This window comes from Perna viridis, chromosome 4 (genome assembly GCF_037379345.1).
Source record: "Perna viridis isolate PV_CMFRI_1.1 ecotype Kerala chromosome 4, ASM3737934v1, whole genome shotgun sequence".
Classification (NCBI taxonomy): domain Eukaryota; kingdom Metazoa; phylum Mollusca; class Bivalvia; order Mytilida; family Mytilidae; genus Perna; species Perna viridis.
Genome location: NC_142448.1, coordinates 44,403,353 through 44,455,829, shown reverse-complemented (window position 1 = coordinate 44,455,829; position 52,477 = coordinate 44,403,353). Strand labels below are relative to the sequence as shown.

General features: G+C 33.0%; 2 protein-coding genes and 1 long non-coding RNA gene across 5 annotated transcripts; all 3 read right to left on the bottom strand.

Moving 5' to 3' along the window:
- Positions 1-3,664: 3,664 nt before the first annotated feature.
- On the bottom strand, positions 3,665-8,605 carry LOC148620229 (uncharacterized). The gene is made up of 3 exons (XR_015921746.1): positions 7,983-8,605; positions 5,815-5,981; positions 3,665-3,977 (listed from the first exon to the last, which is right to left on the bottom strand). It is a non-coding gene; the product is annotated as an uncharacterized LOC148620229 (long non-coding RNA).
- Positions 8,606-25,627: 17,022 nt separating this feature from the next.
- LOC148620228 (uncharacterized) lies at positions 25,628-31,463 on the bottom strand. The gene is given in 4 exon segments (XM_088580930.1): positions 25,628-27,329; positions 27,332-27,623; positions 28,096-28,201; positions 31,038-31,463. Coding segments are annotated over 4 exon segments (1,338 nt in total). The 5' UTR covers positions 31,065-31,463; the 3' UTR covers positions 25,628-26,416.
- A 1,951-nt stretch (positions 31,464-33,414) lies between these two features.
- LOC148620227 (uncharacterized) lies at positions 33,415-50,959 on the bottom strand. Of its 3 annotated transcripts, none has more exons than XM_088580927.1 (6): positions 50,535-50,959; positions 46,727-46,879; positions 43,599-43,731; positions 40,180-40,461; positions 36,899-37,091; positions 33,415-35,254 (listed from the first exon to the last, which is right to left on the bottom strand). In XM_088580927.1, the coding sequence occupies exons 1-5, from the start codon at positions 50,885-50,887 to the stop codon at positions 36,909-36,911; spliced, it is 1,104 nt and encodes a 367-aa protein (XP_088437053.1). In that variant the 5' UTR covers positions 50,888-50,959; the 3' UTR covers positions 33,415-35,254; positions 36,899-36,908. The 3 variants fall into 3 exon arrangements, with proteins under 3 accessions (XP_088437053.1, XP_088437054.1, XP_088437055.1); XM_088580928.1 differs by having other exon boundaries at positions 33,415-36,050; positions 50,535-50,949; XM_088580929.1 differs by lacking the exon at positions 46,727-46,879 and having other exon boundaries at positions 50,535-50,949.
- Positions 50,960-52,477: the final 1,518 nt, after the last annotated feature.

The window sequence follows — 52,477 nt, the reverse complement described above, 5'->3', positions numbered from 1 at the left end:
ACAGCATTTTCCTCACAAAATTGTACATGCCCATCACATAAGACGCCAGCAGCACTCCTAATATATAGCAAAACTACTTGAAACAGCACTTTCCAACATAAATATATATGCTCATTATATTTGATACATTTGTACCTAATCGTACATGCTCATCACATCTGTTTCGAACCTTATTGATAACATTGTCATACTCTTTGAAATAGCACTTTCCGACCGAAAACATCACATCTGATGTGGACAGTACCCATCATATGGCCAAATCACTTGAGATAGCACTTAACTACCAAACACATATGTGATTCTCGCATCAGTTGCCGACTTCTCTTTCAATATAGCCAAAGAACTTGAAATAGCATTTTCCTACCCCAAAATATTCATAGTCATTACATTTTCTCCGACTCCTACTGCTGACATGGGCATATAACTAAAAATAGTACTTTCCTAACAGATTCACACATATTCACACATGTTCTTATATCTGATTTGTACTGTGCTCTTGATATAGCCAACCATACCTAATGTACTCTAAACATTGATTGACAACGTAAGAACGGGTTTTCATACAAAAAGTGTACTTGTTGATTCCATCTTTTTCGTATGTGCTCATAATGTATTGGTACTATCTGAACTAGCGCTTTCCTACCCAAAACATTCAAACTCATCACATCACATTTCTACCGTATTCTAAGCATTGCCATAATACCTATCATAGCATTCTCCTACTCAAAATATACATGTTCATCTTATTTGACGCGGACTGTACTATAACTATTGCCATACTACTTCAAAGTGCAATTCCTAACCAAAATCATACATACCCATCATATGTTATTCAAACCCTATTATTAATATAGCCATACCACTTGAAAAAGCATTTTCCTACCAAAATCAAACATGCTCATTACATCTGATTGTGCCATACTCTTAACATGACCATACTACTTGAAATGGAAAGTACGAAGTCATCACATATAATACGGAGTGTTGGCATAAATTGGCTTACTACTGAGACTAGTAATTTCTACTAAAACGAAACTATCTGATGTGAATTGTACTCTTCATATGGCCATATTACTTGCAGTATCACTTTCCAAATCAAACATATACCCTCTTCACATCTGTAATAGACTCTACTCTGAACACAACCATACTACTTGAAACATCATTTTCCTCACAAAATTGTACATGCCCATCACATAAGACGCCAGCAGCACTCATAATATATAACAAAACTACTTGAAACAGCACTTTCCAACATAAATATATATGCTCATTATATTTGATACATTTGTACCTAATCGTACATGCTCATCACATCTGTTTCGAACCCTATTGATAACATTGTCATATTCTGAGAAATAACACTTTTCCACCGAAAACATCACATCTGGAATGGAGAGTATCCATCATATGGCCAAATTTCTTGAGAAAGATTTAACTACCAAACACATATGTGATTCTCGCATCAGTTGCCGACTTCTCTCTCAATATAGCCAAAGAACTTGAAATAGCATTTTCCTACCCCAAAATAGTCATAGTCATTACATTTTCTCCGACTCCCACTGCTGACATGGGCATATAACTAAAAATAGTACTTTCCTAACAGATTCACACATATTCACACATGTTCTTATATCTGATTTGTACTGTGCTCTTGATATAGCCAACCATACCTAATGTACTCTAAACATTGATTGACAACGTAAGAACGGGTTTTCATACAAAAAGTGTACTTGTTGATTCCATCTTTTTCGTATATGCTCATAATGTATCGGTACTATATGAACTAGCGCTTTCCTACCCAAAACATTCAAACTCATCACATCACATTTGTACCGTATTCTTAGCATTGCCATAATACTTATCATAGCATTTTCCTACTCAAAATATACATGTTCATCTTATTTGACGCGGACTGTACTATAACTATTGCCATACTACTTCAAATTGCAATTCCTTACCAAAATCATACATACCCGTCATATGTTATTCAAACCCTATTATTAATATAGCCATACCACTTGAAAAAGCACTTTCCTACCAAAATCAAACATGCTCATTACATCTGATTGTACCATACTCTTGACATGACCATACTACTTGAAATGGAAAGTACGAAGTCATCACATATAATACGGAGTGTTGGCATAAATTGGCTTACTACTGAGACTAGTAATTTCTACTAAAACGAAAGTATCTGATGTGAATTGTACTCTTCATATGGCCATACTACTTGCAGTATCACTTTCCAAATCAAACATATACCCTCTTCACATCTGAAATAGACTCTACTCTGAACACAACCATACTACTTGAAACAGCAGATTTGGGATCAGATGTGATGAGTATACTATGGTTTGAAAAGTGTAATTTCAAGTAATGTGGTCATGTGTAGAGTTGGCATCAAATCGGGTGTGATGAAAATGAATGAATTTAGGTAAGAAAGTGCTATTCAAAGTAGTTTGGCATTACATGTAATGAGCTAGTACATTTTAGGTATGAAATTGCAATTTTACGTAGCATGACTATGTCAGGTGTACATTTCACACTAGATGTGAAGAGCATGTATGTTTGTTAGATAAAGCTGATGTTTAAAGTGGTATAGTCAAGTTTATAATATGGTTTGCGTCAAATTTGATGAGCATATATGATTTAGGTAGGAAAGTGCTATTTCGCGTAGTATAGCAATATTAAGGGTACATACCAAATCAGATGTGATGAACAGGTATAATTCTAGTACCAATATGCTTTTTCAGGTAGTATGACCGTGTTCAGAGTTCAATCCACATGGTATGTGATTCGCTGGATAATTTGGATACATAAATGGTATTTCGCATGGTATTGCTATCTTTGAAATCGTAAAATGGTCATTTTAGAGGGACGAGAGGGTATTACTTACCATGAGCATGAATGATTTTGGGTAGAAAAGTGATCTTTCATGTAGAATGGCCATGTTTATAGTACAATTATCGACATATGCGATGAACATGTATGTTTTGGGTAGGAACATGCTATTTCAAGTCGTGAGGTTATATATAGAACACAGTACGAATCAAATATGATGAGCATGTATGATGTAGGTAGGAAAGTGCTATTTCACGTAGTATTGCCATATCAAGGGTATATACCAATTCAGATGTGATAAGCGTGTATGATTCTGGTAAGAATGTCCAATTTCAAGAAGTATGGCCATGTTCAGAGTTCAGTCCATATCATATGTGATAAGCATGGATGATTTGGTTTTAAAAATGATATTTAACACAGTATTGTTATCTTTGGAATTGTGAAATGGTTAAATGGGTAGGAAAATGATATTTCAAGTACTTTGTGACTCACTAACCACTTCTGAGTTAAATGGCCACCCCACCCCCTCTATGTAGTACCAAAACACACTGAACCTAGACCTATGCATTGTAAGTGCATTATTTGTGTGTTTTCTGATTAAAATTAGTCAAAATAAAGCCGAGAATGTGTACTTTAAAATCATACATGTAATATACTATAAAAGTGTATGAATATTGTTTACATGTGTGGGTAATTTGCCTTCATGTTTTCAGTAAGCAGAAAGGGTAAAATTATGGATTTTCATTATTATTTAATCAAGTAAATTTTGTGAAGAATTTCAACAGTCAATATATTTTGATGTGTAATGTCCCAAAGTAAAAGGAAAAAAACTGGAGAATGGCAACATATATTTATTTTTTCATTTATTTAAAATACAAGGAATACAAATACTTTCAACAATTATCATTACACTATTATCTAGTACAAATGTATCATGATACCTGTAAAAAATATACTAAGCTACTATTTTTCCTTCATTCCTCTGGGTGCACAAATATTAAGTGTTTTTTTTTCAAAAAATAATCATTTTATGACACAAATAAATATGTCCAGAGGTCTCGTACTTTAGTTTAATCCTGGTCTGGGAATATTACAATCACTGTACACATCATGGAAGACATCTTGTTTTTCTCCTGAAAAAAAAGGAATAAATTCAATAAATAAAAAATAAATAATGAAAACTGAAAAAAGTACAAACATATAATGTCATGAACTTGTGTGTCGTTATGGTGTATCCATCTGCACCATGAAAACTGATTCGCACAAAGTGTCATAGTTTTCCTTCCTTTTTACTTATACCCTGAATTATTTTTTTGGCAACTTGGCGGTTGTTCCTAGAAAACCAGAGGATGCTAACAGTATCAGTGCACTTTGGTCATGCTTCCAGTTTTCAGAGAAGTCCTTAGATGATCATTTACTACTTTTTTTACTTTGTATGTACAGTAGTCCCCCTCTTGAGAGACCTACCATTTGCAACATAAAAGTGGCCTTACAAAAGGGATAGTATGTCGAAAGGAATTGATCCAAAAATCAAAATGGCTGAAAATATATACAAAATGTACCTTGTGTAACAGATTTGTTTTCCCTTTTTATGATCTTTATGCATAATGAAAATAATGTCTGTTATATGTTTTATGAATAAATAATATTTATTATTAAAATGCCTTTTATTATCTGTTTAAAATGCAAGTATGACACATTTAAATATAACAATGTATTAACTGTCATTCTACGAAAAAAGCAGGCAATATTGAAAAATATTAATTTCTGCAGTATTAACAAACCCCAAAACTGTGATATTTTAAAGGTATATATGTTTTAAAGGATACAAATGCATGTCCTATCGTCTTCTATTTATTTGTTATAATTTTAAAAGGGGGGATTGAAATGCATATAAATGAGTGAAAAATATCGAGCCAAAAATGACTAAATGAAATGAAAAAAAAATTAGGTTTATCATTGTTATTTCAACAAACTAACAATAAAAATGTGAAAAGTAATGATAACTATCTAGTATGAGTTACATTTTTTTGAAACAGTAATTGACATGTTGCTATGGCAACGATGCAAAATGACGTCATATCAGCTATGGTTCAATTAGTATCAACTTTACCCAGTATAAAAACATAGAATAGACGCATTGCTTTTTGTGAAATCTACCGGTTTGGGTAAACTTTTCCTCTCTATATGTGCCAATTGGCATATTTGGGTTTTCGCCGGTTTAGAAATAAATGACTGTTGAAATAGCCCTGAATTTATGTTGCAATAAATAAATGTGTAGCAAATTATTTCCAATCAAAATAATTGTTTGTAACAATCATCTCTGGTCATGAATGTCAGCAAATTATTATTTAAAAGTAGCCATACCTAGTAATTTATTTATATTATGCTGAGAAATTACTATTAAACTCCATAAAAGATATGAAATAAACCATTTCCCCTATTTCAGGTAACCACTCTTCAATTGTGAAGTAAAATACATGTAGTTACAAAATGACTGCCCCCAATACACTGAGAATTAGGCACGAAACCACAATTAATTTTCCCACTATCTTCTTTGTAGCCTTTCTGTAATTTAAAAAAAAAATCCACCACCATAATTCAATTCAGATTTTCAGGGATGTTAATATGAACCTTCCAACAACTTATATAAAAAAATATTTAAAAAAATTACCATTATGTTTTCAATTTAAATGCATTAACACAGAGATACCCTAAAAAATGACCCAAAATGGCTTCCGGATGTTACAAACTTGACCTTTTTTGACCTCACCAAATCACAACCTAAATGTCAAATTTCTCATTTCAACACATCTACTAAAATAATTTCATTATTCCATTTGAGCATAAAAAGTATGAGAAATTCTGAAAGGAAGTGTTTCTAAAAAATTTTTGAAAAATCCCCTATTTTTATAGGAACTATATTCGTATACAACGAAAAGCTAAGAGCAGATAATTGTGGTCTCGTACCTATTAGATGCGTTAAAGTTAAAATATTGTAATAAAAACCCATCTTCTGTTATTTTATCATATTTCCAATCATTCGGCAAAGTTTTGATCAAATAGGTCCATTATAATGTCCACAAACCAGCTTCAAAGACGGCTATCCTAAACTGTTTTCAGCTCTTCTTTCTTATCTGAAAAATTCAAAAAGTTAGGTATGACTACGTTCATCAATATTGCAATAACTTTTTTACTTTTTGAGATATTTTCACACACTAAATTGGTTTTTTTCTCTTGAATAATTACAGTATTTGAATTACAAATTTTCTTTTATCAAAATAGGTTTAAAGTTGTTTAATTTTTTTTTCAAATTCCAAATCCCGATTTTTGTGGAAAATAAGGATAAAATCCACATATAAAGCGAGTATAAAACGCACCCAAATAGACGATAAATGTGGCTATTTTCAGATACATATGATACTATTTACGTTTCTTTTTCAGGTAATTTGACAAAAGGGAGTGGGGAAGTAAAGGTTTATAGGGTTTTATTTTCAATAAAATTTGATATTATGCATTATAATTGTCAATAAAATTATGATTTTCTCGTATATGTCGTCTTATTTGTTGTTTGAAGTTCGCGATGTTGACTTTCACCCCACGCTGTACTCATCCAAGCTGTCGCCCATTTTGGGGTCGTTGAGTAAAAAATTTGTTTTGTTTACATTTAAAAGGAATATGATGGCTTTATATAGTGAAATGGGATTAAAATAATATGATGGTATATGTTATAGGCTTGTCAACTCATAATTGTAATTTTCTACATCGGTTTTACGGAAGAAATGATTAAAATAAAATGAAGTTATATGAAAAAAAGTAGTGTTTTTTTTCTTATTTTATCTTGTGAAAATTCTTAAACTGCTAACTGTCTTTCATTTGATTGGGTGCTCAATTCCAGGTCCCAAATTCTGTAAAAACATGAAACCCTTTATTAGCATACTAATTAAGACCAATCAAATTATTTCTGTATTGCTCAAAATATGATATGACCAATAAAATAAATGCCCTCCCTCCTCCAAGCCCTAGGTCTAAGATAAAAAGACCATTTTCAACCAAGATTTTCAGTATCAGTATGCCTCCGAGAAAAAGTTACACCGCAGCTTTTAAGCTAGAATGCATCATCTACGCCAAAGAAAATGGCAACAGAGCAACAGCCAGAAAGTACAGCATCAATGAATCAATGGTCCGTTCCAGGCGTAAACAGGAAGACTCCTTAAGATTGACCAAAAAGAGCAAAAGAGCCAACCGTGGCAAGAAAGGAAGATGGCCAGTACTTGAAGATCTCGTCGAGGGTTGGGTCCTAGAACAGCGAACAGCTCATCGCGGTGTCAGCACAGTCCAGATTTGCCTAAAAGCATTTGCCGTCGCCAAAGACCTTGGTCTAGCAAATTTCAATGGTGGACCAGCCTGGTGTTTACGCTAAAGGCTCAGGGTTGCCTACTCATACATAAAGTTCTTCAGATAAGAACATTTTTGAATAATTACACAGGTATTTTAGGAAATTTTCATCACAGCAAGTTTTTTTTCTTCACATTTTAAAGAAAAAAAAATTGATTTATCACATTTGGGTCTCAAAAAAAAAATTATAATATAGTGGTGCAAAAATGGTCAATTTCAATTTTTTTACTAGTATCTAGTTAAAACTACAAAAACAATCCCAAATCAAATATTTGTTATCAATAATAGGGTATTAAACCATCAGATTGGCTTTCTTTTGATGATTCTTTGAAACCAACCCACCCCCCACCCCACATCACTCAGGAGTGATCTAGTATCCTACTAGGATCAAATTATCTGATCTAATGTGTAAAAGACTACACCCTGAGCCTTATTAGGACTAAGTAAACATTGTCAGCATCTAGAAATTCTCATATAAACTATTCAAAGGAACCAAAAAGTATAAATAGTAGCCCTTTTGAGACTAAAATCATACCAAATTTTGTTGCTGAACCCTAAAAGAAGAAGATTCAAATATGTTTACTGATGGAAATACTCCACACAACAAAGGCAAAACTTGTCTAGCAGGAAGCCACAAGGTTAGTAATGCTGGACAGTTCAAGAAAGGTCATACTCCATGGTCGAAAGGTCTCGTTTTTGAGAATACAGTTTCATCTGACGAAGAAGACTCAAAAACTTACATCCGAATGAATCTGCAAGATCACCAACAAGACGACATCAAAGCTGATTCCGTATCCAGGACTGACAGCTCACAGGTGGTAAAAGAAGATGGAAGTGGTGTGAATAAATCCAGTATGATCCTGTGGCCACGGTTCATGAAAGCAGACAAAGAAAAGGTGACATCAAATAATTCTCATATTATTAAGAGTGAAAAGATGTTTGACATGTTCAACTTGGCATACCAACAGCACAGGGAAACACCAAAAACTTGCAAGAGACCATGGATGGAGCCACATAGAACAGAAATTGGGGTGCCTGTATCATGTACAGAGTACGGTGTGCAGACTGTTGGTTTGCGACTCCAACACTAGCAAAGTTGTACTCAGAAGTTGAAAACAACAAGCCAGGGCCAAAGCCAGCCATTACTAACATTGCACTAGTTTCAGCAGGACTAGATAGTCCAATAGGAAGCACCAAGACCCAGGAGATTTTAGCCCATGTAAGTGTTCCATCTCCATGCAAGAGTGGTATGCAGAGAAACATTGACCGCATTTCTAAAGTTAGGGTAAAGCAGAACAAGGACGACATGAAAGATAAGGTTGAACTAGTGAAGGCATACAACAAAAAGAAGGGACAACCAAAAAATATGATAGATGTGACCTTAGATGGCAGGTACCCAACTGCAACAAAGTCTATCAGGAAGAAAACAGGGTTAAATGCATCACAGGCACAGATGCTTGCGACTGAACAAAATACTCCATGGAAGTATGTAGTCGCAGCATCTTCACTAAACCAGCTATGTTGGAAGGGACCTTGGTTCAGCGGAAAGGGATTTGATGCAGAGTGCCTATGCCATGAAGGCTGTACTGCTACCCTTCATAGAACTATACCAATATCAGAATATGCCATGGGAAAAGACAATGGTAATCAGCTTGCACTGAAAGGTATGCTTATCCGTTATGCCACATCAGATGGAGATGTATTGCTGATGCAATACTGTGTCCCCTTTCCGCCTTTGAACTCATTGACTTTATGAGATTTTATTTTATATATGTGAAATAACAATGGATGGTGTTATTTTTAACAATCAAGAGAAAATAACTCTTGAACAGCAAAAGCAAATTCCATCCAAATCAAACCTGAGCTTCCTTTTACAGTATATAATAACATTTTTGCATTACAGAAAGCTGCATAAAGACATTCTCTTTCTATCACCTGGAAAGTTGAAAAAAACTTTGTTATTATGAATTAAAGGGCAAATAACTCTAGAATGACAGCAGCAATTGGCATCAAAATGATGAAACAAAATTTTATGTGAATTTTTATGTCAAAGGCCATAAGTTCCATATAAACCATTTAATCACTTGTAATATAACGTGAATTTTAAAATCTGTCAAAAGTTTTCTTAATTTCTTAAAAATAGCAATGGGCAACAAGTGTGTAGTATTCATTCCACCCTCTTGATGCCTCTTATTGGAGTCGTCATTGTCACGTCATACAACTGTTGCACAACGAATGTCACAGAACAACAGCTAGGAAAGCATTTTTGAAAATACATCTGGCACTCTCTTAGTAAAAACTCTGGCAGTCAAAGGGTTGAACCCAAAAAATAATTATAGAATATATAGTTAAATAACTAATAAACTATAAAGAGTGGAGAAATTAAAATTTTAGTTGACAGTAGTGTATGAATCACAACATATCATTTATGCAATGCTAGTATGATGGCATTCGATTGTTTTCTTGTAAAAAAAATGCCATCCCTTTAATACTGTCCTGTCATTCTGACATCTGGAAAATCAATGAAGCATTCCTACCCTTTCCCTATCACTATCAGTATCTTAACACCCTTGCGTTTTAACATTGCCTAGAGAAAAAGGGGCAATGGAAATTAAGATAACCATAATCCATATTGGAGGGCTTGGCCTCAGGTCACCAAGGGGCTTATCTCTAAATCAATCCTTTAGCTAATAAGGTCCACATACAAAATTGGTCCATATTTCCTCTGACCCTGCAACTCTCCTCTTTTTCATTTGGATATTAATATGTAGGGTTGGGTCAGAACGATGTGTCATACAAAAAATTGATTTTTCTTTCACAGAGTACAGCCCTTCAACCGCTTGTAATGACTTTCAAGTTGAAATTGTGCGTGTCACACCTACCTAGTTCGTGGATCGTTATGGTGTATCCATCTGCACCATGAAAACTGATTTATTCAACGGGTCATAGTTTTCCTTTCCTCGTTTGTCTACCCAGACTTGACTTTTTATGAGCAACTCGGCAGGTGTTCCTAGAAAAGCAGAGGACGCTTACCCTACCTGTGCACCTGGTCCATGCTCCCAGTTTTTAGTGGAGTCCGAGTTGTTCACTTGTTTTTGTTACTTAGTATGTATGATTTTAGTTACTCAATCAGTGTGAGAAACCATTTTTCCCCAACTTGCCATTCTGGCTAGTGGAATATTGATCTTGCTAGCCAAATATAAATTCAACTACCCACATTTTTTGTGTTTTTTTTTCTGTACTATCATCTGTTTTCTCTTGGATTTGACTATCTCCTGTCTTTCTGCAACTTTCTTTTCATTTGTTTTTAAATTTATCAAAAACTTTTCCATTTTCGAATATTCCCTCCCATTTTTCAAGTACTTTACAGTAACAAAATAAGTACCCCATTTCTGAACTCACATTTTAAAACTATCTTTTCATTTGTTTTTAAATTTATCAAAAACTTTTCCATTTTCAAATATTCCCTCCCATGTAAGTTTTTCAAGTACTTTACAATAACAAAATAAGTACTCCATTTCTGAATTCACATTTTAAAAATAAAATTTTATTTTGACAGATTATCATTATTAAACAAGAAAATCATTTGCTTCTTGTTCATTTTTATTTTGACAATAAACAACTAATTTGCAAGGTAACAAATCTTAAATTGCCAAGATAATTTCGTTTGAATACTAATATGAGATCAGGACCGTCACCTAGGTTTTGGCGCATCCCGTTTACCAGAAATTAAAATGGCAGATCGTAAACAATGCTTTACAAGTCAATAAAATTGTGCATATCATGCCAAAATTCACTTGAAATATTCAAGCTAAACTTCTTAAAATGAAGGGAACATATTTATAATGTATGATGTTAAGGGATGTTTTACTAAATAACCTGTTGGCTCGTTAACTCTCCTTGGACCTTGCCAATCAATTGATGGTCGCCAAATTGACGAGTGTAAGAAAATGAGAACTTGCCAAAATACACATCTACTCGTATTTGGCGAGCGGTGGTTTTCCACACTGCTCTATGTTCTTTGTTGTGAATGTCTGTTTTCCATGTCTAGTCTTTGTCCCTAGATTACATTCTTTTGATTACCAATATAACCTTGGTTCCCTTGATTACTCTTAGATTCTGGAATCATTTTCCTGTATGCTAATACCAAATTAACTACAAAAATTACATTATGGAAGGAACAGAGCAGAAACAATTTTTAAAACTGGAATATTTCAAAATTCCACAGAAAAATCACGTGTGCACTACCCTTCTGTTCCAAAAGTAACATGCTCTCTATTAGTTACAGTTCAAAAATTTTAAAACATTTTAAATGTCAACAAAACAGGGTCGCTCATGGAAAATTATCAAAACTTCAATAAAAAATGTAATTTTTGTAGCAAATTTGGTATCAGCATACAGGAAAATGATCCCGGAATCAAACTAGGTAGATGTGACATGCACAATTTCAACTTGAAAGTTGTTACAAATACAAGCAGTTGAAGGGCGGTACTCCGCGGTACCGCTGAATCTCCAACTTTTTGTATGGCACATCATCCTGACCCCAACCCGACATATCAATATCCAAATAAAAAAGAAGAGGGTTGCAGTGTCAGAGGAAATTCGGACCAATACAAAATGACCTGAAATGTTTGTAAAATGGACGTCCTTGATTTGAATGTATTGTAGGTTAGTGAGGTCTTACCGCCGATGAATCTGCGAGCGCAGTGTACATTTTATAATTCAGCAAAAATTACACTATGGCGATTTCAAAAGTTGTACAGAGCTTATATTTCCTGTTTGATTTATCGACTTTAAATAAGGTTTACTTGACTTGATTACCTGCCTGTACTGCCATTACACATTCAAATCGTCTCAGGTCTTAATTATCCTCAATTATGAAAAGGTCCGTTAAATTCCTTATAGTAAAATGATGGTGACCTGTTTGGATTGACTTGTGTTCGGATAACAGTCAGAAAAAAAAGCATATGGGTGTGGCTATCTTTCGAGGTTCTGTTGTGGAACATTCAAGTCCCAAATAATCGTAGAATTTTTCATGAGAAAATTTTGCTCTTCAATCCTTTGAATAATTGTCATTCTTTATTGAAATGGTGGTAAAATCTCAACGAAAATGCTGCTGTTGATAATGTATTACACTTACCCTAAAAATGAACCTCTTTTCCTGATTCCCCCAACATATCCATGTTTCAAAACAACTTTTTTCACTCGAGTATTATATAATAAGGGCGAAATTTGATCGGGAGAATTTTTTTTTTATCAAATTAAACTTAAAATACAACTGACCAATCGATTGACCAGCAAAAAATGACACTATATAACCTCCGATATTAAAAAAATGCCTCACAACTTAATCAATATTTTCGACCAAACAAATTCTACTAACGTCGGAAAATATCGTATTCGCCCAAAAAGCCAAGGGCGCATATATATATATATCTCCAGCGCTGAATCCCAGAACGGTTTAAGCTTGTTACCAAATATTTTTTTTATACACTTTTCAATGAGTTTAGACCTTTCATACAATGTGTTAACCCTCACGGATTGTAGTGTTGGGCAGGGGGGCTACATTATCATATCCAGTTTAACCCCATACTGGTGGTCAAAATATTAAGCCTCTAGACCTTCATATTATAATCCCTTTTGGGATTTGGCACTGGGGATAATTTTTTTTTTTGTTTTGACGGGTGGTGTTCAAAGCAAAAAATATATATATATCCAGCTTCAAATCCTTAAAGGGATTAATCTCGTTACCTAATGTGTGTTTTTTTTATCGACTCGTTAACCCTCACGTAGCGTAGTGTAGGCGGAGGGGTTACATAATCGTATCTAGTTTAACCCCATACTGCTGATCAAAATACTAAGCCTTTGATCTGACGTTGGTTACGTACATGTATATCATTCCCCTGTTCTTCTTTACAAAAACTAATCCATTACATGTACATACTGCTGAGTAGCGAAACGTAGCTTGAACTATCACTTTGTGATTTGGCACTGGGGATATTTGTTTTGTTTTGATGGTGGTGGATTCAGCTTGTTACCAAATCAATTTTTATCGACTTTAGAATGAGTTTGTACAAACTTTTCCTCTTTCAACTACCCTGGACTTGACCTTTTATGAGCAATTCGGCTGGTGTTTCCAGAAAAGTAGAGGACGCTTAACTTACAGGTGCTCCTGGTCATGCTGGTCACCTGGCACACCCGCTATTTACATCAACAGAATTTTTGAGGGACAAATGTTTGTATGACTTACAGACATGCAGCACAGTCAGGGATTTAAATTAGCGGTGGTCCTGGACTTATCAGACAGACGCGGAGTTTCTGTTTCAATGATGACGTATGTTTGCGGGTCTCACTAATTGACGACAAGAAGTGACAAAAAGCGACAAGAAACAACTAGTCGAATAACATAAAGAAATTTATGTTTACATTTAAACACAGATGTACAACTGTTTATTTATGTGTTTGATTTAAATCCAAAAGGAAAAAAAAGAATACGAAAATATTGCTTTTTAAAACCAGGAAAAGAATATTTTTCAGGTAAAAGTGTGAAGATAAAAGTTTGTTTGAAATATTTTCGAAATGATAATACCATCCGGAAGATTTTTTCATCAAAGAAAAATAAAAAAAGAAAGAGATAAATCAATAAAGTTACAGGAAAACTGACTTTAAAATATGTTATCAAGATTCATTGAATATAAAAAGACATAATGAAGATAACAATGGCAGGGAATTATTTGTGTAAATTTAAATGCTAACATGTTAACAAAAAAACATTCAAAAAACAAGGTTGTCAGAAATTTAACACAACGTTGAGTTACCGGTAATACTAGTTACAACTATGGGCCTTGTATCAGTGGCCTGGGCAAAAAGCAAAAACAAAAACAAAACAAAAACAAAAACGAAACAAAAATAAGACCTATGTTTTGTATATATAGTCCCATTTTTAAGAATAAGGCAAATTGCTCATCTTGGTATTATTTTTACGAGTTTTCACATCTCTCTAGATAATAACCTATTTTATAATATATTTTGAACTAAGTTCTTCTTTTATACTGTTTTTGGTGTATTTGGCTTTTTTAACAGTATAGGGGAATAGCCGGGAGAGCTCAAGTGACTGATCAGGTCTCGATTTCACAAAAAAGTCGTAAGTGTAAAGTTGATCGTAAGTAATGGAGATTTGCCTGACAACTGAAACGACACATGGGTCTTTGGTTGTTGGCTGAAATAATGATATAAAACTTAAAACTAGTTTTTATAATTTATTGTTTCCTCGATGCATGTATGTAGGATCATAGTAAACTTCACACAAAATAATGAAAAACATAAGTTGATGACATAATTAATTAAATGATATTTCTTTAATAAAACCAATGACTATTGTTAACACTGTAAACAGGGAGCCAGTAATGAAACTTTCAATTATAGAATATATAGTTAAATAACTAATAAACTATTAAACTTTTACTTCAAACATTATTCAAATAAACAATAACCTTTAACACTTTAGAATGAAAGGATTTTACATAAATAATGGACCCTTGTTTAACATAAAATGACTGGTCCCTAACTTTAACTTCCGGTTGTTGCATACTGAGTAAAAACAACTATTTACATTTACTTCCACATGTTACACACCATATGATAATAAAATGAACTAACTTAACTATGAAGCAAATCCATTGATTAAATGCACATAATTCAAACAAAATTAAATACATTATTTAACTTCTATTATTCTAGCTATGTACAATCACAAAATCACTTTAAATTGTTATAAACATTTAGTAAAGGATTTAAACTGTTTTACAACACAATTTCGAAATAAGCTTACCAGCATTAGACAATTGTTCTTGACATGCTTTTGGGCATTATTTGCCCAAAACACTTTTTGACAAGATTTGTCTTTCGAAAATTATGAAATTAACTCCTCGTAGTAAATCAAATAACCTACATTAAATCTTATAAACCGATTTCATTTCAATAATACAAAAAATTGATAAATTCCATACTTGCGGACCAACATTTTGTCAACATTTATCTCCCTTTGGAGCAGGTGTCTATTCGGAACACGTAAGGTTTTCCATCGAATATCGACGATACTTCAGAATATCTCGAAAGTCAAAAGGGAATTTCTCGTTCTACTGACCCGGCCATAAATTTTCCTTACACGGGATTCAAATGAAAACCATCCTTATGTAACCTACCAACAAACTGAAACACCCTGTAAATTTCAGAAACACCGTTGTGTTTGTCTGCTGGGGATTTCATTTTCATTCGAGTTACCTCTTTTTTCTGCACCCGAATCCAAACATCGATTAGACAGACTTCGAAATTATACCTGCTCTTACGGGAGGTAACTTTGCAAAAACAGGATAAAATATAGCTGCATCCCGATCTCCGCAAGTAGGGAATAAAAATGTAAAATACACATACCTGAAATAATGATATAAAACTTAAAATAATATAAAAATAAAAATAATAAATGTAGGATGCAGCACCGTAGGAACATAGCTGTTTATACCAGATTAGCCAGAAGAAATGATTAACCAATAAAAATCAAAATTTATTTAATTGGTCAACTATCAATCAAAATCTTGACCAATGAAACAAAATATAACAAAGTGTTTCTAGGGTCAAATCATCACTATGTGTCAACCAAAAGTATTTTTTTTAAATCCTAAGCCAAACGGACATTTGTCCTTTATTACATAATTTATCTCGCATTTATTGTTTGTGTTCACTTAGCGAAAATCGGAATTAAAGACAAGACTTTGTACATAATTCCTTGTGGCTTAATCTTAAGAAAAGATATACAATTTACCATTAATTAGCTGAAAGCTTAACTTTAGATAATAGGGAAAAATGACGTTTGCTAAGTTCATTTTAAGTGACGAAAAATAAAATACATGTACATATAAAATCAATAAAACACTTTAAAACAACACAAAGCTAAATTATGAAAAACTTTTCCATCTACAATTTCATTAAACTGTAGATTTTAAGAAAAAAAGTTTTATTTAAAAAATATATACTAAATAGACTATAATACTTCTACAACAATGCATGTTGCTATATTTTTCTTCCATTAAAGACAAAAATCACATTTTCCTTTAATCATACCACTGAATATTGTTTCCAAATAATTTCTTTTTTGTTATTTCACATAAAACATGTTTCCATATTTTTATCAATTTGAAAACACATCAAATCAAATGTAATACATATATAGATATAGTTTCTTTATGAATTGTAGTATCTAATTTGTTCAAACTATAGTTAATGTGGTACACGTTTTTAGTTGAATTGAAGTAATGTTAATTAGTTTTTGGACATATAGGAATCCCGTTGTCTTTCCGTCTGTACAAAGTGCGTGCCCGGTCCACAACTATTGAATGCCTTGAAAGATATTAACGATGTACGATTAGGGCACTGTTGCTGTCTATCATTAAAGTGTGAACAAGAATGAAATGAAAGGATAAACGTTAAAGATCGCAAAATGAAAGAAGAAATAAAAGGAAACCTTCAACGACTGGGGCCTACTTCAGCGTACCCTTTTCAAGTATTTCACAACTCTGTAATCCAAATGTTTATTTAGTGTTTCCAAATGAAACACAAATCAAAACGATGAAGCAAACTAGTATTATGCACTCTGAGAGGCCTTTTATATTACAGATGTACTTTTCTTGGTCTTTATAATCACCATTCTGGCTAAGGGCATGATTAAAAGGAATTAGTTCTACTTTCGGTGTACTCTAGTCTGGTAAACACGAGGAATAATCCTCGATATCATTTGTCAGTCAAACATAGTCAATTGGAATGATGACCCATATATTAAAGCTTGGTTTAACAAACACTGGTATACTAAGCAACTGCACCTAGCAGACATATTATATCTTCATTTTCCTCTTGTTGTTGTAAAGAACTGAGGATTTTAAGATTCACTGGTGGTGGCAAACATTCTCAAAATCATTCCCTGATTACTGTATTCAGCAAAATGATTTTAGCCTTCTGGTAAAGAGCTGTACTGTGTATACGATTACAAATTGATTGCACACATTTCTTTATAGAAATGATTTTTAGTGACTGCTACTTCGCTAAAGAATATTAAATAACTCATTTTAACAAGATTGCCAAAGCAAAATATCGTACTTCTTTATTCATAAAAGATGATCGTTATAAAATATATAATAGATAAAAAAGAAAAGATCATACAATTATCTAAATTTGCATTCTTTTTTTTTTCATTGTTCTTAAGTATTATGTATGTTGTGATCACACAAAATATCACATTTTTGCAATGCTGTTATAAAGCCTTCTGCTTGTCTTTACGTAGAATTTCTGTCAACAATTAACCTACACACAGGCGGAAGCAGAAACTTGTGTAATAGATATAAACCAAATCTGTTTTTACAGCGAGAACATAAAACTCCCCTTTACTTCCCAGGCAGGATAACGTTCATTACTTGATACTCCAGCTTTCTAGATGTAAAAATGACATTGCACTATATTTAAACAAGCACCAGCTTCGAAGATATGAAAGTTCCTGTGTTTTAATCATTCATACAAAAAGATTGTTTATCATTCCAGCTACTATAACATGTAGAAGAGGAAAATATGTGAGAAAAAATCTTCTGTCTACAATACTTGTTTACAGAAAAAAAAGTAGGATCATTTCAGTGTTGTAACTTCATTTCCATACTCTGCAATGTTCTTCTGCATTTAGCTCTCTCATTAAATAATTTGGTATGGATTTTGTTTACTTTTTCCTCCTCTGGAACACTTTCTAAGAATCTTACAGGCTGATTTGACAGAAACTTTTGAATCATCTTGCGACCTAAATCAAAATATTCATAATTAAAAGGAGGTTTCTTTTAATCTTAAAATCAGGTTATTCACGCAAAACTGCGAGATTTGGGATGTTAAACAGTGCACTGATTAAGATTACGGTTGCAAATATTAAGTTTCATTCCGAATGTTTCGTACCTAGTTCCACAAAGTAAAGTTAAATTAATTTTCTACCATAACAGTAGTGACTGCATCAACACGGCTAAAGATTAGATGAGTTACATCTGAAATACTACTATCAAAACAATAATCAACCAAATACGATACTTTTTTTAGACACTCTCCCTAAAGTGACTCACTATAGTGACTAGTTTTGCTGAAACAAAATTCATAATTTTATCTTATTGCAGCAAACCACTTATAAAAGTTATCAACACTCCCTTCTGTGCACCTGGTTCATGCTCTCAGGTTTTAGTGGAGTCGGAGTTGCTTATTTGCTTTTGTTACTTTGTATGTGTGATTTTAAAGATGTTGTGTATGTCTGTTTTCCATGTTTGGTCTTTGCCTTGGGTTGCTTTCTCTTGTTTTCTGCTAGAACCTTGGTTTCCTTGATCACTCTTTCAAATACACACACACAAATAAAAACAAAAACAAAAACAAAAACAAAACAAAACAAGACAAAACAAAGCTGTGGCATTACATTTTGAATATAAGTTCTGTGTTATTCTCCATTTAAATTAGGCATATTTTGTCGTTTGCGCTTGTACATAATTTTTTGATATCTTAGTTTTCACATTTGTAATTGATTTGTTTAACTAAAATCATTTAGTAACGAGCAGAATGCAAAAACTAGAGAGTGGTAAGTCTTCTCGAAAAACGGGTTTTCGCTTTTGTTTACAATTTTAGTAAAATTGTTACCCGAAAGTAGAAACGTTTTACTGAACAATCGTTCTTGTAAATATTGGAATTTGCTGGACGGAACAATGTTACTGGAAACTGAAAATAAAGCAGCACTCAAGATATTGGTTTAAACCTTACCCAAACCGGGTGCAATATCTCGCATTGATTTTGGACATGGTAATCTGACACCACATCAATAAAGAAGGAAAAAAACCATAAAAAAAGTTTTTAAAAAATCAATATTTCAAATTTTATCTTTACAAATGGTGACCTTAAAATGTCTGCCTTCAAAATCAACAGGGTTATCCCTATCGCGGCTCGTTAATATTGCTTCTCTAATTTTCATAATTTATAATCCAGAAACTATTCTTTTGCAAAAATATAAAGTTTGTCCATTTGGTACCTTTCATTATACAATGACAAACATACCATAGACGAATTTACAAAGAGGAGCCCATTTGAAATCTTACAATCAGGATCGGATTTTTTTTGAACGGTCAATCTGAAATCATTTAGAATTTTAAGTTCTAACATGATTAAATGAATGACCTATGTGACCCTTAGTTGAATATGCATTTGCTGTTGCGGAATGTCATACACAGTTTTGATAGAGGATCCTTCAAGCTGTAATATATAGTCCTTCAATGAAAAAATGCGCATAGCGCAGCATGATACGACCACAATAGTAAAACCATGAATAATTGGAGCTTGTGTGGAAACAGTATTAGTTTATGACACACTTAAACATAGGGACCTACAAATCATGAAGAACACAACAACTAGTTTGAACATTTTAATTGATAAAAAATTGAAATTCATTTTAAAAAGTTCAGAACAAGGACAAACATAAAAAAGTCTAATTTGCGGGCGTATAAAATGCTGGACAAGAACATGATATATTGGAGTTCTAGGAAGGGCATATGAAAAACAAGATCATTTTTTATGAGTGTTTTGTGTTTATATAAATTGTTCAAGCCTATTCTTCAGGGGGTAAGTGAGCAGGAGCCTTGGATTAACTCACCAAACACTTGACAAGATTATGATTAATTCAAGTTTACCTGGTAGGGATCCCTTTGTCCCAGGTTTTGAGAAATCATGAATGAAGGTCTTAAAATTTTGCTCCACAATTTTTTCTTCTTCTTCTGTCCATGACGCACGAAATACTGCAAGAAAATCATAATCAATTGTTTTATTTTAGTTTAGTTGCCAAATATTAATGCTAATTTTTCCCCAACTGTTTTTCGATAAAATAATAAACTCATTACAGCACAGACACAAAACAGTTATGCAAAATTGTCACAAACAGGACCCAAACCCCCTTGACAACCTGTTAAATCCTTTTGATGACTTCTTTTTTGTTTAGTCTGGTAATAAGAAAGCCGTCACATAGCTACTCAAATAAAGATTATTGCAAAAAAATGTTGTCAATATAATATTTTTCAATACGTAGTAAGGAAACAATGATTACACAACCATTTTCAATTTTATTATTTTGAATTTTGCTCTTTAGACAATAGTCACGGTAAAAAAGTGATAAACACATTACCAACACTTCGTACAACACAAAGGCTGCTTCTATTAAAACATATGAAGAAACATATTTCATATTAAAATTGAAATAAATCATTGAAACTTCATTTTATTATTGTTTTATCGGGGGCTGACCACTTATGTTGTTATTTAAAGCCTCGCTATCACTCAAGTAAAACAGTGCGACATAAATGGCAAACCTGTAGTACAAATGTAAAACAATGATGAACTTCAGTTTCCATAATTTATTTTTGAAATAAAGGTTAAGGTCCCCTAACTCTAAACGTACTTATCTTTTTAAACAATTTGTTTTAATCTTTTAGCACCAGTTTAAAATAGTTGATGGCCACACAATATAATAATTGTGTCAAATTTAGGACATCTGATTAAAAAACAAAGACAATGATGTCCTTGAGGAATCTAAACAATTTTCAAAATCATACCAGAAATAATATAGCTATTGTCAAGCAATCAGAACAAAATGCTTTTGGCCTATTTGTACCCTTTATTCTTATTGGCTCAACTCACAACCCCACAAATCGATCAAAGTATTCCTTTTTGTTATGCAATTTCAAAACGATTCATTCACTTATAGTACAATTATTGTCTGGAAATCAGGAAAATGCCTGTCTTTATAATTTGGTCCCTAATTTCTGAAACGATCAAATTTTTACACTTAAACATCAATCAACTATGACCATTGTGGTGTAGGATATTGTGAAACAATATCACAGACCTTCCCATGCATTATATAGTTCTATAAAAAATGCCCTTTTCAGACCCTTTTTGGCCTTTAATTCTAAAACGGCTAGGGATATGACCCCCATAGTCTTTTGTGGTTTGTAACTGTTTAAATCCATTTTTCTAATTTTAACAGACCATAAAGTTTTTTTATATTTTCCGGAAAGGATTATTCTGAGTTTTCTTCTTCAATTTTGTGGATTTTCCCATTGAGGTGGTCCTCTAATGGGCTTTCAACGACATGTTAGAATTGTCACTGGTAATAGGTACATTTCGCATTTTGGAAATATAACAATGTTTATTAATGTGACAGAAAAAAAATGTCTGTAAAAGAGTAACCAAGGGTATAGCAGTAATCAAAAGAATGTAATCCAGGGACAAAGACCATACAAGGAAAACAGACATACACAACAAAGAACATAAAGTAACTAAAATCGTACATACAAAATAACAAAAGCAAACGAGCAACGCGGACTCTACTAAAAACTGGGAGCTTAAACCAGGTGCAAGTAGGGTAAGCGTTCTCTGCTTTTCTAGAGACACCCACCGAGTTGTTCATAAAAAGTCAAGTCCTGAGTAGACAAACGAGGAAAGGAAAACTATGACCCATGGAATAAATCACTTCTTGGTGCAGATGGATACACCATAACGGTCCACGAAATCATGATGACGACCATAAAATTTCTGGATTCTCTCTGACCACTATAATTGTATTTCCCTCCTCAACTGTACAACTCAATGTAATTTGTAATAATATCTTTTTCTGCAAACCTTTGTACTACATCGGTTTTATTAGAATAAATTATATATTGTAGTGATTACTTCAATCTTGTAGCAACATAACCCTGTTCCAGAAGCCTATTTGTTGAAGTTCTAGCGCGATACAGGAAGGCTGCATAGTTTCGGCAAGCTCTGGCACAACGTATAAGTTGTGGTATGAACACTCCATACGCAGGTGCTGAAGGGATGTTACCACAAATGAAAGGAAATTTGACAATTCTGAATGAAAAGTCATCACGTTTGTTGTAAAGTTTGGTCAATAGTTTTCCTTTACCATCGATTTCTAAGTGTAGGTCAAGATATGAGGCTGACTTCACAGTGTCTGTAGTATCCTTTATCTCAAGTTATTTGGGATAGATGCGATGTATCAGGTCCCCGAAATTAGGACTGTTTAAAGATAATACGTCATCTATATATATATGCGATGAGAATGTACGTTTTGGGTAGAAAAATGGTATTTCAAGTCGCAAGGTTATATCCAAAAAACAGTACAAATCAGATGTGATGAGCATGCAAGATATAGGTAAGAAATTGCCAGTTATTTGCATGTATGACTTTGGTAGGGAAGTGATATTTGAAATAGTCTGTCCATGTCAAGCATAAGATTCGCATCAGATGTGATAAGCATGCATTTTTGGTAGTTTTTCTGTCAAACTCCCATGTTAAGAGTACAATCCGCATCAGGTGTAATAAGTGTGGCAGAGCCAAACTTTATGGTTTGTATATTTTAAGTGATAATTTTTATTTTCGTAACATTGTACTTGTATTTATATTATTTGTTTTTATTGCATATACTTGTATGATTAGTACATGTCAATTTAACACCTATTTCTTTCAGGGGTAGTCGAAGTTCACGGGTCAGTGTTCGGGGTCATTTTTGTAATTTCGGTGGTTTTCCTTTGTTCAGTTTTAATATTGTCTTCGAACTGTCGACATTGTTCAGTGTATAGTGCATATTGAAATTTGCCAATCTAGTTTGGAGATCATTTCTGTATTTAAGGTTTGTGCATTTACTTTAACATCTTTAACCTCACTAATTTGCATTTCTTCTGAGTAATTGTTAAGAATGAATGAATGACCGTTTGGCGTATGAAAAGTGCGTGTTATTGTGTGCGTATGGTATTAAACTAATTTAAAACTTTAATCGACAATGGTATAAAATGAATTTCTCGTAAAATCTCTAAATTCTTTTTATCTTTTTATAAAGGTTCAATGTGTAAATAGTTGAATATATCAATTGCCGCAAATAAAGATGATTGAGAATGAGTCTGTTTATTTAACATTAAATTATTTTATGAATTTAATATAGTGTATTTATTTCATTTTACCGCATTAATTATGAATCCATTATTTTTTCTCTTTAGGTGGACATTACACATGAAAGATGATATAGTTGTTATTCATAAAGCATTTGCACCTCATGCAGGGTATGTAGCTCACGTAATATTTTCACTATTTGGCAGTTTTGTACAAGTTGTTCTAGTTAAAGTCGCTAGAATATTTATTTTGCCTATATTTCACAGTAAATCCGTATTTCTGCTGTATTTGATAACGAGATGCGTTTACGAAAGACGTTCATTTTATTTTTGGTATGTTTCATGTTAAGTTGAGAATACAAAGTAACTATTTTGAACCTCATGTAAAAGTCATAGAAGTAGCGTATTATACATGTAAGTGTTAAACTGGTATTGTATACCATGATAGAAAATCCTATACTTGCTCTACGCCGTGATTAATTTAACATGTTTTATATCTTAATTGTTAAATTTCACTAATTCTTTATTATTGTTTCAGTGTTTTTCTTGTGAATTGCAAACTGTGAATGGAATAAAAGAATCTAAATCACTTATATTTAGTCACTATACTCGGCGTCACATAAATAACATACGGTTAAAATTTGAATAAAAATATTTTCTACGACTTTATTGACACCTACCGTCGTTTAAATTGTCTTAAATGACTTGCTCATTCGTTTAGCCAAACGACTTCTCCCTAAACAAGTCGCTTATTAGCTTAATCATGCGTAACAAATCCTTACGGGGAAATCCTATACTAATATCCGCCATGTTGGTTTCTACGGGACGAATTGTTTACAACGGAAGTTCGTAAGTTCCCGTAGATCTCCGGTGACAATCGTATTAATTCCCGCCATTTTGTATGTAAACAAAAGCTGATATGCTGGACACTTTTACACAATGCTGTTCTGGTTTTAAGTAGTTAGACATGTCAGTTTACATTGTTTCTGTGCATCATTTACGATTTAAGGCAATTTTAAACTGGATTTAAAGTAAGACAGCCAGGACTCCTGGGTTCAGACATTTTTCTTTTGTTACCAACTCACATGCAACGTATTTTTGTCGGATTTAAAACATTGTGATCGAGTTATTACTCGATCATTAAGCACGAGAGCCGGAGAGTTTACAGTTTACAGTGCGGAATTTGTATATGACACATGGCATTCCTTGCAAAAGCTTCCACGATAGAAAAAAAATATATAAAAACATGTTTACATGTGACAGGGACAATAAATGTATATACAATGTGCATGTACATACATGTACAATACTGATAGCAATATAGAGTCCCTGAATACTTCATAACAATCCTTATCAGGGCACTTTGAATTTGTAGGGACACAGGCACTTTGAGGGATTTTAATCTTAAGGAGACGTTGAGTAATCTCTCGCATTATTGTCATTATCACTGTATTGTATTGTGTAATGAATTGACAACTGAAAAGGTCATGAAAATGTAAATTTATTACACAGTAATCTTCCTTGGATTGGACTATATAGAAGTACAAAATGTACACCATCTCGGTACACAGGTGTGTTCCCAACAGCAACTCTATTCAAGTTAGTTAATATGTGTTTGATTCAATATAGAACTGTCGAGATATACCAAAACTCACTGCAACAGTCTGTTCATATTTTCTTTTCACTGGTGTACTTTTTAACCAAGTTTCTAACTATATTGTGATAAATCAGAATGCTTTTAAGTACTTTGATAATTCGGTAAATAGAACTTTTTGTGTTGTAAGAAACCAGATCTTGGACTTGTATGTAATTACTTCTGTCAGTATGAATTCTAAATTCACTACTCTGTGCTGTAGAGAATTGATGTGTATTAAATGGTACATTGTTAATGCATACATGTATAATTTTGCAACTCCATTAAACACAATATTGACAAATATTTGACTCCACATTTTCTACAAGTACATATAATAGTAAAATATGGCCACATTATTCTGTCAGCTTAAGTCTACAAATTAACATTTCTGAATGTTTGATTTAATTATACCAGTCCTTGACAAAGTAATACTTGTTATTCTTGTGCGGTTGTGACTGTCCTTTACTCATTTTGTTGTTGTTATTTAGATAGGAAATATGTATTACACATTTCACAATTTCAAGTTTTCAAATATATGTGTTCAACAGACAAAAACAATTGCAGAAAGATCAGTTTTGTTTTTCTTTGGAGAGGAGGGTAGAGACATTTTGTTGGGTACAAACAAGTAGGTTGAGAAAAAGGGTTTACATGCAATTTTAGTATGAGGCTTACTAAAATTCACCTGAGTTTTGTACACATCTAATTCATTATTTTATTCGCGGACACCTTGCAAATTTTCAATCAAAGAGTCAAGACATGGAGAGAAAAAAATAGTATATTATAAGTTTCACAACATGTAACAACTATAATATAATTTAACAATTCCAATATCAGCATGATAAGGTTCATGTACAAGTTCATTCCAATAACAATATTAAGTAATTGTGCATTGTAAACAAATCAAATTCAATGCTATCATACAAATGTATATATTAATCCTCTAGTAAATATAAAATCTATATCAACTGTAGTACCTTAAACTATCAAGGAATCAAACAACATTGTAAACATTAGGGTTATCAATATATTCAATGAAACATGATAGTATATATAATAAATTTAAATTATAACAAATAACACGATTTCAATTATTAACAGGAAAAGTTATCACAGATGTTGAAATTGTATCACAGATTTTGCTTTTATCACAATTCAATCTTATGTGCAAGATGGGCTAATGTATTCATCAAACCAACTGTCCAAAAATCTTCCCTTTTCAAGCAGTAGCCGAAGATTAGACAAATGTGTGCTGAGGAAAATCATGTTGAGTTGTACACAAATCAAAAGTTGCAAGCATGTCCACTCTACAAGAGCCTTTGAGGTTTAATAACACATGTCATACATACATGTACATGTAAAAAAAGTTTTAATTCATGATTATCTTAGTGCCAAATTATTACTGTTATTTTCAAGCAATAAATAGAATAAAAAATTGCTATTTTTAGATTGCTTAAGATATGAAAATAAGTATTTTGATCAATTGATAAATTAAATCTAAATAATCTTGTACATTTACAAAACATGGTTATTGAATTTAAGAAAGATATTATTGTTCCATATCTTCTGGTGGCAAAATCAGTGGTTGACTGAGGTCCCGGTGGTTAAGAATGGAGAAGCACCGAAGACATACATTCCTTGCAAGGGCAGGTTTTGTGCTACATCTGTTATGCACCCACCGATCACACATATCACAATGAAACCAGTCAATGTGTTTGTCCTTCCGAATGGACTTAGGTGGCTCGGCATTGCCACAGGTGTTGCACAAAACCTCACCAGCTGGATCAATGAAATCAGAGATATCGTCTAGGTCATCGTCATTTTCTAAGTCATCGCCCTCCCCCTCTGAAACACAGTAAGGAATAGTCCTCTGGCTGTCATCAGTGTCAGAATCGTCCGTAACAGTAAAAGCCACGCGTGGCACGTCCTCATCTCTGAGTCCATCCATCTGCCAGAGCTTTTCCTCATACTCCCTTATCACGTGACTCTCATATCTGTCCCAGGTCTGACCATCAAAATGGGACTTGGCCTCCTTGAAAAGCTTTATACAATCTGATTTTTTGCAGGTAGTATTTCTACTAGCTACAAAGCCTTTCAAGTTAGACCAAACCATTTCGATTGGATTGAGCTCACAATGATAAGGAGGTAATCTTAAAACCTCATGGCCATGAGCTGATGCAATGCCGTCAATCACATACTTTGGACGAGGCTTGTTTTGACTTACAAGATCACTTAACTCAGCCTTGTTCATTTTCTTATCGTAACGGACATTGTTCTTTTCCAGCCATGCCGAGATGTCTGACTTTTTGGCACTTTTTGTTGGCACCCTAAATTCAGGATCCAAGTGGCTGTGATACGGAGCATTGTCCATTACGACCACAGACTGAGGGGGCAATCTTGGGAGGAGGGTGTCTTTGAACCACTCTGTAAAGTGCTCCTTATTCATCTCGTCATGATAATATAAAATTACCGGAAACCCAGTTGTTTCACTGTTCTTGCCACAGTAGATACTGAAACAACAATATCTTTCTCTTTCAAGGCTTGCTGTAGTGCGGGCATGGTCACAGCATGTGACTTCTGGTGCATCTCGTAAACTGTTCTCCTCACCACACCTTTGTCAAAATCATCCAACTTCTGCCTGTCAGGAACAGGTTTTTGGGCAGTGGCCAGATGAATAGACTTCACCACATCTTGCACAGGGTCGCTCCTCGTCTCATTCTTCTTAAGCCATGCAATAATGGTATTCTTATGAATTCCTGAAAAAGAAGAACATTTTACCTTCCTGACTGGTAAATACTATGAATATGTTAATGTATACCTAGCTAAGGAAATGTTTCTGGGAAAAAAAGTAGTCACTTCCAGGTTTGGACTCCCGAAGATAATTTTTCAACCAATTTAATTTCTTCTGTATTTGTTCACTTTTTTGCTGAATTCCTTGATCAACTCAAGTGACAGCTTTCTTCTTATATTTGGTGCTCAATGTTATCATTCATAGAGAAGTGAATAGTGCTTACGAGTTCCTTGTAATTAAAACCCATAATTTTAATTATCTCTCGTTGCAGTCAGGGTGATTTCTTTTATACCCCATAACTATATTTGCAGGGGGTATAATAACTTAAATATTCCTTGCTAGATCGAGGCAATATTGTACTATATAAACATTAATTTCCAACTATGTATGAATCACATAAACTTTCTAAATTTGAAATTGACCTGTGTCGTTATTACCTGTTGCTCTAGAAATACGACTAACAGGGCTTTTAATACACCATGCTCTTTTTAATCTTTCTTCCATTTGAAAAAACTTCAACATATTTTTCACAATATCCAAAACCTGAAAAATATAATTTACGTTAGTTTAAATAACGATTTGCTCCATAAAATACCTGAGTACAGTATTGCACTTCAAAAAAAACTTCTTTCTATATTAAAAAAAATATAAATACATTGTACATGTACATGTACTTCATTTTTGTAGGGATTGAAATGCTTTGCAGGGCACAGCTTGACACAACCACAAAGTTCAAACATTGAATAATTAAGTCAAGTATGAATTCTATATATTCAGGCTTAATATAATTCATAAAAATTGGGTAACCCATCTCAAAATCTAGCAGGTATAGGCGACTGTGCAATTGCAATTTTTTATCCCTTAAGGTACATATTTGACCAGATTCAAAATGACACCTTTCAACCCCATATTCTAAAACTGTTTCATGAGACAGAATACATGAAATCAATCCTTAAGAGAAATACCAATTTATATTTGATTTAACATGTTTTTTCATGTCCATTTGTAAAAAAAAATGTTATTAATGTTTTTATTTCATACATGTATATGTTGTAACTGGGTCATAACCATATTTCTTTTGTGACTGTTGCCAATAAAGTATTTGTATTTAATGGGGGTGGGGCTAGGAACAGATTTCAAAGAAAAAGTCAGGATTGAAGTAGCAAGAAAAACAACAGGCTCCCAGGAGCATCAATTGCTCACCTGACCAAATTTTTGCCTGTCCAACCCTTCTGTTCTTTTTTTAGTAATTATGTGAATGTTTTTTAACAATCAAAAATTCAAATAGTAATTTTGTTTAGGATACCCTAAAAAACAAAAATACAAACTTTTTTTGAATTCTGTATTGTATCTTTTAAGGAAAAGATTTTTCAAAAAAAAATATAAAACAACAGCAAAAATGTCTAAAAAAAGTCAATAACTCCAATACGGGTCAACATATTTTCACCAAGATTTTATAACAGATAGTTACCAAAAAAAGTAGAAAAAGTTTTCAAAGTCCACTCCTCCCATAAATTTCAAATTGTTGTTCCCTTAGTGGTGTAGCATCTTCTCTGGCCTTTTATTCCCAATATAGGTCAATTCACCACCCCTATAGGACATGATATAGTAATTAAAGAATAATAATTATAAATCCTGGCCTTCCCTTGGCTTTTCAAAAAGGTATGAATAAGAAGTACATTTTATACATCTTAGTTTATAAAAGAGGGCAGTAAGGATAAAATTTGAAATGAAAAAGCAGAATTTAAGTTTGCAAGAAATAAGGAGGTAGTATCTATCATTGTCTTACTATATCTTGTATATATGTTTGTATTCATATTTTTTAGAGCAAGACATATAGTTTTCTACAAAAAAAAAAGACAAGATAGAAAATTCGATCTTGGCCAAATTTGAATTGAATTGTTACTACATGTATGTGGATAAATCAAACTGCACTATGTGAAACCTCTCTTCAAGGATTTATATGGGTTTCTTTGATTAAAATATGAAATGATTGTTTCTATATTCACCACATAGAGTAAAGATTGAAATGTTCATTATAGACCCACAGTTTGAGGTTTTTATTATGTATGTTACACATGTATAATGAAGATATTTGGTGGTGAAATTTGACTGTTAGTGAGAAATTCAAACATGTTTATGACGTTGCAAGAAATTTATATTTAGACTTTTGTATTTCTGTGGATTGTTGCTTTACAAATTAACCATGGTTGATCAAGAAAAATGGTGTATGTTGGCTGACCTGGGGTGGGAGTCGAGTGATTTTCACCATTTTTAGTTAACATGACTTTTCTAGTATAAGGGGTCTGACATTTAAGAATTAGAATTAAAATTGAAACTAGGTACAGTTTATATTAATATCCATTGGAAATTTTATTATGCAAAGAAGAAACATAAAATGAGTGGCTACACTCTATCATTACGGGAGTATGTAAAGTTATAATAACTAATATAAGAACTCATATTCCAAACAAAAAGAAAGTGCCTGGCTCAATATTTGACATGAGCAGCATTTATGATATAGGGCATGCTTATCAGATTCTCTTTTAAACCTATGCTTGCTCTTAATTTATTATCTATCTGATGATTGGACAAAACATAAAGGTTAGTTATTAGAATGATATTTGCAAGCTAAGATTCAATCACTGCATAGCATTATGAGTTACAGGTATGTATCAATACTTACTTAATGGGTTATGGGGTGATCATTTGCTTCTGAGGGCGCTTGCGAATTTTGTGGACACAGAATATTTATTCTTGAAATTTTGCAGGTCATTTTCTGCCATATTGTGCAATGAATTATTTAATACCTTTTCTGTATATGAACTAACTTGACTGAGGTCATAAAATATATTTATTTTCAGCATAGGAGGTTTTAGGCCAGAATATTTATTTCCATCTAAGGGCCATAATTTTCATTTCCAAAAACTGCACCCCCCCCCAACTCAGAATAAAATAAAAAACTGCACCCCCCCCCAACTCAGAATAAAATAGTTTTCTCCTTACTGTACTAGAAGTTGTACTTTATAGATTTAGTGACATGATACATACATGATAATGAAATATCATTTTCAGGCTATACAATGTGTTGTAACTTGTTTGAAAAGATTTCATACAGGTCTGTCTTTTAAAATATGACAAGTTCTGCAATGTGTGTACTTGTATTGTCAATATTTAACAGTCTTATTTAAAAAGGGGGGAATTTGCATATTGATTTGATATTAATGCCTGTGATTCTTAAGACCAAGTTGTCTGATAAGGCTCTCTGTTTTGATTCATTGACATGGTTTTGATTTGTGCTTGATTTGGAAACGCTGTATTGCCAGTCACTCTGTTACCGGAATATCATCAATATTGTATTAATTTGGAGATTCTCTACCTCAAAATTTCTCCTCCTATTAACCATTTTCTCACACTATGATATTCTTCTCAGTTTGGATAATAAAAACTGGAGTTCGTCTGCTTGATCAACTTCTCGGCATTGTACGTTGTTTGCGTAGACTAAATCCGAAATTTCCGAACTAACGCCGAAATGTATTCTGGGTTCTTCGGTTTTTGGACAAACCATTTAAACGTAAACAACATCTCCTAGCAATCCGATCACTGTAAACATGGCCGACTTTTTACAATGTAAATATTGGCACCGAAAATTAAAATCGGACATGAATTTAACGATTCAATGTTTAGGGAGAAGCCGTTTGGCTAAACGAATGAGCAAGTCATTTGAGACAATTTAAACGACGGTAGGTGTCAATAAAGTCGTTGAAAATATTTTTATTCAAATTTTAACCGTATGTTATTTATGTGACGCCGAGTATAGAAGCATTAATGTTTTAGGCTGGAAATGTTATTCCACGGACTATGGCAATGTCAAGATAAAAAGTAGGGATCAGATATGATGAGCATACTTTGGTTACGATATGGCCGTGTGAAGAGTAGGCTTCGAATCAGGTGTGATTTTAATGAATCATTTAAGGTAAGGAAATGTTATTTGAAGTAGTTCGGTCATTATAGGCATCACATATAATGAACATATTCGATAGGACGGAGTAATCAAAGAAACCAAGGTTATTGCGGTAATCAAAAAAATGTTATCCAGGGACAAAGACCAGACATGGAAAACAGGCATACACAACAAATAACATAAAGAACCTAAAACCATACAAATGAGCAACTCGGACTCCACTAAAAACTGGGAGCATGGACCAGGCGCACCGGTAGGGTAAGCGTCCTCTGCTTTTCTAGAAAGTGATATTGCCATGTCAGGGGAACGGTTTGCATCGGATAGAAAGAACATGTATGATTTGGGTGAAAAAGTTCAACTAGCATAGCCATTTTTATAGTACGGTTTGTGTCACATGTGATGAGCATGTATGTTTTGGGTAGGAAAATTGCTGTTTCAAGTCGTAAGGTCATACTAAGTATGTAGCAGCAATCAGATGTGATAAGCATGTATGATTTAGGTAGGAAAGTGCTATTTTACGTAGTATGATCATATTTAGGGTACATTTCAAATCAGGTGTGATGAGCCTGTTCGATTCTACTAAGAATGTGTTATTTCAAGTTTTATGACCATGTTCAGAATGCAGTCCGAATCATATGTGATTGGCATGGAGAATTTGAGTACAAAAATGGTGTTTCACACTGTATTGCAATCTTTGGAACTAAAGAATGGCTATTTCGGAGGGAACAGTTCGCATGAATGATTTTGGGAAGGTAAGTGATATTTCATGTACTTCGGCCATTTTAAGTTATTAGCATGCATGATTTTGGTAGGGACGTGATAATATAAATAGTTTGGCCATGTCAAGCGTACAATAAGCATCAGATGTGTTAAGCATGCATTTTTGGGTTGTAATTTTCTGTCATAAGGCAACGTAGAGTACAGTCCACATCAAATATTTTGGCTGGAAGTATTATTTCGAATTCACGGACTATGGCAATATTAAGAGTCCAGTTGGAATCAAATGTGTTAAGCATACATTGGTTAGGAATTGCGATTTCAAATAATATTTCCATTGCCGTAAAGAGTAGACTTCAAATCAAGTGCGATGAAATTGAATCATTCTATATAAGAAAGTGCTATTTGAAGTAGTTAGCCATAATAGGTATCACATATAATGAACATGTAAATTTTATTTGTGGAAAGTGCTATTTTTAGTAGCATGGCCATGTCAGAGGTACGGTTTGCATCAGATGAGAAAGGCATGCATGTTTTGGGAAGATAAAGATCATTCAAGAAGTATGGCCATGTTTATACTACGGTTTTGCGTCAGATGTATGTTTTGGGTAGAAAATTATATTTTAAGTCGAAAGGTCATATAAAAGATACAGCATATGTGGTGAGCTTGTATGACTTAGGTTGAAAAGTGCTATTTCTAGTAGTATGGTCATATTTAGGGTAAATCAAATCAGATATGATGAGCATGCACGGTTATGGTAAGAATGTGTTATGATCATGTTAAGAGTTCAGTCCGCAAGTTATTGAACGGACATCACGAAAATACCTGTTTCTATCCTATTTGGCCCTTAAGTCCTAAACGATTCAAGTGCTAATCCTCAAAATCAATACTTGACTTCCTTTTGTGTCATAGCGCCTTGAGGTATAATTTTGTGGACATCTATACACTTGAACTCCAGTCATTGAATGAATGTGGAGGTGTCTCTGAACGAAGCAAACGATGATAGCATGATAGCATTATAAGACCGCATAAAAAGTTTTCGCCAATACAACCAATATATAATTCCAAAAACCCTTTTATTTCCAAATTTATTCAAATACATCTTAATACATTACATTTAATAATTCATACATTATAATGACAGAAGATAATGATGACTACATACATAAATCTAATTAAAGCATCTTGTACAAAAGTGTCAATGCAACTTGCGTGTATAATTAATTCATTGATAATAATATATAAATAACTCATTTTTTCATATGTAAAAGTATAAAAAAATATCTACGTAAATTTTGGAATTTCCCAATTAATTGGAAAATTAAAAACAAAACTAAATGTCACAGACGTCAATATTGAAGGGTGTAAAAAAGTGAATTACCAAAATAAAAGTCTAAAAGACTTACTTTAATTTATGATATTATATTCAAAGAAGATAAAAATATAAACCAGTTGTGTAAAACATATATGATAATTGCCTGTTCAAACGCCAATAACAATTATTTACTAGACACACACGCTAAATGCGAAAAAAAACAGTACCAATATAGAAAACCAGATCCAATATAGCCTGGCTTGATAAAAAAACAATACGTTCCAGCTTGTTAAAATTTTTCACATCTGGTAACTTCAACAAAATCTTATTGTTTCATCAGTTTGGAAAAATGTCCCATTCCCGACAATCAGACACTCTATTCCTTGAAGTTACATTGTCAAACAACAAACTACATAATTATCAAGTATGAAATCATTACACTGCTTAGTAACCAAGAATAAGGGATGAATGATTGTGGTACTCAAAAAGCTGACTTTTCAGAAGTAGGCAAAAGATTAGTTGCACCTTTTAAGAAATGTATATCTGGCAGTCCAACAGCTAATCAAAGGTAAAAAAAAAAAACATCTTTTGATTTCCAGCTTTTAATTTTAAGCTGAGATCAAGCCAATATGAGATCAAAATAAGACAATAAGAGTTTACAATAAGGCTATTATATACCAAATGAAAGCTTAGTATGTGGGGTTTGATATCAAATTTACTGACAATGAATAAGAATGCATTATTGTTTTAATGCATCAAGTGTAGCACTTTGTAATACAATTTAAAAGAAATTCATTCACTCCTAGTCAAGTTAGTGTCTGAACATCAGGAAAATGCATGTATCTGTCCCCACCCTTTGGCCCCTAATTTCTGGAAAGTTAAGTCTGTCTTTACCCCAAAATCAATCCAAGTCTGGCCAGTGTAGTATGGAATATTGCGGAACAATATTATAGACATTCCTGTGCTTTAATTGGAATTACATAGCTAACGTCTATGAAATTCTTGTTTTAGGCCCAAGCTTTTGAGCCCTAATTCTAAAACCATTGGGGCCTAATTTAATACTTTCAATTTTGTAGAAATTACCAAATAGTACCCAAATTATCAAACTGGTCTCAAGTGTCTATGGCAGATAATGACATAGACAACAATGCCATCCCAAAAAGGTATTTAAAAAAAATACAACAAAGGTAAAGAAAATAGATTTAAAAGTGATTAATATAATAAAATAAGTTTCCACAATTTACACAGATATACAAACATTACAAAGTATGAGTCTTAAATAACACAGAAATTCATCTGCGATTTTTAATAATGAAATAATGAACAAGAGTCTCAAATTGTTTGAATTGCCCCTTGGCAAACCATGCATGTCCTATTAACTAAATAAGTAAAGGTATCATGCTTTTGTTTAACAAAAAATGCTGAAAAATAGCATATATTAATGGATGTTATGTTCAAAAGAGTACTTCAGGCCCTGGAAAATGTTGGACATGCCTTCCAAGTGTTTTGAGTACCTCTGGAAAAAAATTTAGCAGAGGGTCTCCCTAAGCCCTGTTATTCCACTGGGTCTAAAAGGGTATTAGCCCAGTATACAATTTGCTGAAAAAGAACATAAAATGAAGGTTAATCATGGCTATTCAACATTTTCCTAATCACCATTCATATCAGGAGACTATATTTAGTATATAAACCAATTATCGCTGAAATCGAAGCAAATATAAAAATAGTGGGAAAATGGTCACTGAAACCAATCTTTCCTCATCACCATGAAAATACCTTGTTTCCTAGTGAAACAAAAAATCATTGAAATCTGAGAAACTTGTGAAAGTGGTTACAATATAAAAATGGTTGCATAAAGAATAATTTCAACACTGCCAGTCAATTCAGAATATCAAGTTTATCTAATGAGTAGCTTTCATTTAAATATTCTTCTATAGTTGAGAAAAAAGGCAAAAGAAGCATTTTGACCCCTATTTTCGATTTTTAATAATGACAGCTTTGTTTTTTGACTGATGAAAAATTATAAATTATCAGTTTCTGCAGGAAGCCTTAAATAAATTATGCCAACCTTTATTAAATTTTGTTGAAAGAGTAATCAAGGGAACCAAGGTTATAGCGGTAATCAAAAGATTGTAATACAGGAACAAAGACCATACAAGGAAAACAGACATACACAACAAAGAACATAAAGTAACTGAAATCATACAAACAAAGTAACAAATTCAAATAAGCAACTCGGACTCCACTAAAAACTGGGAGCATGGACCAGATGCATCAGTATGGTAAGCTTTCTCTGTTTTTCTAGAAACACCAGCCGAGTTACTCATAAAAAGTCAAGTCTGGGATAGACAACGAGGAAAAGTTGAAATTGGTTTCAGAGAAACAGGCAGGTGAGCTGAAAAAGACAAGTTTCGTTATCTTGAAAATTATAGACAAATTACTTGTTTTTAATGTTGTGTTTAGGTTTAAAAAACCATAATTCAATTATATCATTTTTTTAAAGTAATGTAGTCTCTCAGTGTAACTGTTATAGGAAAACAGAACAAAATGTAATCAAACAAAATTCTGTCCCTGATTTCTTCCTGTACTGTATAGGTTTTTTTTCGGTATGAACTTATCACTAAGCTCTTTAATTCAGTAACACAACTTCTTTACACCAAAACAATGCTCAATAATAAATTCAACAGTACATGATTTCAGCCTACCCTGTTTTAAAACACGAATTTCCACTTCAAACTTGACTTTTTAGTCACTTTTTATTGCCTTCAACTTAATCTAACTATATCATACTGAAAGGAAGGCAATAGATACACAAAACGTGTAGGTGCATACAGTAGATTAGAAACCCACTTCTAAACTATGCCATGTTAGCTAATGGAATCTTTGAATTTAAAAAAAGCTTTTATACGAAATATTAAAAGCAGATGTGTATTTCTAGTCCCCATTTGATTTTTCATTTTTTTTTTAACCAACCAACCTATTTTCATCAAGTAAAAAATCCGTAAACCAACATATTAAAAAAACTATGACCTGAACTTGAATGTGGCTAGTTAATTATGAAGTCTATGCATTTAATTCTACAACAGTGGGGTTAATTTCAAATTTTCTACTAACACAGCTTTATACTTTGGCAGTCAATTCTTGTATAAAATTGTTGGAACTTCGGGGAACATAATTAGCTTGGAACTTGGAAAGGGTTTTCATTTACTTGAACATACCAGTAAAGTGAATCAGAAAAACTACCTTAATGCTATTAAGTCAATTCAACATTGTTCAATCTCATTAAATCTGCTATTAATAATCTGCGTTCACTTTCGATGAGAATATCTTTAGGTTGTGAGTAGTGAATAGTAGCTTTATCATCAGGGTGTAGATCTTCATTCCTTTTCAGTTTCTGATAATGTTTCCATGTCATCTCTAACACAGTAAAAAACACCTACAAAAGTAATATAAAAGGTTCATATAGTGAACGACACAAAACAGTAACTATGGGCAAAAGTAACGTCTTCACAGAACTAGGGACTCTAGAGAGCTTGAATTGCTCACCTGGTCAAAAATAGTCTTCACAGCTTTCTAAAGCTAGACTCTTGACCTTACCCCACTTTTGCCAAAAGAATCAGTTAATACAGAGCATCTTAATTATCCACCCAGTTTTCATGTTATAAAATAATATCTGATTGTAATTTTTTTACTCTTCACGGGCAATAACTCCAACATTGAGCAACAGATCTTTATGGGCCAATACCTCATTTATTCTTCAAAGGATATTTCTAAAAAATTTGGCATAGGATAATCCCATCATGCTGAACATTTTTACTCCCTGCTAAATTTAGCTAAGATAAAAAATTCCCATGCTCAGATTGTTAAAAATGTTGTTCTACATAACATTCAAGCATAGTTATGTTTAAATCCATTCAACAGTTTCAGAGGAAAAGATTTAAAAAGTTAAAAATGTTAAATTGGAAAAAAAGTCCATTTCAGGACCCACAACTCATTCATTCTTCAATAGATCTTTCAAAAATTTTGGCATAGGTCCATCCCATCATGCTTAACAATATTACCCCCTACCAGATTTTAGCTAAACATTACTGTATTTAAGTGTTTAGAGGAGTCCGAGTTGCTCATTTACTTTTGTTACTTTGTATGTATGATTTTAGTTACTTTATGTCTGTTTTCCATGTCTGGTCTTTGTCCCTGGATTACATTCTTTTGATTACCGCTATAACCTTGGTTCCCTTGATTACTCTTGCATAATTCTGCAATTTGACCCCTATGGTCTATTTATCTGTAAAAGTGGCCATATTTTTTGCCAGATCAAAAATTCCCACAAAAGAATTGTAAAAAATACCCTAAGAAACATTCAACAGTTTTGTTAAGAGCTGTTGGATAGTTTCAGACGAGACAATATTTGAAAAAATAAGTAAACAGACAATGACGGACACATGGTGATTGCAATAGCTCATACGGCCTTTTGGCCAGGTAAAAAGATGCAAACCTGCATTGATTCGCCACTCATCTAACAGTATTAAGGTCATTAACTTCTTTGCTTTTGGGTCTTTTTTAATGTAACGATCAAAGGAGAACTAGTTTTCAGCTTGCATTACTTTCTTTCATATTCTTATATAGTATGATGGTGTGTTTTTTTCTTTCTTTGAATTAATACCACTACAGGCGTAACAAGTGTTGTGGCAGGACTGGAGACCCTCCTTGACAGCTGTGAGTATAGAAGTTAAAAGTTTTGAAAGAGGTTTGGTGGCACATTTTGCAGATGCAGCTATGTAACGTTGTGGCTACAATTCAGGAGCTTTTTTCAAATTTTCAACATCAAACTGTTATTATCTGCATTCGTAAGGAAGGGTAAGATAGAAAATTCATGAAAAAATGGAGACCAATTAGTCTGATGAACACTGATATGAAAATAGCATCACCTGTCATTTCCTTTTGAATAAAACAGGTTCTTTCTTCCATTATTAGTGATCCTCAAAAAGGGTTTATGAAAAATAGATTAATTGGAGAGAATACCAGATTACTTTATGACCTGATGCATTTTTTTTTAAGAAAATAATGAATGAGGTCTATTATTACTTATTGATTTTGAGAAGGCTTTTGATTCAATTGAATGGGATTTCATTAAAAAAGCACTACAAAGTTTTAATTTTGGTGAATCTCTGTTACTCAGGGTTGATATTTTATATAAAGGGGCAAAAATTTGTGTGATAAATAATGGACACTTATCAAATTTCTTTGAATTAGAAAGAGGTTGTCGTCAAGGTGACCTTCTCTCTCCTTACTTGTTTATAATTGGAGTCGAACTGTTAGCTATGAGGCTTAAATTAACATCTGGTATAAAATAAGTACATGTGCCTGACAGTAAACACAAAGTAATGTAAAGTAAGCCAATATACAAATTCCCATACACAGACTGTTTAACATTCCCCAAGGAACATTCAAGCATTGTGCTAAAAAGACAGCATACTATTATCTAGAAGGTTTACACTTTATGGTTATAAGCTCCCAAGTGAAGGTCTATGATTATTCAGCCAGTCTACTGACTGTCTAAATAAGCACAGACGGTTACGGCAGCTTACAATATTTTGCGTACAACTTTGCCTAACTATGTTATGGGAAAATGAATCAATCTTTGTATCAAACTATATTTCTTGAAGTTATTTTAGAAATCTTTCAGTGGTTACTAGGTAAAATAGTCTATTTTTGTCATGGCGTCCAGGTCGAATATACACACTGGACTGTTTTTTTTTTTTTTCTGGCTTTTTTTTGGCCAGTGGGGTGATTGAACTAATCAGGTCAAATTGTTTAAAAGTGCACACTTAGGCTGCATTGTTTCATTGATAGAGCTGTATTAAGTCTCAACGTCGTTCTACAACTATTGTTTTTAATGATGGATGGATTTTCCTTTTATGGTCATTTGCATATAGTTCATTCAAATATTTTCATTAACAGTGGATGGATTTTCATTCATTTGCATACTGCTGCTTGGGTTCTTTGGACAAAAGGTTTTATCCAATATCAAGTGGTCAACACAGCCCAAAATTGTACAAATCTTGTTGACCTTCACTTATGACATCATTTGTATTATTAAATACTCATTTAAACACATGTTCAAATCTAGGTTACTTCTTTTCATGATTTAATATGCATGAAGTTGCACACATTGTCATACTAAGGATACCCCCACTTGTACTAAAAGCTGAAATTGGATAGCACCAAAATTACTTACAACATATGCCCGGTCTATATAAAGCAACATACTAAATCAAAAACTACTCCAGCTACAGGGAAATAAGATAACTTTGACAAAATCTGAATGACCAGACAAATGGAAAGATGGACAAGGCAAAAAGCATTAAAACTAGAGATGAAATATTTTCCTTCAGTAGAAGTATATAAATCTTTTAAGAAAATGGGTAAAAGATAAATGGACAGATAAGATGATTGCAGTATAGCCACCAATCATTGAGTGGAGGTATAGAATTAAAAAAAAAAAGATGTTTCATACTACTTACACTTGTCCCATCAACAATCATGCCAAGAATATTAAGATTTTTTCCTCCTTCATATTTTCCTTCCTCATCTTTCCGATATTTATCATGTAGATCTAAAAGAAGCTCTCCAGCATGTTGCCCAAGGACTCTGTCATGAAGTTGTAATTCTATGGCTTCCTCTTCAATGATTTTAGACATGGAATCATGGTCTCCAGTATCTGAGGAAGATATTCTAGGACTTCCTTTAAATTTCTTTCTTGGTGGTCCCATTGGCTCTGGACTATAACAGGAGTCTGGTTTTACCTAGAATTAAACATAATAAAAGAACAACATTTCATGTCAACTGTCCGAACTTGTCAATTTAAAAGTAGTATCTGTAGTAGGTTGTCATAAAAAAAAAAAAAATTGTAGGCCTTTTCATTTCATCATTCTTTCTGTCATGGTTTTCCTAACACTCTGATAAATGTATGCTTACAACCACAATTTCTTGGAAAGGACCATAACTTAAGTAAAATTTCAGTGATATTATAAGCAAAAAAAAAGTTGAAAAAGGGCAATAACTCATTGGCTTTACAGATTAAAATGAAAATTAGACCACAGATACATGTAGATCACATGCTGAACACTTTTACCTAGTCAGAATTGGCTAAACCTAATGGTTATGGAGATGCAAGTATATTCGAACTACTGTCTAACCCATATATTCTACTTTCAATAATGGCAGTAATGTGTTTCGACAAATCGAAAATCCCCATAAATTTCTATGCAGGATACCCCAAGAAATATTTATGTCAAGTTTGGTTCCAGTTGGTCAAGTAGTGTCAGAGGAGAATATTTTTTTAAAGAAATACCATAAAAAATAGCCAAAAAAAAATATCGGAAAAGGGCAATAACTCCAACATGGCTTAAAAGATTAAAATGAAAATTTGACCATAGATACATGTAGATCTCATCATGCTGAACACTACCCTTTGCCAGAACTTGGCTAAACCTACCAGTTTTAAAGATATATGCAAAAAACTACTATCCAACCCCTATGTTCTATTTTTAATAACAGCAGTCATGTTTTTCATCAGATCAAAAATCATCCAAATCAGAAGCGCAGAAATTGGGAGTAAGAAAATAAAAGAAAAGAATAATAATAATCAAAATAAATACAAGGTTTTTTCCAATGAAATGGTAAAGACTTCCATAAACAAATAAAAGGTCAATTGTTCAAGAACAAGTAAAAGGTCTTTCCCAACCAACGCTAATCCTAATAAATAATGTGTCCTGAAACACATAACATATGGCCCACAGTCATTTTGGCAAAGGGGATAGCTCCTGATGTATATAGATGTTATGACTTATCTCATGTGAATATTTTTAAATTGTAAGGTTTATGACAATTATTTACATTACAAAATAAGAAACATAAATGAAGTAGGAATGTTAATAGAGCATTTGGCTTTGTGTACTTATAATGGTTTAAGATATTTTTACAAAATTAGATTTTCTGCTCTCAAACAGATAACTCTTGATTGACAAATGATCCCATTTCAGTGGGTGAATTTCTAAGTTCTATCTCAGATTGCAAAATCTTGTCTTGATGCAATTTAATCAGAAGCAGGGGTCCCCGCCTCATTTGTTAGTAGTGATTGTTTTTTACTAAATCAAATGTGTCTGTAAGACACTAATGATGCCCCCGCTCGCTAGATTTGCCAAATTAGGAACATGTTTTTTTTTGTATGAAGACATGGTTTGCAGATTCAGAAATCCTCCCAAGACTTGTGTTACTCATGGTCTGGGGATCAGAAATTCCTAAATATATGCATATCTACATACTGTATCCTAGCCACATAGTGTCATGAAATTCTGTTTGGCAGTGTCAGACTAGTTACTATGAGAAAAAGAGGACCAATGGATGTATTAATGGACACAAAAAATGTTAATACCCCCATAACAAATCTCTAACTTTGTTGCATGGGATTATTTCTGACAAAAACAAAGTCTAACTATCACCCAGTTCCAAAATATTTCATGAAAATCAAGATCCTATGACCTTGCACACCATCATTACGTAAAGAAACATCCTGCAAAAAATATTTTTGATGACGAGATAGCCATACAATCCATATAGCCCTATTTCTGTTAAAATTGACTAAGTCTAACTTTCACCAATTTCTCTAATATTTCACGAAAAATCAAGATCCTATGACCCTGCACACCATCATTATGTGTAGAAACATCCTGCAAAAATATTTTAGATGTAGCTCAAAATCTACAGAAAGAGATAGCCTGACATGCCATATAGCCCTATTTTTGACGAAAATAAGTAAGTCTAACTTTCACCAATTTCCTTAATATTTCATGAAAAATCAAAATCCTTTGACCCTGTACACCTTTATCATGTGTAGAAATGTACTGCAAAATATTTTAGATGTAGTTCAAAAACTGTACGAGGAGAAAGCCAGACAAGCCATAAAGCCCTGTTTCTGAGTAAAATGACTAAGTGTAACTATCACCAATTTCCATACTATTTCATGAAAATCAAAATTAAGAATACAAACAACACAGAGAAGTGGGTGTGGGATTAATTCTCATGTTTGGTCCCTCTCCATACCCAATGGATGACATTGTGGTTTTTATCTTCACCATTGGTAGAAGTGGTATGGAATAGAACACTTTATAATTGAAATATGGACTGCAGGTTTGCTGTATGTGGCTTCTTGATTGGAATATGTTTATGCTTGTGGAACGGTCCGTTTATACTTGAATACCAAATTGATATTGCAATTCTCACCATAGATACATGTAGATCTCATCATGTTTGCATCATATTGTGATCTCAATTCTGACAATTTGAAAATTGTGATTGTGTCACATTAGATCATATCTTCTGGTACTTGTAACCAAGTGTATCTACTCGCAAATTTCCCCAAAAAAAGTAATTCTATAAAAAGTTTCAAGATCACTTATAATTTAACAACGATGGCAATTTGCAATTAATTGCACAATAGTAAGAACCTAGCATTAATTAAATTCTGAAACTTTTATATTGGGGTACATGTATTTACAAAAGGAATTCATAAATGGCGATAATTTTTAGATTATTTTCGTCACTTAAAATTTAAGTGTATAAAAAAATTCCATACAAAAAGTATTTCATATAAATTTAGAAATTACCACCCAACAGTTAGACATCATGGAGCACCCACTTACAGAATTCAAAATTCAAATGCTACCATCATTCATGTAAACATTTGTTTAAAAGCTGAGACCACTATTTTTTACAAGGCAGAAAAGAGGATTCAAGAGTCAGTGATTGACACTGACAGAAGTTCAGTAGTCCTCTGCCACCCTAATATAATGAAGTTACAGATGTGGACAACATTGAAAGTGCAGAATCATTTTAAGGTCTCCCTCTACTTCTAAAAGGCAAAGTTCAATATCTTTTTTACCTCGACTACAGATATCATGGTCTCAGAATAGGTATCATCAAGTCCACTTTTGAAGAGTCGTAGATCTGGTATTGATGTGACTTTTATTCCTCTTAAATTTTCCCAAACCACCTGGTGTGCATCATTGCAATATCTGAAACAAGAGGCTGCAAGGAGCCTGAATCGCTCACCTGGTTGAATTTTGCCTTTCAAGGGCAATAAATTTAACAAGTAGTTATCCAACAATTTGGATTCAAAAAGACTCTGATAGGACTTATCATAAAGATCATTTCCACAATTGAAAGTTTCTTTCTTTCTATCATTGTTTTGAAGACATTGGCTGAAAACTGTTAAAAAAAAAAAGTAACATCATTTTTTTCCCTTTCAAGGACAAAAACTCAAACAAAGATTCAAGGAGTCGTCTGACAACTGTTATCCCTGAAGACCTTGGTAGTCCTAACAATAAGGATCATTTCATCTACTTGAAGAATTTGGCTAAACCTAACAGTTTTGGAGATATATGTGAAAAACTACTGTCTGACCCCAATGTTCTATTTTTAGTAATGGCGGCAATTTTTTTTCCACGGATCAAAAATCTCCAAATCAATTCTATGCAAGATACCCCAAGTAACTTTCATACCAATTTTCATTCCAATTGGTCAAGTAGTGAAGGAGAGTCTGAGGAGAAGATTTTTGAAAATTGTAAACAACAAAGACGATGACAATGGACCCCAAGTGATAGCAATAGCTCACATGGCCCTCGACCAGGTGAGCTTATAAAAGCACAGGCTATTGACAGTTTGTAAGGTTATCTAAAATAAGATCATAATATCCTTTGCTTATGCCACATAGAAACAAGCAGTTTCCATGAGTATGTCTGTTTTCCATGTCGGGTCTTTGTCCCTGGATTACATTCTTTTGATTACTGCTATAACCTTGGTTCCCTTGATTACTCTTTAAAGGTGAAAACTGCAAAAAACTTAATCTTTTGCCTTTCAATGGTGACAACTCTAACAAGGGGTTGTCCCTGAAGTTTTGTCCCCATAAACTTGTTTTTCAACAGATAAAAAATCACCATAAAATTTCTAAGCACAATACCCCAAGAAACTTTCATACCAAGTTTGGTTCTAATTGGTCCCATTATATTAGAATTTGAATATGATTTTTGAAAGTAATAAAATCAAAAATAGCAATGTCTAAAAGGCCACATACAATGTAGCTTTACATATTTACACGAAAATTTTATTATAGACAGTTTAACCGTCAGAATTTGGCTTAACCTAACAAGTTTTACGATACATGGGAAACAATCCTGTCTGACCACAATGTTCTATTTTCTGTAATGGCTGTCATGTTTTTCGACTAAATAAAAATCCCTACATCTGTTACAGGAAAAATTAATACCTAAAGAAACATCCATACCAAGTTTGGTTCTAAACTGATGTTGTGGTGTCAGAGGAGAAGTTTTAAATATTGTTTACAACAACAACAGATAATAACTGGTGCAAATTGATACCATACCAGTAGCTTACATGGCCCTTAGGTCCAGGTTGAGCTGAACATGTGACAAAAATTTGTATGTTTTAATATGGAAATTAATTAAGTTATTTTAAACATATAGGAAAAAGACCAAAAAATACAAGCTATTAGTAAACTAACAACAGGCTACTTACAGTAGTTGGGAATTTTGTTGAGAAAAGAATGTATTACAGAATGACAGACATGAGTAAAATAATGTATTTAAAAGCTGGAGAAAAATTGTGATATAAACTGCAAGACTTTGCTAGGACTTATCATAAGGATCATTCCATCAAATAATTTTCCAGATACTGGCTGGAAACTGCAAAAAAAACAACATAATTTTTTGGCCTTTCAAGGGCAATAACCCTTACATGGAGTCATCTAACAACCTTGATCTTTAGAGACTTCTGTAGGCCTTATAATAAGAATCATTTTAACAAATGAAATTTTCCTTCTATCTATCGTAGTTTTCAATATATTGCCTAAAAACTGTAAAACTAAGTTATTTTTCACCTCTCAAGGGCAAAAACTTCTACATGGAGTCCTCTGACAACTCTGATCCCTGAAGACTTTTGTAGGCCTTGTAATAAGGATCACTTCAGCAACTGAAAGATATTTTTTGGAGATATGTGCAAAAAACTACTTTCTGACCCATATGTTTTATTTTTAGAAATGACTGCTATGTTTTTTAACCGATCAAAAATCCAAACGATCATATAGTATAGGATACCATAAAAAAAACAAAAATACCAAATATTAATTCTGTACAGTAGTTTCTCATGAGAAGATTTTTGAAAGTAATAACATCAAACAGCACAATGTCCAAAAATGGCAATAACTCCAACATGGGTCAACAGATTTCACCAAAATTTGACCACAGATAGATCTTATCATGCTAAATACTTCAACCTAATGTCAGAATTTGGCTTAAAGCACACTTTTGGAGACATATGCAAAAATGATCAAAAATCAAAACAATCATTTTGTTTAGGATAACCTAAAAAAAAAAAAACAACTTCTATTGAATACTGTAAGGTAGTTTCTGAAAAGAGATTTTTTAAGGTAATAACAGCAAAAAAAGCAAAAATCATACAAAAATCATAACCATTTACAGTTTTTTGACACATTTTTTATAGGTGAACAGTAACCGGTCGGCTGGAATTGAGAGATTGTTTTTACTTGAATTATGTATCTAAAACTGAAAAACCGGCCAATGTACAGTTTTAGGAGATGGACGATCTATTGAAGACAAAACACATAGGTTTTAAGGTATATCCGCTGGGACTTTTGACAACGGCCGGTTTGAAGAGAAGACAGGTTTTCTGGTTTGAAGTAGTTTCTCTGTATATGCAAAAATCTGCCATCTGATCCCTATGCTCTATTTTTAGTAATGGCACCCATGTTTTTAAACAAATCAAAAATCAAAACAGTCATTTTGTGCAGATACTTGTAGGAACAACCATTTTTAGTTTCATCCAAATCCTTTTAGTAATTTCAGAGGAGAAAATGTTTTAAGAAATTGTTAACGATGACAACGACTGATGCCAAGTGACGGCAAAAGCCCACATGGCTTATGGTCCCGTGAGCTAAAAAGGTTGGGGACAACCATTTCCATAACCAATACCTACTGAACATCTAAACAGCATAAGTCAGCAAATTTTCCTATGAAACCAGAGATTAATCCTTCAAATGGGTGTGTCTTCTTTTTATAGCCCCTCAAATTCTTGAAAAGAATTCGAAGTCCCCTAATAAATGCTTTCAGTTTCATAACTGACCATGACCTAAAACAAACATAAAAAAGCAGCTGAACAGTAAAAAGAAGCTCATGTAACACCTACATGTACCCCTACCATAAAACAATGTTTATCTTAAATAAGACCTGGGGTCAATTACATGCAAGGTAATTAATTTCAACTCAATTATCTGTCAAACTCTTCAATTAAATTACAATTACAATTAAACAAAATGTGTAAGGTAACTAATTGAATAACAATTACTTTGGTAATGTAATTCTACTTTTCAATTACTGTGCATTAAACGTGACTAGAGCATACCCTTAAATCAATTTGACATATTTCGATCTATTTTGAAAGTCTGTTAATGGTTTCTTAATTTTTTTACCTTTCTCATCTTGTATTAAAAAAATATCCACGAAAAGTTCTCTATGTTTCTTCTGAGACTTCTGTAGGCCTTATCACAAAAAAATTCCCTAAAACTAATCATTTTGGAGATACAACTGATTAACTCATGTCTAACCCGAATGTTCTATTTTTAGTAATAGATGCCATGTATGTTTTTTTTTTTTTTTTTAAGGATCAAAAGTCAACACATCAGATCTATGCAGAGTACCAAAAAGAACATTCATATCAAGTTTGGTTCTAACTGGACAAGTTGAATCAGAAGAGAAGATTTATTGAAGAAATAACATTAAAAACAGCAAAAAAAAGTTGAAAAAGGGCAATAACTCAAACATGACTGAACAGATCCAAACAAAAGTTTTATCACAGATGCAGTGAAATCTGTCCAAACTTTAAATTTCAATTATATTGTCCAATGATAAAACAAGTTATGGCTGTCGGAAAAAAGCTGATTTAGAAATTCGAGAAATTTTGAGACTTTTTTATGCCATGGCAACTGACAACATATTGTATCACTTATATTTGCACTTTACCAGATTTCAAGTACAGTGAAACCTTGTTCAGTAGAAGTCAAAGGGACCATGTAAAAATGTTGGAGTTACTCGAGATTCAAGTAATCCGAGGTAAAGGATAAACCAGAAATATTAGTAGTATGGTCAATGATTGTTTTGCATTTACTTCATTTGTTGAGCTTGTACATTAACATATGCTTCACTTTACACGGTACTTCATAATGTCTTGCGTTTCGTATCAATGTTTGTTTTGTATGTTGTATATCTTGTTGAAATACTCAATGGCTCGGAGTGTTTTAGTGATACTTCCTTTTTATTTTTTCTACATCAAAAACATCTTTGTTCATAACATGCTGCTATGTTTGACCCACAGTCAGGAGTATCATAAAACTATGTACTCTAAATTATCACAATAAAATTTCAAATTTAATAGCGAAAATGAATGTAATCGTTGAAATACACTTACTATCGTCTGTTTGATGTTTCATTAAATAGTCAGATACAATTACAATTCCCCTGTTGTTGTTTTTTTTTTAATTATCCAAATATCAAAATATCTGATATCACTATTAGTGTGAACTCTGACATGTAATTAATAAAATTAATTTCTTTTCAATACATGCACAATTTCAAATTAATTAAATAAACAAATCAAACCATAAAATGTGTCAACAAATTATTAAATTTTAAAAGCCACGCTAATTGTTCTTAAAACACATTTCGATCATGGTTTATAAAAAAGCTATCAGTTTTCTGATTATTTAGTTGACTTCAAGACATTTTTACAAGTTTTGAATTCCACTCAACCTTACATTTTGGAGATAAATGAAAAAAACCTACTGTCTCACCCCAAAAACTATGTTACTAAACAGCCATGTTTTTTGCAAAATCCCTACATCACGTCAGATATAGTAATTCGGACCTTTGGTGACAGGATGAACCGGACCAAAACAAAAATGGACCATTACAAAATCGGACTAGAAATAAAAAAAAAAATTGTTTGCGTGTTCTACTGACATACCTGTATGTTTATATATGTAGATATATATATATACATGTATCTATATCTTTTAAATAAAGAGTGAAATAAAAGTCATTGGCTAAATGGAAATTTGTGGCTAAAATAAAAAAAAAATCATCAATAAGAAAATTTTAAAAAAATTTTATACAACTTAAAGAAGTTAATTACTTATTCGAAGAAAAAACATTACTGCAATCATGAAGATAAAGTATGAGGTCAGAAAATCAAACCCAGGTGAGCACACGCCAACCATTATCAATTATCGTTATTGAACAGGGCTGCACACATTATGATAATCTTGTTAATTATTCCAATTACCTAATTTAGTTGAATTAACGAGCTCAATAAACATAATGATCTGCTGCAAATGGTTTTAAATTACTCAAAATTGTGATAGATGTTTATTAGAAAAAAAAACACTTTCCATTAAAGTATCAATATGTTTCTTAAGTCCTAGCCAATTATCAAGCGCAACGTATAGAAAAAAAATTGAGAAAAGATGGAATTAGATGGAAAGAATATAACAATCTTTGATCTTGGCAATTTCACATAATCATCATAGTATTTTTCCATCTGATTCAACCCATATATCCGAAGAAGCCAACCCCAGACTGTGGTTTATTTAACCTGTCAGTAATCCAGACAACCAGGACAGTACAGACCTGAATGCCATATACACAATTACCAACACCTCAGCATCAACACCATGCAGATAGTATCACTGCAGACACAACAACATATAGTCAATCCTTATTCAAACTAACAAATTATGAGTGTACAAAAAAAAAAAAACACAAAAAAAAAAAAAAAAACAAGAGGCTCCCAGGAGCCTGAATCGCTCACCTAGTTGAATTTTGCCATTCAAGGGCAATAAATTAAACAAGAAGTTGTCAAACAAATATCATTTCAGCAAATGAAATAAAAAATAGCAAATAAACTTCGAAAAAGGAGTAATAACTCCAACATGGCTGAACAAATTAAAATGAAAATTTGACCACAAATAGATCTCATAATGCTGAACACTTTAACTCCATGTCAGAATTTGGCTAAACCTAACCGTTTTGGAGATATATGTGAAAAACTATGTCTGACCTTATGCTCTTTTTTTAGTAACGGCTGCCATGCTTTTCAAGAGAGCAAAAATCCCCACATCAGTTCTATGCAGGATACCCCAAGGAACATTCATTCCAAGTTTGGTTCCTTATTGGTCAAGTGGTTTCAGAGGAGAAGATTTTTTAAAGAAATACATTAAAAATAGCAAAAAATGTTTAAAAAGGGCAATAACTCCATTATGGCGCAATAGATTAAAATGAAAATTTGGCCGCAGATAGATCTCATCATAGCAGTCAGAATTTGGCTAAACCTAACCATTTTGGAGATATATGCAAAAAAACTACTCTCTGACCCCTATGTTCTACTTTTAGTAACGGCTGCCATGTTTTTCGACTGATCAAAAATCCCCACATCAGTTCTATGCAGGATACCCCTAGGAACATTCATAGCAAGTTTGGTTCGAATTGGTCAAATAGTTTCAGAGGAGAAGAGTTTTGAAAAATTGTTAACAACGACAGACGACGACACTGGACGCCAAGTGATGGCAATAGCTCACATAGCCTTTGGCCAGGTGAGCAAAAAGTTGGTCCGATTTTGTCATGGTCTGCTTCGGTTATGGTCCGTTTTTGTTTTGGTCCCATTCATCATGCATTCGGACCATTCATTATGAACTATTTCGAATGTATGAAAAGTAACACTGAGTGCTACTTACTTTTGTTTGGCTTGTAACAACTCAATATTTGTTGAACACTCAATAATTGCTTTCTCTGCATAACCGCTATTATGGTAAAATTGACTTAAAGACAAATTGAAAGTCAAGTACTTGTTTACAAAATCAACATATTCTTTTTGTTCTTCAGTTAGTTCTTCAATAGATCCACTCAATTTGAGGTCTTTCGGTTCTGGAATGTATCTTTTAGCATAAATGATGCCAAGAATGTTTTCAGCATGTTTTCTTTTCCACTTCGACACACTGTCCGGTAATAAAGATTTCGATCGAACGCCGTAAACTCTTTTTCGCTTGGAACTGGAGCCCGACGACGTTCCGTGAGAACTGCTATCCATAACCCTTCGAATAGTTGGAGAATAATTATAAGCGAGTGTAAGCGAGTCCTCATGCCGGAAGCTGGACAACTTGGGTATGGTCTAAAATGTGTAACCTGTACCCGTACCCGTATCAACTTTACCCAAACCCAAATACTATTTGTCAATTTCTTCATTATTACATGATATTTCCAACGGAAATTTGGTACATATCTACAAAATGATATGATGGTTAGGCTAGATTTAATGATCTTTTAAATGTTTGTCGAAAAAAAAGATTTTATTTTATTTTCTCTTTTTTGAAGAGCTATAAAATGTGTAACCCGAAATTCCTGTACCCAAAATCAAAGTCCGGTATTTTTGTTATCTGTACAATATTAATGCATATTTGACATAAGAACATTACGATACTATCAAAATTTTTATTGACGATAAATCAAAATCGCACCAGGCTATGTTTATGAGACTTTTTTTTCATCGTACCAATCCTTTGCTGTGATTGGCGCTTCAAATTTAATCACTTCATTTTTAAAACACTATCAATTCTTTCAAAACTGTATCAAAAGTCTTCAAGTGCAGTTTTAACCTCTTAATGATTTTTGAAAACCGTAAAATTTGGATAGGAAAGTCAGAAATAGCCAATAATCAATTTGGTACGGCAACTTCCGGTTACACATTTTAGACCTTTTGACTTCAGAAAACCGATCAAACAAAGATTAGAAAAATATACATCATTTTCTTGATTAGACATAAATTGATATGAACTTTTCCACATTTCATGTAATTTTCAGTTCTTAACATACCGTGAAATTGAATATTTTATCAAAACATTATTTGGGTCAGGGGAAAACTTGATACGGGTACGAATACGAGTTACACATTTTAGACCCTTACGACAACTTGGTCCAAGATGAACTCGGCCCAGGACACTCCTCCAACCAATCAGAACTCCTCAGTCGTTGTCAAATTGTACAGATTCATTATATGATTAAGTTTAAGGTTTCGATCACCTAGGGAATCAACATTTAAAAATCTCCTTTTTAAAACACTTTAGACGATGAATCTAGCAAATGCCATTTCGATATGGATTGTTGGAATTTATTCCAAAACTTAGAAACTTCATTTGGATGATAATAAACCACACATTAATATTTTTTTTCCTTTCGGAAAGACAAGTTCAACCCCAAATATGTGTTCTACTACAAATTCTCGGACCTATGTATTAAACCGACCATTCTAATAATAATTGTAAATTTGTACTAGTTTCAGACAATAGAATAGTGTCATCGGCGTATAATAACGGGAATATTTTAAGCTATAGATCTAGTTCATATTCAGTGTCATCTGAAACGGACTTAATACCATTAACATCAGATTTTGCAAGTATTCCTAGAGGTCATTTAAGTACATAGAAAACAATAAAGGTGACAAATGTTCCCCTTGTCGCACACCAATTTCACTAGCAATTAAATGTATCGGAGACGTTGTTGTTATGAACAATACATGATTTAACATCACTGTACATATTTTGGATTATTTTCAAAAAATTTACCATTGACATTCTTCAATTCCAGTTTGTGAAATAGAGAGTTTCTGTAAATACAACTGTGT

Coding starts and splice junctions, on each gene's coding strand:
- LOC148620227 (XM_088580927.1), bottom strand. CDS start 50,887: ATGGATAGCAGTTCTCACGGAACGTCGTCGGGCTCCAGTTCCAAGCGA. Junction 46,880..50,534: donor TTGTTACAAGCCAAACAAAA/GTAAGTAGCACT, acceptor TGTTTGTTTTAG/GTCATGGTCAGTTATGAAAC. Junction 37,092..40,179: donor TGATTGTTGATGGGACAAGT/GTAAGTAGTATG, acceptor TTACTTTTGTAG/GTGTTTTTTACTGTGTTAGA.